Raw genomic sequence first — 72,089 nt, 5'->3', positions numbered from 1 at the left:
CCCGTAAATCGAAGCACTAGCTAGTTTTTCGGACTCTACCACACGACCAGAGCGTAGATACATGTGCTTTGGGTGCCCTACAAGTGTCGGCAAGTACCCTCAAAGGTACTTGCTTTGTTTTGTGGGTGTTTTGTACCTCGTTTTCTACTTGATTTTTTCTTGATTTTTTCTTGTTTTTTTTAATGTTTGATTTTTGTGATTGAAGTGTGTGATAGCTCGAAACGAACGTATCACTTAAAGGGTCGCAGTGTGCTTTACAACACAATTTTCGGGCTCTGACGTTCCGTTGGTCCTCAAAAGTCAATTTTTAGCTACGTGTGAAGCTAAAATTCGTTTTTTTAAAAGGCGACTGAGGCCTAGGCCTGAGCGCGAACTTGGGCTTGGATCTGGGAGATATTCCCGATCCCGATCCTACCTTTAAAATTTTTTATTTTTTTTATTTTAAAAAAAAGGATAAGGTCGCCGCGGCCTGCGCGAGAGCACACACACACACACTCTATCTACCTACTTCTAACTAATATACCTACTCTTACACACTAACACACTCTATTAACTCTTACTAATCTACTTCTTACTTACTGTACACAGAAAACTAACTACCTTAATACACAGAGAATAAACACAGAACCTTTGAAAACTCCATTAACAAAAAAAACACACAACATAACACCAAATCCCTTTTCTCAACACACACACACTCCTTCCTTACCTTTCCTACAATAGAAATTGCACCACGGAGAAGCACAGAGTGCTACTCGAGCTTCATGTATGGCATTCCCCGACAACGACGCCAAAAATGTGCGCGTATGTCGCACGTGTCAATGCAAGGAACTTGCCGATACACCGTGTGCGAACCACAAATGGCTCCAAGCACACAACAAGCCTAAACTAGTACTCTCAAAGAAGGCGATGGTGTGTCACTCACCGCTCTACGCTTGCTTCGTGGAGGATTCCTCGCCGCGAAGAAGAAGGAGCCGCCGCTTCGCCATGCTCAACCGCTTCGCCACCACCGTCGTGCCTTCGTAATGCTCGATCGTCCACTCTCTCTCTCTCTCTCTCTCTCTCTCTCTCTCACACACACACACACACACACACACACACACACACACACACACAAGGAGGTGAAGAAGAAGAAGATGGAGATGGAGATGGAGCAAGAGCACTCTTCTATTGCACAAATGAGAGAATGAGTGAATTTTAGGTTTAGTTGACTTTTATATGAGCTCGCCCCATTCACACTTGGGCGCCCATGCTTAGCCAACTAATCCCTTGAATGTTCCAGTTAGAGTGCGTCTCTCATCGACGATCACTCTTACCCTTTTCCTATTGGACCGACAAGTCCGGTACCTGACTCTACCAAATAAATAATACAATGTCCGCCGTAGGTTACGACGACCGTTGTCGGTAATAGGGTGTCCGTGAGCCGTGAGGGTTAACACTTTCTATAGAGAGCATTAGCTCTAGCATACAGAGGACGGCTTTGTGATGAGACCCAGATATATAGACACCCACTTGTCTCATGCGATACGATGTGCTATTTGCCAGAAACGCACACCTTCACACCAGCTTCGGGTCGAGACTACGAGATACAATGGAGTGCCAGCAGACGCTAGAACATGCCCCTTGTGTCACATGGAGCCTGAGATAGAGTTGCACTACACATGTCACTGCCCACTCTACTATGAGATACGAGGCCGCTTACACTGCTTGTTTAGTGAGGGCTTTGGACCACTCTTTAGAGTCATGGGGTACGAGGACCAAAGATGCTTGGGATTTTTTTTGCTTGAGTTGTGCAGACCCAGAGAGACCTTGATGAGAAGAGAGGCTAGCCAATCTCAGAGACAAATCACATAGTACTTTAGAGCAGATATCAGACATCCGGAGGAGCTACTACCATAGTAGAGTGATCGAGCTAGGGAGATCCAAACCATGCCTACAGAGGACTTACAGCATCGTCAGAGGCTACATCAGAGAATTCGAATCACTTTGGCCCGACATGCACGACGCCCAGCCAGACTACTCACCATGGAGGAGATTGATGAGATCCACCGACGACCAATGCTAGATCTCCTGTGATTTAGCTCTTTCAGAGGATACACTCACACTATGCTATCTTAGCTCCCCACCCATATCCTACACAAGCCCAGCTAGCTACTTAGCTCACATCTCGTAGCTTAGGATTCTACAGTATTTTTATTTTGTTACTCAAGACTTTGTATCAAATCCACCACGCTGTAACTTTTTGGTTTCGTAGATCGCTTTTGGCCTTTTGAAGACATTAAAATAACATTCCATTTCATTTCTCTCTCTCTCTCTCTCTCTCTCTCTCTCTCTCTCTCTCTCTCTCTGTCACACACACACACACACACACACTTTTCTTTGTAATGTCATTTTGAATCACCAATGGGAAACCTCAACACGAGGAAAACCCATGAAAACGGGAAATCAGAAACAATCAAAATAGAGCTCGTAATGACTAACAGGAATCTCATCCAAGTCATAGGCCACTCGGAGAGACTGCAACACAGATGTCTTGAAGAAGAAACACAATCCACTCGCATCTGCTGAAACATGAGGGAATTACGTGCTCTCCACACCGTCCAAAGCGCCCAGAATCTGACCCAACCAGTATGCATACAACTGAATCAATGGCGGAAGTACTCCAAAGATCCAAAAAGATCTATCGAAATGCATGCCAGAAAAATGCGTGCGAAGAGCAGTAGAGATGCAATCCACAAACTGTATCGTATGAGAACAAGACCATATTAAATGTGGAATGGTCTCAACTGATGCACCACATCGAACACATCTCGAAGAGGCCAATCTCCTAGAATGTAGAAATTTGCCAATCGGGAGAACCCCAAGTATGCATCTCCACATAAACAGTCTTTCCTTCAGAGGCAATTTTGCATGCCACACTGTCATGACTTATTATTCATATTCTTATTCATATTCCATACCTTATTACAATGTTCGTAGATCCAAGAGAACGATTGCAAATGGCCGTACACTTTCTTTGCAAAAATCAAAGAGGCTGAAGAACCAGCATAACGTCAATCAAAAATTCAGTTTTCTACAATCAGCGGTGGAACAGGAGATATGGAGTCAACCAGATATTTAATGGTGTCCCACATGCATCTTTAATGTATTTCAAGCCCAAAGATAAGAGCAGTCTGTCTGAATGAGAGCACCTGTCCATCAACATCCATCACATCAATTACGCTGCCAATACCTTTCTGTGAGAGAAAATAAGCCTGTTTTGGAGAGCATTGAACAAGAGTTTGATCAAAAACCCGACTCCAATGTAAACTTTCTAATCGAAGCGAGTTGCCATAGGCATCATCTCTACCATGCCACAACAAGTCATGTGTAACTAATTTTCAATCCGCTACAAGACTGGAAGCAAAAGGACATTCAGGTATTGTGGCCTGAAACTTACCAAAAAACCACATCCCATACGACGTCTGCCAATGGCCAAAAGCTGGTGTAGAAATAGCATGAGAGTACAAAAACGCAAACATTTGCGTCCAAGGTTGCTTTTTCTCAACCAACACCAACAACAATGTGGCCTTTCTTGCTATAACATGAGAACCCAGATGCAGAATATTCAAACCACCACAACACTTCGGAGTACATAACTTATCCATCGCAAGCAAACGCAGACCCTTTTTCTGAGAGGTGTTAGGAAATATGACGTAGCTAAGTAGATATTTGAGTAGACTACTTAATGGAGAGAGATAGATTTCATACACAAAAGATTATAGAATAGAGAGAAAGAGAGAGTACACACGATATACGTGGTTTACCCAATGTGGGCTACGTCCACAGGAAAGCAGCCACTCAATGGCTTTAGTACTTCAAAACAAGAAGTAGTTTACAAAGGGATTATACCTTTAATAGAGCTCTTGCCTTGCTTCACTCTCACCACCTCACACTCACCTTGTTGCATCAACTTCACACTCTAAAATGTGTGAAGAAATGGCCTCCTTTTATAGGCCAAAAGGGCTGCCCTCTCTCGTGAGAGGCAGCCATGTGTAGCCGCCCATGTGTAGATAAATCGAAATCGGACCCTCCAATCCGTCCATGTGTGGCCGCCCTTTAGAAGACAAGTCCACTTTTGAATTTGGCCACCGGCTATTGAATTCGGCCACCGGCGACCGGCTATTGACTTTCGGCCACCGACCACCGGCCATTGACTAGTGGCCACCAGCCAACCGACCGGTCGTTTTTCGACCACTTTCCGGCCGTCATCCGGCCATAATATTCCGATGAAAGGAATATTTCGGCCGAGAAAATTTTGGAGGAGCTGATATTTTTCTAGAAGTGTATATTGATGCAGATATGGTAGGTGACAAAGATACTCGAAGGAGCACTATTGGCTATGTCTTCACGGTTGGAGGCACAGCAGTAAGTTGAGCTTCAAAGCTGCAGAAAGTGATCATGAAGGAAATTTTCTTTTAGATCATGAGCAGCCACAAGGCTTAAGCCAAGCGTAATTGAGTTCATTTTTACAACAGGAGAAAATATTTCATTGAAGTCATTACCTTTCTTTTCAGAAAACCCTTTTACCACAAGCTTAGACTTGTACCTTTTCTTCCCACCTTCTTTTTCCTTCAGCTTGTACACCCATTTATTTTGAAGTGCCCGCTTACCTTTAGGCAACTCAACCAACTCCCATGTTTGGTTGCGATGTGGTGAGTCCATCTCCACTTGCATGTTTTTCGTCCATTCTTCTTTGGATTCGTGTTGCATAGCTTCTTCGTATGATTCCGGCTCTCCATTTTTGAGATCAAGAGATGGTTGAAGGAAGGAACAAACATTTTTGGAGGTCTACTTGCTCTTGTAGATCTTCGGAAAATAGGTTGACGCTCCTCATTTGGTTGACGTTGTCGCACATTGTCACCGTTTGCAGTCCTTGAGTCTTCACCGTCCTCAAGCTCCATGTACTCATCACCCGTTTCTTTTGTTTTTTTTCTTTCCAAGTAATCTTTGTACATATTTTGTTCGTTAAAAATTACATCCCTACTCCTTAATATTTTACCATCTTCAGGATTCCATAGGCGATACCCAAAGTCACCTTCTCCATAGCCAATGAAGAAACACTTTTTGGACTTTGCATCTAGCTTTGATCTTAGGCTTTTATCTATGTGCATGAAAGCCTCACAGCCAAACACTTTGAAATGCATAATTCACCGGTTTACCTGTCCATGCCTCTTCTGGAACTCCCCCATCCAATGCTGTTAAGGGTAACCGGTTGATTAAGTACACAGACATACTTATAGCTTCCGCCCAAAGCTTAAGCGGTAGACCTGCATGTAGCTGCATGCTTCGTGCTTGCTCCATAATTTTCATGTTCATCCTTTCCAAAATTCCATTTTGTTGAGGTGTCCTTGGGTTTTCCTTTGCCTCCGAATGCCATTGCTAGCACAAAAGCTTTCAAAAACTTAGCTGCAATATTCACCTCCATTGTCAGATCTGAGGCATTTAACCTTGGTATCTGTTTCATTCTCCACAAAGGCTTTCCACCTTTGAAATATGGAAAATACATCGGACTTATTCTTCATGACATAAACCCATGTTTTTCTAGTTGCATCGTCTATGAATGTTACATAGTACAATGAGCCACCAAGTGATGGTGTACTTGCAGGACCCCAAACATCAGAATGAACCAACTCAAGTTTTTTATTTTTTCTTTCATTTCTTGAATTTTGAAATTTTACCCTCTTTTGTTTACCATAAAGACAATCTTCACAGAACTCTAAGTCCACTTCTTTCAAACCTGGTAGAAGCTTCTTTGTTTGAAGGATTTGCATTCCTTTGGCACTCATATGCCCAAATCGGTAGTGCCACACCGCACAATCAACTTCTGTAGTTACTGCACAAGCTGAAGGTTGCGTGCTAGCAGTACACAAGTAAACTGTACCGACCTTTTCTCCCTTTGCAACCACCAAAGATCCCTTTGAGATCTTCCATCGTTTGTTTCCGAATACAATGTCGTGACCTTCATCGTCCAATTGTCCTGCAGAGATCAATTTTTTGCGAAGACAAGGAACATGCCTAACATCTTTAAGCTTCCATTCATTTCCGTTAGCAATTTTGACAGAAACTGTACCTTTGCCGATAATGTCACAAGCTTCATTATCTCCGAAGTATACATACCCAAAATTACCTTTGATGTAATCTTGGAAATGTTGCTTGTGTGATGTCGCATGGAATGAAGCCTCGGAATTTACTATCCAGGAATTAGACACATTCTTTAATGAGAGAATTAGAGCATCTTGCTCTACTTTACCTGCCACATTAGCCTCCGATGTTGGCTTGTTGTCTTAAGACTCTGTCTCCTTCTTCTTCTTGGACCAACAATCCTTCTTGACGTGGTCCTTCTTGCCGCAGTTCCAACATTCAAGAACTGACCCCGGGGGATTCACTATATATACAAAACGGGATGCCACCTACGAGCGAACAACTTTGATAAAACCTCTATATACGACTCATATTAGGAAATATGACCCCCCTTTTTACGCTTATACAAAAGTCAATGCAAAAAACTATCATACCCCTATCTTACATATAAAATTTAAGTCTCACATTATCTAACTAAGTAAAACTAGTCAAAGAGCGTGTAGCATAGTGACTGACAATGTACTAAAGAACCACTTTTTGTTCATAACTAGATGTACCCTCAATGTGTTTTAGTTTGACTTTCAAACTATGTGCCCGTTCAGCCTGCACTCTAGCTACTCGTCCAATTTTGACCCATTTAAATTACTCAAAAAACATGGTTGTAAAGTTGTGTTAAGTTCTCCATGTAAATTTTCATTTATACAAAGTCTTTATAGCTTTCATCCCTCAACAAATGAACTATAATAACAAAACAAGCAAATGATACTTACAAAGCAGTGTTGGTTCTTGCATGTATCTTGGTAGCTATTGACTCACAAGTTTGAGGGAAGACTCTTTTGGGAAGCCATGATTTTCAAACACAAAAAATTCCTTTCATTTTCTCCTTTTCTCACTTCCCCCCTGCCCCCCTAAATATGATACCTCCTCCCTTATTTTTTTGCTTAAGAGATAAATTATTGGGAGGCTACCCCTAACTTATACGCTTATGTAACTTATAAAAAAAAACCCCTCCCCTGCACTTACGTGGTGCGGCAAGTTTTTCATGGTGAATCCCCCGGGGAACTGACTTTGTGTGTGACTTGCTCCGCCTTGAGCAATCACGACCCTTTTGGTTTTTGAACCTCTCCTTAGGCCTTCCTCTTGTTTCTACTGATATTGCAGCACTTGATGATTCTCCTGTGCTTCTCCTTCGCATTTCCTCGCTTAGGAGAACACCCACAAGATCATCAAACTTAAGAGTATTTGTGCCAGAGATAGAATTACTTACAGCCATCACAAGACTGTTCCAACTATCCGGTACAGATGATAGTATAAGGAGAGCTCGCACTTCGTCATCGAAATTGATTTTCACCGATCGAAGTTGACTTATGTTTGTGTCAAAGTCATTTAAGTGTTCTGCAACTGAACCATTCTCTGCAATCTTTAGATTGAACAAGCGCTTCATGAGAAATATCTTATTAGATGTCGAAGGTTCTCGTAGAAGTCATCAAGTGACTTCATCAAGTCCTCCGTGGTCTTCATCTCCAAAACGTTGAAGGCCACCGTTGACGCCAAGCTTAACCGGATTGTTCCCAGTGCCTTTCAATCAAGGACAATCCATGCTTCATCTACCTTCGTTGCGGGCTTCTTTGCAAGACCACCTAGTGGCAAATAGAGGTCCTTCTGGTAGAGATAGTCTTCAATTTGCATCTTCCAATGTTGGTAGTTTTTGCCGTTGAACTTCTCAATCTTGAGCTTCCCTTCCTCCGCCATAACTCCCACTCAATTCAAGGAATCCTTTTCTTGAGATAATTTAGCTACGAGCAAACCTTGCTCTAATACCAATTGCTAGGAAATATTGACTTTCGACCACCGGCCACCGGCCATTGACTAGCGGCCACCGACCAACCGACCGATCGTTTCTCCGACCACTTTTCGACCGTAGTCCGGCCATAATATTCCGACGAAAAGGAAAATTCCGATCGTGAAAATTTTGGTTTCCGACGAGTGATTTTCCTTCACGCACAATGGCTTCTCCTCATAATGGGGACCTTACAAATGTGCGTTTTTACCACAAAAAATTACAAGAGGTAAATCAGGCTCCATACTTAACAAGAGGAAGTAGACCAAAAGTGCTGCAGTTTTTGAGACATCAAGGCTCGAAGACGACGAGGTGGCGAATGCAACATAGGCAGGAAAAATTACATATATGCCACCAATATGGACTGTACTATTTTGAGTCTTACATGTAGCGGCCAAGTGGATAATTCCAATAATGTAATTTGGACCTCAATTTGTTATCAACCCAATCCAGTAATTTTGCATTATTAATCGACCAAGCCAGCAGATATCCAAGATGTCTCACAATTGGATCAGGCTTTACTATCTCCCCTGGCCATAAAACTGAGTGCCAATCCATTTGATGCAACGGTAATAATTTAGATTTTTGGAAGTTTACTTGCAGGCCTGTAGCCAATCCATAAAGATTCAATGCTTCCATTATGCATTGAACATCCTCGTGTATTTATAGGCCAAAACATGGAGTCATCCGTATATGCTCGTGCCACAAAATGATCTCTAGATGGCAATTCGAAACCATGTAAACCCTCGGCCGCAATTGAGTCGTCCAAATACGACAAAAGAGGGTGCGTAGCAATAGCATACAACATAGCACTCAAAGGACAACCTTTCCTAACCGATCTACCAAGATCCCATAACCGAGTCAACTCACCATCAAGAATTCCAACAGATTGATATTCTCATATAGGAAATAGACCACTCGACACATCTTGGAACCAAAGCCCAAAGCCGTCATAATCTGAGCAATGAAGTCCCAATGAATAGTGTCAAATGCTTTCTCTATATCAACCTGTATGATAAGTACATCCTGTCCAGTATATTTCGCATACTAAATCCCAACGAAAGCATTAGCAATATTATCCAGAATTTGCCGACAAGGAATGAATCCATATTGAGCAGGATGTATGCTTGAAAACAAATGATCTTTAATACGAGAAGCTATTATTTTCGACAACAATTTATAAACTACCTCCATAAGCGTGATTGTCCGGACGCCAATGCGAGAAGTATTCATATAACGTTTGTTTTGGCAACAATTTCACCAATCCTTCTTTCCACGACTGCAACAATGACTGTGTAGCCATGCATAATTGATCATGAAAAGTAGAGGCTGCTTAAGGGACTCCCAAAAGCGAAGGAAAAATTCAACTGTAAGACCGTCCCATAAAGGGAATTTCCAATGCCCAAGATGCAACAAGTGTCATGCAGCTCAGCCTCAATAAAACTAGCCTCAAGGGTAGCTGCATCATTCATTGTCAATATAGGATGCACATACGACAGCAATAGTTGTCTGGCTTGCAAAACCTCACTTGAGGGAACCTTGGGCTTAGCAAAAACCCGTTGAAAATGATCAACCATAAAATCCACCAATTGACTTTTATTGGCCGTCCATTGCCCGCTATCAATCTTAACCCTTTAAATAGACACGAATAACCTCGAATGATGCAAATGCTTAAAGAACTGCTTTGATGAACAATCTTTATCCATAAAAGCATATTGTCTTGATCTAACTTTCCATTTTTCAAGTTTCCTTCTGTTATTATGCATCAAAGAGGCTTTAGCTGCACATAATTTATCTTGTTCCGACCGAGTAAGCCGTCTAGTATCTGTAAGACTTTCCAAAGCTTGAGTAGTCACCTTATCTTCCTGTACTTTATTTCTCATCCGGTGCATGTGCCACGAATCATAATCCTTTGACTGTTTGAATCCGCATGACAAAACGGTACCAAGCCACATCCAAATCTATAAACATATGAGAGACAAGCGGCGGAATCACTGCTTCAATCAAGGTTTGGAATGCCTTGTGCGAGAGAGATGCATTATTAATATGTAGCAATCGCTTAGTGGGAAGAGAGGAATCTGTATCCAAGGCCCGAGTAAGGATGAAGAGCCAAAGAGGAAAATGATCAGATAGAGTAAAGGAGCGATCAAGCCTCATATCACGTGCAAACATATCATATTGCTGAGAGCCCAGTACATACCACCGATCCAATCTTGCTCTATATTCTGAGCGAGCATTATGAGAAAAAGTGTAGCCTCGCTCCAAAGAGTGAGAACTAGCCCATAGATCCAAAACCCCTGTGCCACTGACCATAGCATCCCATGAAGAACGTTCCAAGTTTAACATATGCGAATGGCCAGTTGTATTATCCGTGTTTGCTGGCGCATTATTAAAATCCCCACGCCAAAAAGCATGTGAACGCCAGGGATATTTGATCAAATCTTGCCAAAGACGAGATCTATCTGTTGAGGTAGTATAAGCATAAATACCAACGAATTCCATAATATTGCCTTGCACAAGACATTGAACAACCATCCAACGTCCCGCCGGGTCATTATGGGCCAAAACTGGCTGCAATTCATGACGCACCATCATCAAAACTCCTGAAAAAGAATCAATACCAACATAAGAAATCCAAAATCTTGCATAATACGATGATTAACCAACAAAATCATGTTGATTATGCTCTTGTAATACCACTATATCTGCTTTATTTGTATGTACATAATGCCAGATCAGCTTCCACTTGTCATGGTTGCACAATCCGCGCACATTATAGGGAGAATCATATGTACAATATTTACAAACGAACCACGAAGCACAATCATCAGGTAGGATTGCCCATAGGCACATCCGCCTCCATACTAACATTCAATACAACAGAATCCATATGCATCCCATGCAGAGGATTTTTATACATCGACAACAACGCAAATGTCGACCCAAGCACAACATATGTATATGAATGAACCACTCTATCCCACGCTTCAACTAGCGACTTATGATCATGGGATGCGGATGTAGAAGTTCCACCACCTCTCCCATCCAGACCAGGTACATAATTCCTTGAGTCATGCAAAACACGAGGTTTTGCAGGCTTCTTTGAAATTTGCCAACCATCCATGGAATCTACCAATTTGGCTTTACTTTTAGTATCAACCTTTACAACAGTCTGCGTATTAGCCAGATTCTTAATGGAGTCTTTACCTTGTTTGGCCTGCACGTTTCCATTAGAATCCCCCATCTTTGGCCTCACGAACGAAGAGAAAGGAGGAGCAACACGAGTTCCAATCATAGGAACAACAGATGATGGCAATTTAAACAAAGATTCCTCGCATTCAGATTGCATATGGCCAAATTTGCCACAACCAAAACAAGCACCTGCAAACTTCACCCATTTGAGTTTAAATGGCCTTTTGCCTAACATTGGATCACCATAGTCAATCGTAATTCCTGACGACGTCGGCTTATCTATTTCCCATAGCACGCAAAATCTATTGGAATTAGTATCCAAGTTTGGCAAATCACTTTGCCCAATTACGCAACCAAAAGAGGCAAGAAATGTTTCCAAGTCCACGGAAATCCGACTATTTCCACCCAGACTAAGCACATGTGTCGTGTCAAACTCTGATAATCTTTAGTAAGCACCCATGGCAAACATGTGTCATTTGCATGTTGAAAAACAAAGGCGACATTTCCAGCAAACGCGAACGAGCATCCATGTCTTCCAAAAGCACCTCATAAAACCCCCGGGCACCAAAATACACCCCTCGAACTTGTCTTTTCAAGAGAAAGTCAACCCATTGACCTACATCTTGTGTCGATGGCATTTTGCCGAGGAAAAACAAAATATCGGAATTCAATGCATACTGTGTAACTCACTACTGAAGAGGTTATTCCGGTTCAACAGTTGATGGATCCGGTTGCTGGCATCCCGAGCATCCGCGAAGTCCTCCGATAAACACTCTTTAATTATATTTGCAACATCCATGGAGGAAAGGTCAACCTGTTTCCTACGCTTATATACAGCCTCTTCTGCCATGATCATCAAAAGCCTTCCCTTTGTACAGACAAAAGTCTACTTCGATTAAAAATCACAACATAAACTCCACAAGAAAAACACTATTTTTTACTTTTTATTTTATCAGTCATTCTCTGTATCAACCTCAAGGTTGTACATAAAAAAGGACTCTGCTCTACAAAATTCCGAACAAAGCCTGTACTGCTAAAGCTTGACAGAAAATCTACAGAGGCCCAAAAACCCTTGCAAAAAATTCACCAGAGCAAAATTCTGTGCTGCCTAAAACCTGCACACTACTGCCATCCAACACACACAGCTACACACCCTAGCTGGCATGTGAAACCTGCACTAGGAAGGTGAAAAGCAAACTGACAGAAACCTACACCAGGAGCGTGAAAAGCAGACTGACAGAAGGCCTCTAATCTGCAGGTCACGCAGTCGAACAACAGATGAAAACGCGCATGCAAGCTGAAGATGGATGCTCCACAGCGAATGAAGGCGCACGCGCGCGTGCACACACACGCACACCTCTTTTATGCTCTCTCTCTCACACACACAACTTTTTAATATGCATCTTTAAATATATGCTCACACATGCACCTTTTTTGTATGCATCTACAAATATGAGAGAATGAAAGAGAGAGAGAGAGAGAGAGAGAAGAAGAAGAAGAAGAAGAAGAAAGAGTAATAAAAAATGAGTTCAATTGTTCAAAATGAAAATGGGAACACATGTCCCCCAGTTCAAGATTCCCATCAAGAATCCAACATGAACATTTTTACCTTCTTTGCAATCGTACCTGCCTAAGTCCATTATTGTGTCCTGGCTTCAACAGATCATGTAAACAATAAAACATTTATGTGAACATGATCCCTTATTGAGACCCAAGAAGTCAACGCCCCCTTCGCAACAAATCTGATATGCGAGTCTGCAATCGCAAATGATTAATTTCCATCATATCTATCGAGAAAGAGCAGCACATGTACCAGACCAAAAAATTCCCATCCAATCCTTCTGATAAATATCTACGACCAGATACTATTTGCATTAAATTTGATTTATGAAGAGATCCAGAAGAACGCACATCTCCGAGGCATTTAAGAAGAATTCCAAGGCTCGTATCTTGTCCAGTCCCTTTGCTGTGGGTTTTTAGCATGACCTTTCGAATGATAAGCATACTGATCTCCAAGTCCTGTTACGTTAGCTTTGTGTTCAATGCCATATCTAACTGGCTTTAACTCCTCAAGCTGCAGACACAGCAAGGACCACAAAACAAACCTCTGGTATGTTAATGAATGTCTGGATAAAAGTTTTAATGATTGAACATACACTTGAGCCTTGACTTATCATGTCTACACTCACATATCAGACATGTAAAATGAGATACAATCTAGATGGTTTTTGTGCAAATGGCTGGGTGGGTGGGTGGGTGGGGTGTGTGTGTGTGTGTGTGTGTGTGAGACAAAGAGAGAGAGAGAGAGAGAGAGAGAGAGCGAGAGAGAGAGAGAGAGAGAGAGAGAGAGAGAGAGAGAGAGAGAGAGAGAGAAATGAAATGAAATGAAATGTTATATTAACGTCTTCAAAAGGCCACAATGACCTATGAGACCCGAAAGTTACAAAGTGGTGGATCTGATACAAAGTCAGAGTAACAAAATAACCTAACAACAGTACAAAACAAAGATATATACTAAGGGGTCCTAAGTTGGTCTATGTGAGTCAAGCAAAGAACTAAGCAGAATAATGGGCGGCTTGTTGGGATAGCTGAATCACAAGAGATCTAGCATCGGTCGTTGGCGAATCTCATCAATTTCCTCCATGGTAAGTAGTCTGACCGGGCGTCGTGTATGCCTAGCCAGCGTGCTCCGAATTTTCTGTCGTAGCCTTCGTCGATGCTGTGTAGTTCTTCGCAGTCGCGGGCGCCTGGATTTCCCCAGTTCAATCGCTCGGTCAATCAGTGTGCCTCTGGTGTGAGACGGGGGGGAGCTCTGCTGTGGGAGTGGCTCTTGCGGTTGTCCCGTGTCTGCTCTGAAGAAGTCTGTGATCCGTCTTTGAGACTGGCTAGCCTTGCCATTCATCAGGCTATCTCTGTGTCTGCGCAACTCGAGCAAGAACAAACCCAGGCATCTCTGATCTTTGTATCCCATGACTCTTGAGAGCGGTCCAAAACCCTCTCTGAACAAGCAATGGAAACGGACTCGTATCTCGTAGTAGACGGGGCAGCGGCATGTATAGTGTAGCTCTGTCTCAGGTTCCATGTTACATAAGGGGCATGTCTTGTCATCTGCTGGTACTCCGTTGTATCTCCCAGTCTCAATCCGCAACTGGTGAGAAGATGTGCGTAACTGGCCGATAGCACATCGTATCCCATGAGACAAGTGGGTATCCATGTATCTGGGTCTCGCCACAAAACCATCTTCCGTAAGTTGGAGGAGGTGGTCTCTGTAGAAAGCCATCTTCGTGCCCAATTCCTGTGCTGGTTGTATCCATGTCCTCCTGGTGTCTAGCTGGGTCAGGTCTTGGCGGATGAGCTTGGTGATCTCTAACTGTGTAAGAGTGAGAGATGGTGCATCCAATGAGTACTGGAATGGTGGCAGCCTGTCTATGCTGAACCCATGTGCCTGAAACCATGATGACATCTCCCCATACCAGCATGTTGTATCTCCTTGTATGGCTAGCTGTCGAGAGGATTCAAGTGCTATGCGAGCATATCTGTCTCTAGGAAGTGCCCATGTGCGGTTTATGAAGGAGACTGATCTGGTGAGCGCCCCCACCACAAGTGGGGGGGCCGCTAGCTCTGCTCGGATAATGGCCCGTGGTATTGATGCCTTTGCTCTAATGAGCCGCGAGATCATAGAGACGAGAGGTTTCTCCATGTTCCCCCATCCGTCTGAGCGACCCGGCCTCCCGTGGTGATCCAGTGAAGGTCCCCATATCTCGGTTCCATAGAGCAGTGCTGAAGCCACCAAGGTGTCAAAGAGCCAGAGCTTCGTCCGAGGCTCCTGAAACTTAACCTGCGAACACATCCTCTCCAATCTACCCAATGCTGCGTGGGCTCTAGTAAGTTTGATCTCTGCTGCTCTTTGAGTGAGAATGCAGGTCCGCTAAAAACCACTACAAGGTAAGTGTAAGCGTCTGTGTACTCAACCGTCTCCTGGCCGTATGTGAATGTAGGTGCTGACCTCCTGATCCACTGTGGGGTGGTATTAAACACCATAACCTTGGTTTTACCCAGGTTGACAGACAAACCACTTTCGTGGGCAAACGTATGCAAAGCATCCAATTGACGTTGCATTCCATCTGGGGATTTGGAGATCAACACTATGTCATCAGCATATAACAAAAGTGGAATCCATGTCCCTGCCAACTAAGCACCTTTATCCCCATCGCTGTCAATGTAATCAGAAACCTCATCCACATACATACCGAAAAGAGTAGGAGAGAGCGGGCAGCCCTGCTTCACCCCAATAGTGGAGTGAACCGGTGTAGAAAGTCCCTCCGGGATGCGTACATGCCCTACTACTGATCTGTACAATGCCATGACCCCCCAAATGAGTTCTGTGGGTACTCCCATTTCCTGTAGTCTGCGCATCAGTCTAGCTCTGGGGACCGTGTCAAAAGCTTTGCGGAAGTCCACAAAGCTACAAAAGATCCGTATCCCATGAGATCTGCCTTCTTCGATGATGGCCCTGAGTGTTAGGATATGGTCAAGAGTAGAGAAGCCTCTCCTGAATCCTGCCTGCCCAATTGCACGTATCCCTTCCCTCTGCCCATCTACTCAGCTGTTGCTCAAGAATGGATGCATACAACCGTGCCAGTGTGTGCCCAATCATAATAGTGAGATAATTCCCAGGCTCCATGGAGTCTCCTGATTTGAAGATAGGTACGATCGTAGATAGGCTCCAAGAGTCTGGTAGGCCCTCACACATGGCCCGGTTAAACATAACTGCTAGAAGCTCTGCTAGTAGGTCTTTGGCATGCATGAAATGCTCAGTGACTAGGCCATCATGATCATATGCTCTCTCAGTCTTCATCCTGTCAATAGCTTTCTTCACCATCTCAGCGGTGAAAAAGACACATGCGTGTGGGCATGGATCGGGGGGGTTGGGGAGGGCCGGTTGTCCAGGTACTGTGTACAAAGATGATGCGTACTGCCCCCGGGTCTCTGTGGAGGAAATAGCAGGGGGGGGGGGGGGGAGGAGGGGGGGGGGGGGGGGGACTGCTCATGAAAGAGCCGCCATGCCTCACGTGAGTCCTGACTCAAGAATAGCTGATATAGATCCTGCTTGAGTCGAGCCAAAAAAGCCCTCTTCTTCCGCCGCACCACGCGTCGGAAGTCAATCTGTGACTATCTGTGAGTGACATACCCCAATAGCACCTCCCTCTGAAGTCTGCCTCTAGTCTGGCGGCACTCCTCATCGTACCAGCTGTTCTGAGGCATGCTCCCTGATCGGCGGCTCTGCTCAGGCTGGGTGTGTGGGTATGCTTCTGCTGCTGCCTCATGTAATGTCCGTGTCAGTATAGTAGTTAGCTCTTCCAGAGGTCGCCCCGGGTCCTCAGTGCATAGGTGTCTGTAGATTCCGTCCATGTATACAGAATCCGTCTTCCGTGTGAATGTGTAGGAAGTAGGGGCTGCTACTCATGGCCTGTGTGCTACACTCAACTGGAAGGAGATGGTCATCGACATCAGAGCATGATCCACTGCCACCCCGATCGGTCTGGGCTCAACTGTGAGATCCTGGATACTAGAGATGAGATTCGGCTGTGCCATGACATAGTCCACTGTGCTGGCTCCATGTCTGTGTGGGAAGCATGTAAAACCACCCGAAGTAGGAAATCTCTATAGGCCGTTCAAGATGGCCAATCCATGTGTAGTGCCCATGTCTATCAGGTGTCGCCCATACTCAGTACATTCCACATCGTGTGATAGTCTGGAAAGGCCCGTCTCTGCAACATCTAGCTCTCTTAGCATCTCCTCTGAAGTATCATAAAACACTGCCTGGTGATGGGCAGTCCTAGCATTGAAGTCCCCTAGGATGATAATGTCACCGTCCCTAGAGAATCCCATATGTCATCATCCAAACTAGAGAAAGGGGACTGTCCTCTGGGTGATGCATAAACTGATGTACTCGGGGGAAAGTAGCAAATAGCTAGATAGAGGTATCTACCTGTCTCGGCTTTCAGTCTCACCCACATGTACCTAGCCTGCTCGTCCCTGCGGGCTATATGTATCAGTGGCTGCAGATCCTCTCTAAATAACACTGCCACTCCCCCCGAGCCCCGCCCTCTGTGCTCTGAGGGTGTCTCCTGTCTGTAGGCCGTCTCCCACCTGTATCCACTGATGTGAGGCATGGATTGCCCTGGGGCCTGGTGTGTCTCAGAGTAAAAGATGATGTCTCTTCCAGTAAAGCTATCCTCAAAGGCACCCACATCAAGACGCATAGATCCATTGCAGTTTCAGGCAGCTACTTTGAGTGTGGTCTCATAAGTCTCGCACCATCATGTGGAGCGTCGTTCTAGTATTACCACTTTTCCGTCTCGATAAAAAGCAATCTTGCCTTTGTCCCTTGCTACTCTAATCTCCGGCATTACTTCCTGCATATGAGCGATCTGCGAGAGGGTGAGATCATCCCCAAGAAAGATGCAAGTCTCTTTAAGAGTTGGGTCTTTTCTTCAAGAATGACTTCTTTGCTTCCATGGACGGAAAACGCATGATGAGTGCTCTTTCTTTTGAGGTTTCTCCACTGCTTCCATTTTTCTTTATGTTGCCCACTCTCCACGCCCTTGTGTGCGTCGGCTTATGAATCCCCATCAAGGCTGTGAGTTCTTTTACTTCTTCGTCCACGTTGCCTTTGTCTTTAAGACCGCAAATTCTCACATGTAAAGCGCGCACCCTTCTCCTTTGCTCCTCCTCTAGTGTCTGATTAATGATGTTGTTGGGTGTGGGTGTGGGCGTTATCTCCTTGCCTTTTCCTTTCTTGGCCACCTTGATCCATTTCTCGGCTTCGTCCGCCTTCTGTTGAGTTTTGGTAAGAACATCCACCCAAGAAGTCGTCATTTCTTCATGCTGCTCTTCTCCTTCTTTGATGGCCCGTACTTACTCCTTGATCGTGTTGATTTCTTCGATTACTGAGGGTTGCAGTTTGCCCTCTTCCAGTGTGTTTCTTGATCGTGCTTCGGTGAGCTCTTTCTTGAGTGACGCGATCTCTTCCTCTTGGGTCGTCACTCGGTCTTCCAGCGTGCTTATCTTGCTCTCTTGGATCAACACGCGTCCTTCGAGTATGTTTATTGTGCCCCAGAGGTTGCGGTTCATCTTGGTCATGATCTCCGTCATCTCCTCTTTGCATTTTTGAATGGCATCCTCTAGGGGGTCGGCTTTATCGTTCATCTTCCTCATGTTTGATCGCCGTCCGCAAGGGAGTTAGGTGTACGTGTGCACCCACCTTAGCAACGAACGCGGCGGCTGGGAGTCACTGGATGTACGTGTGCACCCACACTGGCGGCGATTGCGACGGGTGGTGGAGCGCGAGGCGGTGTGGCCAGGTGTCCTCAATATGCTCAGTTGTGTGTGTGTGTGTGTGTGTGTGTGTGTGTGTGTGTCTCGAAAACAAAAGTGATGGAGGGAGGGGGGAGGGGTGTAAAGTATGTTAGAAATGAAATGAAATGTTATATTAAAGTCTTCAAAAGGCCATAATGACCTATGAGGCCCGAAAGTTGCAAAGTGGTGGGGGCGGGGGCGAAAAAATAAATAAAATAATAAAAATAATAAAAATAAAATTTACCTCCTACGCATAGAAGAAGGGGGGGGGCATCCTACGCGTTAACAAAAAGAATTTTACCTCCAACGCGTAGGAAACCTTGGGGGACATGTTACGCGTAGAGGAAGGGGTGGGGGGCGGGTTGCCAAGGCAGTAGGGGGGGGGGGGGGGGGGGGAGGGGGAGCGCAAGAGCAGGGCGCGAGCAAGCGGGGGACGGGCGTGCGCGGGTTTGCAAAGGTGCAACAGCGCGCGGGAGGTGCGGGGGGCAGCAGCGCAGGGGAAGCGCGGGAGCAGCAGGGGAGCGCGGGAGCAGCAGGGCGGCAAGGGGGAGCGCGGGAGCGGCAGGGCGGCAAGGGGGCGCGTGGGAGCGGCAGGGCGGCAGAGAGAGAGAGAGAGAGAGAGAGAGAGAGAGAGAGAGAGAGAGAGAGAGAGAGAGAGAGAGAGAGAGAGAGAGATGAAATGAAATGAAATTTCAAAAGGCCAAAATGACCTATGAGACCAAACCGATACAATCTTGGTGGATCTAATACAATGTCTGGGTACAAAAATAAACTGAAGTAAAGTGAAAAAATAAAATCTTAACTGCTAGACGTGAACTAAGCAGCTACCTGGAACTGTGTAGGATATGAGTAGGGGGGGTAAAAGTAGTGACCGGGGGCTAATACAACACAATATGGGTGTGCATGTGGGAATATAATGGGTGAGAGCTGATACAGAGGCCGATACAAGATGAGCAGGATGTACAATCCTCAAAAGAGCTAAATCATAGGAGATCCATCATCGATCGCGGATCTCATCAATATCCTCCATGGTCAATAGTCTGGCCGGACGTCATGCATGTTGGGCCAAAGTGATCCGAATCCTCTGATGCAGCCTTCGTCGATGCTGTGTAGTCCTCCGTAGTCCTGGGCGTCTAGATCTCCCCTAGCTCGATCGCTCGATCGATCAACGTGCCTCTAGTGTGAGGAGAATGTGAGCTCTGTTGTGGTAGCCGCACCTCTGGTTGCCCAGTGTCCACTCTAAAGAAGTCTGTGATCCGTCTCTGAGCCTGGCTAGACTCTCCTCTCATCAAGCTCTCTCTGTGTCTGCATAGCTCGAGCAAAAACAGACCCAGACATCTCTAGTCCTCATACCCCATGACTCTAGAAAGTGGTCCAAAGCCCTCTCTGAATAGGCAGTGAAAGCGGCCTCGTATCTCATAGTAAACTAGGAAGTGGCATGTGTAGTGCAACTCTGTCTCAGGCTCCATGTGACATAGGGGACATGTCCTGGCCTCTGTTGGTACTCCGTTGTATCTACCAGTCTCGATCCGAAGCTGGTGTGAAGATGTGCGTATCTGGCCAATAGTACATCGTATCCCATAAGATAAGTGGGTGTCCATGTATCTGGGCCTCGTCACAAAACCATCCTCAGTCTGTTGGAGAAGATGCGCTCTATAGAAAGCCTTCTTCGTGACCAACTCTTGAGCCGGCTGTATCCAAGTCCTCCTAGTATCTAGCTGAATCAGGTCTTCACGGATGAGCCTGGTGATCTCGGACTGTGTAGGAGTCAGAAAGGGTGCATCCACTGAAAGGGGGGCAATCTGTTCATGCTGAACCCATGTACTTGAAACCATGATGTCATCTTGTCACAAGACGGGCACCACGTGCCAATAGAGAAGAACAGAATGAACAGAGACTTTTAGCACTTCAATAACAACTGAACTGAGAGAGAGAGAAAGAGAACACACGACACGGAGTGGCAGAATTCCACCCCAGAGAGTATTGGCCCCAAACCTTGGCGCCCCTTTCGGTATTTCTTTATATTGCATCAACACAGTACAAGTCGGTACTCCAAACTCTGCACCTTCTCCAGGAAGCATGCCAGAGAATGAGCCCTAACCTCATATTTAAAGGCCCTAGGCCCCAAAAGCAGTTTACAGTAAAAAGCCTTCAAACTCAAAAGCATCTGGTCCAAAAGCAAAGCCGAAAAGCTGCCAGCGTAATTTACGAAGATCCGTACAGCCTGCCACGTCATCAACCGACGCAAAACGTGGAATTCCGTACAGCTTGCCACGTCATCATTCCAGCGCAATTTTCGGAAATCTGTCGCAAGTCTCTTTTGTGTGTGTGGGAGAGCCTTGCTTTATTTTAATCCTTTGTGTCACTTGGGGCCCCATCGAACGGGGTCCCCATAAGTTGGTAGGACTTCTTCTCTTACTTGTTCTTCTTAGGGTTTACGCCCCTCGGCCAACATCTACAAGTTGACTCCCTTCTTCAGGGCTTTGACACGTCAGCAGTTTGTGACACACCTCCCCATACCAGCATGTTGTGTCTCCCTGGAAAGCTAACAGTGATACGGCTTTTGCCAAGGTTCGCGAGACTTTGCAGAATTCTCAAGAACGACAAAAAAAGGCAGCGGATCGCCATCATCGCGACTTGAAATTGGAGGAGGATGATTGGGTGCTCTTACGTTTTGAGAAGGCACGCCTGAGAAAGAAAAAGAGAAAGGAGAGGCTTTTTCCAAAGGACCTTTCCAAATCACTGAAAAGATAAATGATGTCTGAAACTGCCTGATACTTGGAGGATTCACAATGCATTTCATGTGAGTCTCTTGAAACCTTTTAAAGGTGATGTGCCTGATGATGGGGAGCCTGATGAGCAACCCAAGTGGAAGAAAACGAGGAGATCCTTGTTCCTGAACAGATTTTGGCACATAAGGATACAAAGAAAGGTAAATTCCGAAGGCGGTTCTTGGTCAAGTTCAAGAACATCCTGCATTGGATGTGAAGTGGATGGAGGAGGAGGACCTGGCAGATACTCCTCAGATTGTGAAACTTTACCTCGAGGCTTTTGGTTTAGCATAGTCTACTCCAAATGGAACCCATAATTCAGCTTGGACGGAGATCTAGTGCAGTTGAATGCACAAGAGGGGAGTTACTCCGCTCCTTTGTCAACAGATGCCTTGATTTAGATACTAGAGTCACTGATGTCTCTTCGAGCTTCAGAGATACTGAAAGCTGACAGTATTCTGTTGTATGACTTTATGAAATGGAATTCCTGATTATGATACTAATTTATTCTTGACTTCTTTTAAGTGCAAGAACTGATTATGATACTGATTTGTTCTTGACTTCTTTGAAGTGCAGGAACTGATAGACGAAATGACTGCAGCATTTTGGTCTGATTGATCTCGAATAGACATGGTTGCAATAGGGGTTAGTCAATCGGACATCGATGAGGTCCCGATTGGATCTAGATCGATTGCTAGCTACATTGCCAATAAATCATGGTCTAAGATCCGAATGAATGTTGAATGTCATGTGATGTCCTGTGATGTCTTGTGATGTGATTGTCGATTGGTACATGTGCTAGATGTGTGTTCCTAGTATGTAGGTACTAACAGTCAATGTCTGCTAAGACGGTTTATGGCCTCTGTCTGTTTTGCAGGCGTAATCGAGGGCGATTACAATGCTTTCAAGAGGGGCGTATGTCAAAGTGATGACGTGACTACCCAAGAGCAGAAACCCTAACCCTAATTTCTGCCAAAAACCCTAACTGCTGAAAACCCTAATTCTGGAAACCCTAACCCTAAAACCTGCAAGCCCTAAAATCTGCCAAAAACCCTAAAAACAGCAGAAACCCTAACCCAAAAAGGACAGCAAGCTGAACCCGAAAAAAGCGCTGACATGATGACGTGCGTCGTATGGCACTGCCCGGAAATCACGCGCTGGAAAGCAGCTTTTGCTCTACGCAATTGGAAATAGAGAGAGAGAGAGAGAGAGAGAGAGAGAGAGAGAGAGAGAGAGAGAGAGAGAGAGAGAGAGAATACTTTTGCTTTATTTTTTTATTAAAAGCCCAAGAGAGCTTGTGAGAGAGAGAAATTTTGCTTTTGAGGCTCTGCTTTTGGCATCCCTTGTAAATTAAATGCGTGAGTCGGGCTCCCACTCTGCAGAGCATCTAGACGCAGAGTCCGAGAGTGAGACCCGAACCACTCTTGTACTTTGAACTGATTAATACATAAAGAAATACCGAAAGGGGCGCCAATCTTTGGGGCCAATATCTCTAGGCACGGAACTCCGTTGGGCCAGTGCAAATCTATTGTGAACTATGAACTGTTCTGAAGTGGTTATTTGGTGCTGTTGTGATTGATTCTTCACTTGGAGTGTCCAAGTCTGTTACAGTTTCAGCCCGGAAAACGCAGATTTCAGCATCTGCATTTTCAGCACGTCGTCGTCGCATCGTTGCCATCGATATCATCATCGACATAGAGTCAGAATTCAGTAGATAAAGGTTTGCAGATTTCAGCCCTTAGCATTCTCAGATTTCAGCCAGTCTCGTCATCGTCCTCATCGTCGTCGACATCGTCGGCAAGCATTGTAGAGATTTGTGCAATCATAAGTAGACCGCTCTCGCCATAGAGAGTGGGGCCTTCGGAGGAGGGTTTGACAACATTCTGGTGTCGTATTCTCTTCTCTCTCTATCTCTCAGTCTCATGTACCTTCACGCACATTGTCCATTCACTTTGTTTGTGTCCATTGCACTCTCTCATTAAAGGAACGGAAGGCTCTCCCTTTCCTAAGAACAAGGAACCTTGTTCGGAGCACTCATCTTGAGCAAAGTTCAACATTCATTCCGCTGCACCTTACATTGGTATCAGAGCTTTGGCAGTGTTCTGTATCACTCAAGGAAAGAACCACATAATTTTTTTTGCTTGTTGCAGTCGCACGTAACCCAAGTCCTCTTGGGCGAGTCGATTCCTAATCGTGTTTTTGAAGAGTGACAGGAAACCCAAGAAAGAAGGGCTTGTCCAGCCTCCCCTTGTTTCTCTTTTCACTCATTGAGAGCGGACCGTGCACTTAGCGGCCGGCCAATCGACATGAGGTGGGAAAAAGCAACCTTGGTGTGAGCGCAAGGCCGCCAAGGGGTTCGCCCGCGGAAAAGAGCAGAACTCGGGTTAAGAGAAGATCCTTCTCTAACACAGATTGCAAGCGAAAGAAGAACCCAAGAACGTGAAGAACCTCAAGAACCTCAAGACCCTCAAGAACCCAAGACCCGCAAGAACCCAAGTTCCTCGTGAACTTAAGAACCCAAAACCACAAGAACCCACGACTTCAATAGATGGTCATCACTCGAAGCGGAACGGATACTTCACTTGGAGGTGATGAGCATGAGAGACGACGAACGAGGTTTTTCCGACCCTCCTCCTTCCCCATCTACGTCAAGGATTGCACCAGATCCTATGGAGGCTTGGTGTAAGACGATGATGGACATGATGAAAACGTGGCACAAGCAAGAATGGCAACCATGGAGCATGAGCACTGGCAATTATGCTCGGAGGCCAAAGAATTTGATCGCAAGTACGCAGAAAGAAAAACAGACTTGGATCACAAGAAAGTTGTTCATTCTTCCTCTCTCATTTCTAATGTGCACGCGAAGATTGAAAAGATTCAGGAGAAGGAGACTCTTTCAATCTCTTTTTCTCCAAAGCATAACACACATGATTTGCATGATGATAAGCATGATGATTTGAATGATAACGATAAGCATGAAGAATTGCATGACAATGATTTGCATGATGATTTGCATGATGATCAAGATGTGTTTTCTCACAAGCATGATGATTTGCATGAAGATGATGTGATTGCTCACAAGGATGATGTGTTAGTTGATACTTTTTCTAGTGAAGCTAACCTCGTTGTAGATTCGATCAATCATAAAGAACCAATCTTGGCTTTCGAGTCGAGGTCCACAGAACCCTCACAAGAAGATTCGATCAATCACGACGAACCGATCTTTGCTCTCGAGTCGAGGTCCAAAGAACCCCCACGGGAAGTATTCTGTGTTCGAATGATTCGTCAGCACGCATTGTTCGAGTGTTTCATTCGTGATCGTTTCCTGTATTTTAGTTAGCGTCTTTATGTGATCCCTTTTCCTAGGCATGACATATGGTACGTTGAGCACGTTTCACTCATGAATGAGCACGGATGTATGCAGATTTTTCATGAAAAGCTAAAATGTTTGCATTCAAGGAAGTCAGATTCATGTCTCTTCCTTGGCATAACACATTCGTAGAAAGAGCGCAAGAAAGTATGAGCACCAAGCATGGGCATTTCCGTTGTGAATTGCCACAGTTGATTGATTTAGATCAGAATGTCAAGATTCGACCCCATTGTTTGCGTGTGTTTGATGAATGGTTTGGCACTCTCTCTCTATGTTCATCTGCATTGCATGCACACTTTGTTCAAAGGCATAGAATTTTTCCAGTCACTTTACATGGAATAGGTATGTTCATGTTTTTGTGTTGGATGTGGTTTCATGAATTTTCAGCCATGGAGATTCTTGAAGAAGGAAGAAGCATGACTCTAGACGAAGTTGAAGCATGAAAGGAGCCACAGAAGATTTTGTGTCGCTTTCGACGCGGCCCAAAGAAGCAAGCTTTGCAAACCTTTATGAAGTTCAAGTATCGCACGACCCACACCTCAGAGTGGGGGGCCCCGGCGAAGAGTCCTTTCGAGGATTCCGGATGCTCTTGGCGATCCCTCGACGCCATACAGTTCGGTACTAGTACCTCACTTTGAAAAGGAGGGGGATCTCACGTGACACATCCAACCTTATGTGTCCGTGGACAAGCTACAGCATGACCAGGGTTCAGTTCAGTCAAGTCAGTCTAGAATAGGAAGTGATCTAGCACTTTTGTGAGTCTGTTCGCAGACCGTGCATGACCAGACACTTAGGTTAGATGCATATCCTCTGATTGCACACAGCATGATCATCAGATTTCCATCACAACCCATAAGGAGCATTTTTACAATGCATAGAGACCTATTTTTCCTATTTTTGACCTTTTTCACTTATTATTTTTAAGTGACTTTTGTTGGAAAGTAGGTAGGGCAAATTTACTAAGTTTGTATAAATAGAAACCTAGCGTTAGCACTTTCTGGAGAAGAGGCAGCAGGAACTCAGTTCAACAGGCACCTTCTCAGCAGAACCCACCACAGAGCTAGCGTTTTTGCATCTGCAAGGACCTAGCGATTTCATCCACAGGCAACCTGGCGTTTTTGCACTTGCAGATTCTCGGCGACATTAGAACAACAGATCAGCCTAGCGTTTTGCATTGCAGGACAACCGGCAGCAGCAGAAGACAGAAGACAGAGATCAGCCCTAGCGTTTTTGGAGCAGCATAGACACTCAACGTTTAGCAGTTCCGATGCGACAAGAACAACAAGAAGACCAGCGTTTTCAGTTTTCAGCAGTCAAGCATCATAGTAGAACCCCCAAACCTCGCAAATCTCACCTTCCCGCAACAGATCCTCGCCGCACGATCATATCCCGCAAAGTTCGCAGTTTCAGCCCGGAAAACGCAGATTTCAGCATCTGCTTTTTCAGCGCGTCGTCGTCGCATCATCGCCATCGACATCGTCATCAACCTAGAGTCAGAATTCAGCAGATAAAGATTTGCAGATTTCAGCCCTTAGCATTCTTAGATTTCAGCCTGTCCGTCATCGTCGTCGTCGTCGTCAACATCGTCGGCAAGTCCAAGCATTGTAGAGATTTGTGCAATCATAAATAGACCGCTCTCGCCATAGAGAGTGGGGCCTTCGGAGGAGGGTTTGACAACATTCTGGTGTCGTATTCTCTTCTCTCTCTATCTCTCAGTCTCATGCACCTTCACGCACAGTGTCCATGCACTTTGTTTGTGTCCATTGCACTCTCATTAAAGGAACGGAAGGCTCTCCCTTTGTAACAGACTTGGACACTCCAAGTCGAGAATCAATCGCGACAGCACCAAATAACCACTTCAAAACAATTCACAGATCACAATAGATTTGCACTGGCCCGGCGGAGTTCCGTGCCTAGAGATATTGGCCCCAAAGACTGGCGCCCCTTTCGGTATTTCTTTTTATATTAATCAGTTCAAAGTACAAGAGAGTGGCTCGGGTTTCACTCTCAGACTTTGCGTCCAGATGCTCTAAGAAGTGAAGGCCTAAACCACTTATTTAAATGTTTACAAGGGATGCCAAAAGCAGAGCCCCAAAAGCTTCAAATCAAAAGCAACTGCTCTCTCTCTCTCACAAAGAGTCAAAACTTGAAAGCAAAAGCATTCTCTCTTTCTCATTGCGTAGAGAAAAAGCAAGATTTGCGTCGCTCAAAACCAAAAAAAAAAAAAAAAAAAACCGCCTCTGCGATTTCCGGAAATTAGGGTTTCTGGCAGAAATTAGGGTTTCTGTTGTCCGTAGCCACGTCATCACTTTGTGACATTACCCCCTCTTGAAAGCATTGTAATCGACCGCAATTACGCATGCAAAACCGACAAAAGCCATAAACCGTCTTAGCAAACACTGACTGTTAGTACCTACGTACTAGGAACACACATCTAGCACATGTACAAAATCGACAGTCACATCACAGGACATCACCAGACATCACAGGACATCACATGACATTCAACATTCATTCGGAGCTAGCAATCACATCTAGGTCCAATCGGGACCTCATCGATGTCCGATTGACTAACCCCTATTGCAACCATGTCTATTCGAGATCAATCAAACCAAAATGCTACAGTCATTTCGTCTATCAGTTCCTGCACTCAAAAGAAGTCAAGAACAAATCAGTATCATTATCAGGAATTCCATTTCATAAAGTCATCTAGCACAATACTGTCAGCTCTCAGTATCCCTGAAGCTCAAAGAGACATCAATGACTTTAGTATCAAAATCAAAGCATCTGTTGACAAAGGAGCGAAGTAACTCCCCTCTTGTGCATCCCACTGCACCATATCTTCAGCCAAGCTGAATTTCTGGGTTCCATTTGGAGTAGACTATGCTAAACCAAAACATCGAGGTAAAGTTTCACAATCCGAGGAGTATCTGTGTCACAAGGCGGGCACCACGTGCCAATAGAAAAGAACAGACTGAACAGACTTTTAGCACTTCAATAACAACTGAACTGAAAGAGAGAGACGACACGCAACACGGAGTGGCGGAATTCCACCCCATAGAGTATTGGCCCCAAACCTTGGCACCCCTTTCGGTATTTCTTTATATTGCATAATCAAAGTACAAGCCGGTACTCCAAACTCTGCACCTTCTCCAGGAAGCATGCCAGAGAATGAGCCCTAGCCTCATATTGGCCTAAAAAGCAGTTTACATGAAAAGCTTTCAAAATCAAAAGCTTCTGGTCCAAAAAGCAATTTACAAAAGCTTTCAAACTCAAAAGCTTCTGGCCAAAAAGCAATGCCAAAAGCTGCCAGTGTAAATCACGAAAATCCGTACAGCCTGCCATGTCATCATGCCAGCGTTGCAGTTTTAGGGTTAGGGTTTTCAGAATTAGGGTTTCAACAGTTGGGGTTTTTTGGAATTAGGGTTTTAGCAGTTAGGGTTTTCTGCTCTCGGGCAACCACGTGATCACTTTGTGACACTTCTTCTGTTACTTGTTCTTCTTAGGGTTTAGGCTCCTTGACCACATCTGTAAGTTGGCTCCATTCTTTAGGCTTTGACACGTCAGCAGTTTGTTACATCTCCCCTTCGTGAAAGAGAGTAATCGTCCTCGATTACAGCATATCTGCAAAACAACTCAAGTTTGCTCAAAAATTCCCGAGGGTCATTCCGAGGGACAATCAGTTTGCTCTCTTTATTAAGGAGTTAGCTTCTCCTTTCTGCTCTTTTGATCAAGGAGTTAGCTTCTCCTTTCGTCCATATCGGAACTCTTGATATTCCGGCATAGTAAAATTAGCCATCATACCCAGACCGTATTGATCTTCCACGGGTGTCTTGATGCACTAAAATTACATACCCAGGTAATCTCATCCAATTAGGAATATTCAGTAATTGGCACATCACAATGCAACACAAATGCTTACATATGCATGTTACAAGACACAACAAACGGAGCCGCTGAGCACTCCCTCGAGACAAACGGTCTGCGGTATGAAGCTACTCAACGACTACCTCGTCACTCGCCCCGCAAATAACCTAAAAAGGTCCAGGCCATGAGCTCAGAGGACTGTACAACCAAACGCTCCCCAGACCGCGATCTACGTCACTTGGAGGTTCAAGCATACAACCAAACGCTCCCCACACATCGGCCTGCGTCGTTCGGAGGTTTTCTAGTATACAACGAAACGCTCCCCAAGCATCGGCTTGCATCGTTCCGAGGTTCAAACAATATCAAGGCAGTATTTCTCACTCCTCCACTCCGGAGTAAAAATCACCAATCAATGAAACCAGTATTGAAACCAGAGTCAAACATTTCAAATCGGCACCATGACAGGTTCAAAACAGATACCATCCATTTCAAACAAATTCCAAACAGGATCACCAAACAAGATCAAATAGAACACAAACTTAAAAAGCAATCTCGACATCAGTCAAGCTCGAAAAGCCGACTAACTTTCCATCTTGAAACCTGCACCAAAAATTAGGGTTAGGTTCCTTCCAAGAGGTCGTAGCCGAGCACAGCATGGTCCGTCAGCTCTTGGACAAACAGTGTTTCTTTAGCGGCGATGGTAGTCCCAAGAGATAGCAATCACACCGAACCTCCAAGGTCATCTGTCGTGAAGAGACATCTACTGGGAGATATCGAGAAATTCCAAGTTATAGTTTGCTAGGGTTTCCATGGCAAGCATTTCAGGATACCCCACTCTGCTAGAAGTTACACTCCAAAGGAAGATGTCAGAAACCATATAACTTCGGGTAAAAAATTTTCTTGAAAGCTTGCCAAGTACTTGGAGTATGCTGCCTGGTAGCTGTAGACATCAACATCTGCATAGCACTGCTTCTGAGAAAAACAGTGACTTGAAACAAATCTGGATCCTTCTCTTGCAAGTGATCTTAATTGGCTTATGCCCTGTAAGACATGAGCGGTGAAGAAGAGAGCGCGCTAGATGCGCGATGAAGTAAGGGTGGGAGTGGCTGATAAGTCCAGGTTGGAGGGCGAAGATACCTCAGATAAAATTCCAAAAGCTTTGTCTGCTCTTTTGTAGGACCGGTATGCTTTCAGAAAAGCACACGCCTGATGCTCTGATACCACTGTCACAAGGCGGACACCACGTGCCAATAGAAAAGAACAGACTGAACAGACTTTTAGCACTTCAATAACAACTGAACTGAAAGAGAGACGACACGCGACACGGAGTGGCGGAATTCCACCCTAGAGAGTATTGGCCCCAAACCTTGGCGCCCCTTTCGGTATTTCTTTATATTGCATCATCAAAGTACAAGAAGGTACTCCAGACTCTGCACCTTCTCCAGGAAGCATGCCAGAGAATGAGCCCTAGCCTCATATTTAAAGGCCCTTGGCATAAAAAGCAATTTACATGAAAAGCTTTCAAAATCAAAAGCTTCTAGTCCAAAAAGCAGTTTACATGAAAAGCTTTCAAACTCAAAAGCTTCTAGCCAAAAAGCAATGCCAAAAGCTGCCAGTGTAAATCACGGAAATCTGTACAGCCTGCCACGTCATCATGCCAGCGTTGCAGTTTTAGGGTTAGGGTTTTCAGAATTAGGGTTTGCAGGTTTTAGGGTTAGGGTTTTCAGAATAAGGGTTTCAACAGTTAGGGTTTTTTGGAATTAGGGTTTCAACAGTTAGGGTTTTTGGCAGAAATTAGGGTTAGGGTTTTCTGCTCTCGGGCAACCACGTCATCACTTTGTGACACTTCTTCTGTTACTTGTTCTTCTTAGGGTTTAGGCTCCTCGGCCACATCTATAAGTTGGCTCCATTCTTTAGGCTTTGACACGTCAGCAGTTTGTTACAATCTGCTAGGTCCTCCTCCTCCATCCACTTCGCATGAAATGCAGGAAAGTTCTTGAACTTAACCAAGAACCGCCTTCGGACTTTACCTTTCTTCGTATCCCTATGTTCCAAAATTTGTTCAAGAACAAGGGTCTCCTCATTTTCTTCCACTTCGGGTTGCTCATCAGGCTCCCCATCATCAGGCATCACCCTTAAAGGGTTTCAAGAGACCCACATGGAATGCATTGTGAATCCTCCAAGTATCTGGCAGTTTCAATCGGAAGGAGACATCATTTATCTTTTCAGTGATCTGGAAAGGTCCGTAGTATCGCATACTAAGCTTTGGAAAAAGCCTCTCTTTTCCCTTTTTCTTTCGTAGGCATGCCTTCTCAAAACGTAAGAGCACCCAATCATCCTCCTTCAATTTCATGTCACGACAATGGCAATCCACTGCCTTTTCCTGTTGTTCTTGAGACTTCTGCAAAGTCTTGCGAACCTTGGCAAAAGCTGTATCCAAATCTCGCGAATATTCATCCGCTTCAAATATCTTATTTTTCGTGCTCAGGAAGGATGGAACCTTCACAGCACTTTCAACAATCTCAAATGGCGTCTTCCCCGTCGAAGAGTGTATCTTGTTATTGTAGGCAAATTCCACCAAAGGTAAGTTCTTTTCCCATTGAGTCTTCTGATCCGAGATACAAGACTTCAATAAATCTAAAACCACTGAATTGGCAATCTCAGATTGCCCGTCAGTCTGCAAGTGGAACGATCATGAGAACTGCAACCGCGTGCCAATGTTCTCCCAAATTGCCTTCCAAAACAAACTCATAAATCTGGGGTCTCTATCGGAGACAATCGTCTCAGACGTGCCATGTAATCGGAAAATCATCGTGATCATTTTGTGTTCTCGGGAGATAAAAAATGAAATCCATTTCAATATTTTCCCAGGGGCGGGTGGGTATGGGTAAAGGCTGTAACAATTCCTGTGCCTTATGCCTGTCAAACTTGACCTTCTCGCATACTGCGCACAAACTCTTCCACATCCTTGTTGAGTCTCGGCCAAAAGAAGTATCTCTCTACCCCTTCATGGTGGTAGCAATGCCGCGGTGACCCGTAAAAGGTGGACGGTGGCATTCAATCATAACCTTTTCCCGCAACGGCTGTGTAATGCACAACATAGTCTTTCTCATCAAGTAGCCTTCCCGAAGGGAGTATCCAGCTATTGTCTCCCCATCCCGTATCCGTGTGAAAATATCTGCAAAATCTATATCTCTGGCATACTGATCTACCATATCCTCGAAGCTCCTATGATGTATCGCGGAAATAGCCAGAACCAACAGCTTCCAAGACAAAGCATCTGCCAGCACATTCTTTTGTCCTTGCACATGGACAATCTAGAAGTGAAACTATGACAAGATGTTCACCCACCGCATCTGCTTTTCCGAAAGCTGCTTCTGTGACAAGAAGTAGCGCAAACTCTGATGGTCTGTAAAGACAGTAAAATCCGCTCCGAGTAGGTAATGCCGCCACTGAGTAAGAGCATGGATAACCACCAAAAGCTCTTTCTCATAAATCAATGCTGTCATCTCCGGCCTAGAGAACAATCGGCTCTCGTAAGCAATGACATGGCCTTCTTGCATCAAGACCGCACCCAGACTACGACCATAAGCATCACAAAATACTTCAAATGACTTTTGCAAGTCCGACAAAGTCAAATCTGGTCCTGTAGTCAATTTCTCTTTCAATGTCTGAAAGGCAGTCACCTCTGTGGATCCCCACGAGAAAGGGACTCCTTTTTGTATCAAGAATATGCAAAGGGGAAGCAACCTCTGCAAACTTTCGAATGAACCCTCTGTAGTACGAACACACTCCCAAGAAGCTTTCAACTTCATGGACATTCTTCAAATCGGGCCAATCACGGGTAGTGTCTATCTTGGCCGGATCCATTTGCACTCCTGCTGCTAAGACAAAGTATCCCAAAAAAGTGTATCTCTGAAGCAGATGATCTATGTGTTCTGCCTCATTCTTGGAGAAAACAATGATATCATCAAAGAAAGTGCCAACAAATAGCCTGTACTCTCGAAAAATATTGTCCATCATCCGGTTAAATGTCGCAAGAGCATTGGTTAAGCCAAAAGGCATCACCAAAAACTCAAATAACCCAAAAGTCGTCCGAAAGGCTGTCTTGTAGACTTCTTCCGGCGTGATTCGGATCTAATGATATCCACTCTTCAGGTCAATCCTACTGAAGCACGAGGATCCCAGTAACTTGTCGAGTATATCATTGATCCTAGGAATCGGAAATCTGTTCTTGATGGTGATTTTGTTGAGAGCTCTATAATCGATGCACATTCTCCAAGATCCGTCTTTCTTCAAATCCAACAACAGTGGAGAGCAATACGGTGAAGTACTATGCTAGACAAGACCCTTTTCTAAAAGGTCTTTCACTTGGCTCATAATCTTTTCAGTCTGTACTCGGCTCACACGCTCAAGTGGCCGGTTCGGTGGTGTGCTTCAAGGTATCACATCAATGGTATGATCTTCAGGCCCTCTAAAAAGCAATCGGCATGAGTGTGGAGAAAAATCTTGGCATTCTTTTGATCAAGTCAAAACATATTCAACCTTTATCCAATCGTTCAGGTCTCTCCCATAAGAATAAGTAAAGAAAACCGAAGTTCATCAAGTACAATCTCTGAACCCTTCATTTGTCAAAGTCGTTTCTCGGCCCGGTAGTCAACCACGGCGTAGTTCTTGTGGTACCAAGGGATCCTTAGTAGAACGTCACTCGCGTGCCCTGAACACCCCTGTCATTGCAAACGAAGTTTGCCAATGCTCGCAGTAATGGCAACATCCCATCCAAGTGCCAGTCGGACTACCTCCGCCTGTGGCGTCAGTCAGTCGGGCGTAATTCCAAATCGAGCGGCCAATTCCAAGTGAAAAGAAGTTGGCCTTGGCTCCTTCAAAAGAGCTTCCTGATCCTTCACTTTGTCCCAAAAGCGGCAAAGTTTGTACTTTCATTCATTAGATTCGGTGCAGGTCCCACGCCATGTGGTACCAGTTCTGCTTTTCTATCTGCCCACGTTCCTCAGCTGCTCTCGAACTCTCAGGCCAGTCGTCGTCTTTATCATTTTGTTCTTTCTGTGCCTTTTTAGGGCACTTCGCGGAGATATGTCCATGTTCCCCGCATCCAAAGCACTTCCCCTCTCTGATGAAGCGAGCTCTCTCCTCGGGAGTAAGCTTGAGTCGTGCATCCTTTTTCTCTGGGTTGCTCTTTTTCTTTCTACTTTCATTCCCATAAGTCTGTTCGGCTCGTTGTGTCATGGTCTCATCTGTGGGGTAGGTCAGACTACCAGAGTGAATGGCAAAGCCCCGCTTCGCATGACTCATCAACTCCTGAATAGAAGCTGACTTTTGTTCCAAGCAGTGATCTCGAATCTCTGTAGGTAGACCCAAGGTGAACCGCTCAATCTATTCTCTGAACGAGATCTTCTTGAATGAAGAGGCGGGTAGAAAAGAGCTCCAGAATCTTTCACAGTAAGCATTGATTGTATCTTTCTTGGTCATCCGAAGATGGTTCCAAGCAGCTCGTATATCTCGTTCATATTCTTGCGTCAACCAAGAAGAAATAAAAAGCTTCTTAAATTTCAATCATTTAATTGGCGCAGTCTTGTTTAAAAGAAGCGTGGACCACCAAGTACGAGCATTCCCCTTATAGTAAGAGGTAGCTCTCCGAATCTTGGAGTGCTCTAAATAGCGTCCTCCCGCGAAAGCGATGTCAAACTTATGTATAAAAGACAAAGCCTTCGAAGCATCTGAGTATCCTGAAAAAGTATCAAACTTGATCGAGCGGCTACCTTCCTTCGAGAAAGTCATACTGGTTGGCTTTGTAAAAAATCTTCTTGTTCGCATAAAAGTTTCCGTCATTGGAATCTGAGCTGTCTGTAGACGAGTCCTCAGTAGAACAGTCAGTCTCTGGGCGAGATGTAGCCTTCTTTGCCTTTTCTTGCCCTTTCCGAAGCTTTGTTTCTTGCTTCGCTTTTTACCTTTTCTGTCTTCTTCGCTCGAATTTGAAGAGCTAGAAGAACTGTCAGATGAAGAAGAAGAAGAAGAAGAACTGGGTACTCCTTCAAATTGAACACGCTTCTTCCGTTTCTTTGCCTTGTCAAAAGTCGACGGACGACCCAAATATCCCGAGAAGTCAGTGCTTTTCTTCTGCTTTTTGCCGTGCTTTTTGGCTTTCTTTTGCGCGTCAAAAAGCTGAGCAATCCGTGCATCAACCACCTCTTATAATTCCTTCTCTGAGTACTGTTTGTGATCAGAAGGTTTCTTAAGAGCGGGTTTCAGGGGTGGTGTAGAGGTTTTCTGCCAATGTGCATACACTTCCTGAAAAGAAGTCTCGCTCATATATTTTGCCAATTTCGGATCCTTCGCAAAACTGAGCATCATCTTTATTGCATCGCCGATCAATTGACGACGCTTCATCTCTCTTTGCTCCGCCTGAGTAGGCCGAGGCGGGCCATACTCTGCCGGAATCTTCGTTGCGATCCCTGCCCGCATCTCCAGATGCAGAGGGAGTCGACTGATCCTTACGTGAAGCCATAGGTGCCACGGAAAAAAAAAATTTGGGAATCGGATTTCCCATAGAAGAGAAATCGGCCGTGCTCTGATACCACTGTAACAGACTTGGACACTCCAAGTCAAGAATCAATCGCGACAGCACCAAATAACCACTTCAAAACAATTCACAGATCACAATAGATTTGCACTGGCCCGGCGAAGTTCCGTGCCTAGAGATATTGGCCCCAAAGACTAGCGCCCCTTTCAGTATTTCCTTTTATATTAATCAGTTCAAAGTGGGTTTCACTCTCAGACTCTGCGTCCAGATGCTCTAAGAAGTGAAGGCCCAAACCACTTATTTAAATGTTTACAAGGGATGCCAAAAGCAGAGCCCCAAAAGCTTCAAATCCAAAGCAAATGCTCTCTCTCTCTCACAGAGAGTCAAAACTTGAAAGCAAAAGCATTCTCTCTTTTTCTCATTGCGTAGAGAAAAGGCAAGATTTGCGTCACTCAAAACCACACCAAAAAAAAAATAAAAAATGCCTCCGCGATTTCCAGAAATTAGGGTTTCTGGCAGAAATTAGGGTTTGCAGGAATTTTAGGGTTTCAGGCAAAAATTAGGGTTTCTGCTGTCCATAGCCACGTCATCACTTTGTGACACCCTTCCCTAAGAACAAGGAACCTTGAGCACAGTTCGGAGCACTCATCTTGAGCAAAGTTCAACATTCATTCAGCTACACCTAACAGCAGAAGCTTTCCCCAAAGCTAAGGGTGATTTAAGAGAGAATCAACAATGACTCCTTCAACTAAGTTCAACTGAAGTTACCAAATACTTGGAAGATTCACAAAACGAGTCTGCTATGATCTTTCCAAGTTGAGGTGCCAAGGGCAAGGAGGTAGAAGAAACTGAGGAGATTCTTTTACCTTAGCAAATCCTAGCACACAAGGAAAGAAAAGTGAAGGGAAAGTTGGTCCGAAAGTACTTAGTCAAGTTCGCAAACTACCCTGTTCTTGATGCAAAGTGGATGGTGGAGGACGACTTGGCAGATACTCCTCAAATACTAAAGCTTTCACTTGAGGCTTTTGTTTAGCTGCAATTATTCCAAAAGTGCACGTCCATTTAGCAGGTTGAATCTGTTGCAGTGCATGTTGCAAAAGAGAGGATCCCCTCCACTCCTTTGTCACACATTCCGACTGCTTGAGATAGAGTCAACCCATTTGTCTTCAACATTTTGGGGGTACTCGTGCTGACAGTGCTCTGCCAAGTGACTGCTATGATATGAAACTAGATTGTTTGTCATGATATGTGATGTTATGGTTGGTCTTCCTTAGAACTACTTGATTGCTCGGTTTAGACTTACAAATGTGTGTTTGTTTGAGTCTGTGAGGTGAAATGTCTATAGAATATTTGTCTCCGTTCTCACTGGTTAGGTGATTATTGATACGATTCACGAATATGATGAGATTTAGTCAATCTAGACATCTGCTAGAGATTGGTGGGATCCGGATGTGATGGCTAAATAATTCGCAACGATCACAATTCATTTCTGAGATCTCGATTGAAATAAAGACATGAAAGTGATTGTTGATTGTTCAGTGACCAAGTGTTCTTTGAGCTAGCGCATATTTGGGTATTCAAATGCATGTTTGCAAGAAGTGACCTAGTTTACTGTTTACTGTCTGTTTTGCAAGGCCAATAGCCTTCTCTTGAGGGGGGGGTATGTCACAAAGTGATGACATGGCATCATGAGAGGAGAGCAGCGGCCGCATGAGAGCAGGACTGGAATGAAGCCCTACCAATCATACAGTGCCCGCATTTCGCGGTAGGAAATGCTGCAAAAATCTGGGGTGTTGACGTGGCAGTGCGGACGAGGGGTCTGCTTTTCCAGGCAGTTATTGAAAGTGTTGACTTTCAGAGACGTCAGGGATTTTGAACGTCAGCTTTTCTTATCAGTTGCTTCTGCACCTGCGTGCCTTTATAAGGAGGATTAGGGGGTAACTTTTGGCAGATCACTTGCAAAGTGACTCCCCGGCAGTGTGATCATCAATATTTAAACAAGTGCAGTGTGGGGCATCTAACTTAGTTCAAAAGCATCTTGGTAGACAGCTACGCTCTTCCGTGTCTCGCCTCCTACACTCTTTCAAGCTAAAGTGTGTGCACTTTTCACTTCTGTGTTTGATGTCAATTTACCGCCTCACCAGCGACTTGCCAGTGCAACAGGAGAGGATTCCCAAAACCTCATTTTCCCACAAACCACCACACCACCATCCTTCCCACTCTGACCATCAAAAGAACAATTAGACAGGGGAAACAAGGTACAAAAGAAACAAAGAGAAACACAGACGCAAACAGAAACCAAAATACCCCCACCCAACACAAGGCCAAGAAAAGCAGGAAAGGACATGGAGTACAGAAACAAAAACTAAAATGAAAACCTAGCCTAAAGCAAAGAGAGAGAAAGAAAAAGGATTATGCAGACAAACGCTAGGGCACAAGCAGCATGGAGAAGGAACGACAGGAACGGTGTAGAAGGGAATGGACACCATCAACTGCAACACCATCAGAAGTGTCGAGCAATCAGAGCACGTGAGCAAAAAGAGCACAAAATATTCTGCTGAAAATAGGTGTCAAGATGGGAAGGCTAACACTTGAAAGCAGCACCCCACAGAGATAATGCAAGGGTAAGAGCCCTCCTCTCTTCATTACTGTGAACCCTCAGCTATGGCAAATGGCTACCTGCTAACAAGCACTTCAACAAAAGAGAGGTCCACATCGTGAATCACGAAGGCTAAGTGGTTGGAAGAGAATTTTGAAAGCTTACTTTCCAATTTTTGACTCTTCACTCTTACTTCCCAGTTATGGAGGGCAACATAAATAGAGTGCAAAATTCATCGTCCAAGGTCCTTTCATCAACAAAATGCAATCTTCGATTTAGATGTCTTTGAGTAATGAAAAAAAAGAATCGCTTCTATTCGAAGAGCTCTTTAATGTTAAGAAGTGGGTTAGAAAAGGAATTGGTCAATTTCGCATGCTTCTGAAAAGTTTATCAAATAGTGGGGACTCCAACATCAAATGCCAAAAGCTTGCTCTCCGCTTTCAGGATGGAAAGTCAGCAATGTGAACATGGCACAAAACATTCTCTTTAAATCATGTCTACCAGGAGTGACACAGCTGTATGAAAGCACAATCAGGCCAATTGTAAAGCCTTAAGTTGACATTATCAAAACTTGGAGCCGATTATCTGCAAGGGCCTCAAGAAATAGATGCATGTACATTCATAACATAGAAAAGTTCTGATTGAGTATAAGAAGGGTCAGAGAAGTATTAAAATAATTCCATGCAACTGAGAGACTACATATACGCTTTAAAAAACCCTAAAAAGGACGCTCCTACTTGAAGAAATTCACCTCAGACATCTTACAATGCTTAACTTTATGACTCAATCCGATCCAAAACCAGAAATCATGCCTGACCATCTCGATGCAAAGATGATTGATATTTTTGAACACAATCAACAAACATCCTAAAAGAAATGAAAACTCTGACCTGCTCAGGTTTACGGTCTGTAATATAATGCAGCCAGCCATGCCATTCTGGTGGCACAGTTGATGCATCATAGTTATTCAAATCAGCATATTCAACCCACCTATGCCTCCCTGGCATGTCAAGACCATATCAGTCTTTTCTTTGACACAAACAATTTAAGTTTACCTCAAGTTTGCAATAAAACAATATTTCGTATCAAGTAAGCTCTTGGACAAGGGGCAACCTACCATACTGTGCGTTTAACTTTTCGTAGTACTTGTTTCCGAACTTGTCCACTCCAACAAGTGTTGCTCCTCGACTATGCAACGCAGCCTCCCTAATAATTGGCATAAGCAAACATTAGTAACTTTCAAAAAAATTAGGCATTTCTGTTCAAGAAACATGTAGTAAAGAATGGTGGATTGGAATCTTACATCAGATTGCCATCTCGAAGAGTTGCCCTGAAAAGCTCCATCACAGGTCAAGTTTAGATATCCCCAAAATATGATTAGATTGAACTCCATCATATGGACATAAAGGCGGTGTGGGTGCAAATGTGAGTGCACACATACGTGTTTGCATGTGTCACACACACACACACACACACACACACACACACAAGAAAGAAATAAAGAAAGCTTTATCAATGTCTTCTAGAGGCCAAAGTCAGGCTATAAGACAGAATAATGTACACGTGTGTGTGTCCTCTAGGTATCCTAAAAACGAACAATAGAGCTGATTGAGAGAGAGAGAGAGAGAGAGAGAGAGAGAGAGAGAGAGAGATGAACACCACCACCACAACCAGATTGAAAACCGCAAACTTGAAGTAAAAGAGAACACAAGAGACGAAACAGAATGGAGCAAAGTTCCCCACTCAAATGCACTAGCCCCTCGCATTACAAAAAGGCGTCCCTTGCCGCACTTCATTTTATTGCCTCGAGTTGTGTGCACAACTACCTGTGTGAGCACACTCATGCCTACTAAGTCATATGGCTCACCCCTCGCCACAAATTTAAAGGCACTAGACCCTTGCTTTACGATTGCTCAAAAGCACAACTGCTTTCAAGATTTTATATATACCTTCATAAGATCAAAATAGTCTAAACTTACAAATTTTAAGAGAGGTTAAAACATTGACGCAAATAGAAAAGCAAGGGACACAAGAAAAAGGAAAACTAAATCACTTTATTTGTTACTAAACAAAACTAGATAAAAACAAACCAATATTCACTTAAAAATGCTTTTAGAAAAGGCATAAGCAAAATAAGATAAGATGCTTACTTGACTAAAACTTGAAGCAAGTACTCAACTCTAAACTAACAAGGATAAGACATCAAAAAGGCTTCATTAGGCTCCTTACCACAGCTTCTAAAAGAACAAATTCTTAAATCCTAATGTAAGCTAAATACTAGAATTGATTACTACTACAAACCTATCTAAAACTAAAAGAGGTAAAACATAACCAAAGAAGTACAGAGTTTAAAACTTGACAATATGCGACCTTAACTTCGCTCTTTGTCCAAAGAGAAAGAATAAGATTATCACTTTATCATGTATAGCTTGGACAACAAATATGACATCCTTACTCACGTCATGACTGTCCAAGAGTAGGTGCGAGATTGTATAGAGTTCATTCATGATTTTAACATACTCTATAAAACCAACGAACTGAGTTTCTATCACTCTCCAAAGGTGATGGGCATACTCAGCCATGATAAAGGCTAGCACTTGTCAAGTATGGGGCACCCAATCACATAAAATCATAAATTATGAAGAATCAAACATGATACCAAGGAATTGGGCAACGCGGCGGTGAGACAGAAGGAAAAGGGGATTAGGGCACGTGGAAGCAGGACGTTTGTTTCCTTTTTCATCACTCTCTCTCTCTCTCTCTCTCTCTCTCTCTCTCTCTCTCTCTCTCTCTCTCTCTCTCTCTCTCTCTCTCACGAATCGTCTCCTCTGCAGCTTGCCTCTGCATGAAGAACGCTCGACCTGCCTTGTCGTCCCTCTCTATCTCTTTGCATGCCAGTTCAAAAAAATAAAAACCCAGTTCAATTATGGAAAACTCTCTCTCTCTCTCTCTCTCTCTCTCTGGCAATGCGTGCAGCCGAGTGGTGGATGCCTTTGTGTCCTGGCTGCACTCAGAGAATTTGGAGACCTACGTAGGATGACAACGGACAGTTTCAGGGCAAGAAGCTACTGGTCAGGGCAAGAAGCTGATGAAAGTGGAGGAGAGGAGGGGAGGGGAGGGGTGGGGGTGGGAGGCGTGAAGAGAGATTAGGCGGTGACTTGACACGAGCAAATGCTCCCAACCCAACGTGCGAGGAGGACTTGTGCACGTGAGGTTTGCAGAGAGGAGAGCGGAGGAATGGCGACAGGTGCGTGAGCAGATGGCGGGGAGGAGATACATAGTATGGCTGAATATGGCAAGAATATTCGAAGGGGATATGGAAACTTATTGAATTTCCTTTTTTGAGAGCCAGTAGGAGCCAGTAGTAAGAGGAAAAATACTAAAAGCACTAAAGATATAAACAGCAAATTAGTGTGTTACTAAGTTAAACAGTAAGTGTGCATTTAAGCTCCCTAGTTTTATTGAATTTACTACTGCTTGTTGTGATCACTTCCAACGAGTGAACTGACCGAAGACACAGAGAAACCACAAATCTGCAAACTTGGGAACACTTTTTCACTTCAAATAACTTGAGTAATTGAATGGACACAGAGAGTGAAGGGCAAGATGTCCCTATACACGGTGGCCCTGAACTACCATTGCCAACGTCCCAATTCGGGTATTTCCATCTGAAATCCAAGAGTTGGTGCTAAGGTAATCACACACGCCTCTCACAATCAGGAGCGCATAACAATATAGAGTGTACTTGGATAAATAAATATGTTAGGTGCAGCGGAATGAATGTTGTTCTTTTTTAAGATGAGTGATCCATATTTTCTCAAGGTTCCTTTTAGTTCTTATGGAAGGGAGAGCCTTCCGTTCTAAATGGAGAGTGCTATGATCACGAACAAAGTGAGTGGACACTGTGCGTGCAAGTGTATGAGACTGAGAGATAGAGAGAAGAGAGATACGACACCAGAGACGTTGTAAAACCCTCCTTCGAAGGCCCCACTCTCGTCGGCGAGAGTGATCTACTTATGATTGCACAATCTGGTACAAATGGTATGCATGAGACTGATGCAAGTCTAGGCTATGTTGACGATGACGACTGTCCTAAGGACTGAAATCTGCAATCTTTCTACTGCTGTCCAAAACCGCTATGGGCTGAAATCTGCGATTAGTCCAAAACGTTGATTTGGGGGGCTGTTTTCTGTGGGTCTTTGTCGCTGAAAATCTGCAGTTTAATGGCTGAAAACTGAGGTCTTGCTGGGGCTGAATCTACTACTTCTTCATGGGCTGAATCTGCTACCTTTAGGGGCTGATCTTGATGGTCTTTTAGGGCTGCAAATCACTGCATGTGCCGGATTTGCAAGGCTGAGGCTGAAACCAAAAATGATGGGCTTCTGTAAACCAAAAACGCTAGGGATGCTGGTCTTTCCAAAAACGCTAGCTTCTTTGTGACTTCTGGCGATGAAAGACGATGCTGATGCAAGCGCTAGGGACTGAGGATGGCTGGCGATGTTCCTTGTTGAAAACGCTAGGCAATGGAGGATCTGCTGCTTGGAGGGACCAAGGCTTTGTCTTGTTGAGAAGTGGCCTGCTAAGCTTGGCTCCTGTTGCCTCTTCTGCCATTTAGTGCTAACTTTGGTTTGCTTATATATTTTCTTACCCAAATTGCCCTACCTACTTTTGTTGGGAAGTCACTTAAATTAATAAGTGAAAAATGTTAAAAATAGGGAAAATAGGCTAAATGCACTGGAAAATTCCCCTGACTGATTCTGTCACATGGCACATCCAACCCTATATGTCCGTAAACAAGCTACACCATAACAAGGTTCAGTCAGTCCAGTCAGTCTAGATTTAGAAGTGATCTGGCACTTTTGTGAGTCTATTCACAGATCGTGCATGCCTAGTCACTTAGTGTAGATGCATATCCTCTGGTTGCACACAGCATGATCATCAATATTCCCTTCAGAATGCATCAGATTCAGTCAGGGGAATTTTCCAATGCATTTAGCCTATTTTCCCTATTTTTGGTATTCTTCACTTATTATTTTTAAGTGACTTTCCCACAAAAGGAGGTAGGGCAATTTTGCTAAGTTTGTATATAAGCAAACCCAAGTTAGCACTCAATGGCAGAAGAGGCAGCAGGAGCACATGCTCAACAGGCACCTTCTCAGCAGGACCCCAAAGGCTTCTAGCGTTTTTGCTTCCCAGCAACTTGGCTAGCGTTTTTGGACAAGACACAGCTGATCAGCCAACGTTTTACCCTTGCAGATCCCTGGTGACAAGACCCCAGCAAATCAGCCTAGCGTTTTTACATTTGCAAAACCGCGGCGACAGAAACACCATTTTCAGCCCTAGCGTTTTTGCATCTGCCAGCAACTTCAGCGTTTTGCAGATCTATCGCGACAGAATCAGCCCTAGGATCAGCGTTTTCAGTTTTCAGCAGTCAGACATCGCAGATCAAGTCCCGAACCTCGCAGATCTCACCTTCCCGCCGCAGCAGTTCCTCGCTGCACGGTCAGTTTCGGCCAGGTTTACAGTTTCAGCCCGGAAAACGCAGATTTCAGTATCTGCGTTTTCAGAGCGTCGTCGTCACATCGTCGTCATTGACATCGTCAGAATTCAGCAGATAGAAGATTTGCAGATTTCAGCCCATAGCGTTTTTGGACAGCAATAGAAAGATTGCAAATTTCAACCCTTAGGTCGACTTCGTCATCACCGTCGTCATCGTCGACATAGCCTAGACTTGCATCAATCTCATGCATACCATTTGTACCAGATTGTGCAATCATAAGTAGACTACTCTCACCGACGAGAGTGGGGCCTTCGGAGGAGGGTTTTACAACGTCTCGGGTGTCGTATCTCTCTTCTCTCTCTATCTCTCAGTCTCATACACTTGCACGCACAGTGTCCATTCACTTTGTTTGTAATCATAGCACTTCCATTAAGAACGGAAGGCTCTCCCTTCCATAAGAACTAAAAGGAACCTTGAGCACAGTTCGGAGCACTCATCTTGAGCAAAGCGCAAACAATCATTCCGCTGCACCTAACATTGGTATCAAAGCTTTGGCAGTGTTCTGTATCACTCGAGGAAAGAACCACAAGAATCACAAGAGTTTTTTTTTGCTTGTTGCGATCGCACGAACCCAAGTTCGCTTGGGCGTGTCGATTCCTAATCGTGTTTTTTGAAGAGTTGACAGGAATCCCAAGAAAGAAGGGCTTGTCCAGCCTACCCTTGTGTCTCTTTTCACTCATTGAGAGCGGACCGTGCACTTAGCGGCCGGCCAATCGACGTGAGGTGGGAAAAAGAAACCTTGGTGTGAGCGCAAGGCCGCCAAGGGGTGCGCCCGCAGAAAGGAGTAGAACTCGGGTGAAGGGAAGATCCTTCTCAAACACAGATTGCAAGCGAAAGAAAACCTCAAGAACCCAAGACTCCCAAGAACCCAAGTTTCTCGTGAACTTAAGAACCCACAAGAACCCACGACTTCAGAATGGTCATCACTCGAAGCGGAATGGAAACTTCGCTTGGAGGTGATGATCATGAGAGAGGCGAAGAAGAATTTTCCCCACCAGGAGGTTTTTCCGACCCTCCCCCTTCCTCATCTACGACAAGGATTGCACTAACTCCTATGAAGGAGTTGCCGCAGTTGGTTATGGATAGGAAGTTGGAACATGCCGAAAGAAGGGCAGCCATAGATCGTGAATACGATGCAAGAATGGAAACCATAGAGCGTCAGTACGACTTGGAAGAAAAAGAAAGTGAAGCAGAATTTGATCGAGAGAACAAAGCAAGACAAGCAAAATTTGATCGAGAGAACAAAGCAAGACAAGCAGAATTTGATCACGAGAACAAAGACCTCAAAGAAAAGAGCAACCAACACATGAAAGAGTTCTTGCGACTCTTTTCTCAAGTGCAGGCACAGATGCAAGAGATTCAGGAGAAGGAGACTCTCTCAGTCTCTTCTTCTTCAAAGCATGATACACATGATTTGCATGATGATTTGAATGACAATGATTGGCATGATTGTGAAAAGCATGATGATTTGATTGACCATGATCAGCATGATGATTTGGATGATAAAGACAGGCATGATGATTTGCATTATCAAGATGTGATTTCTCACAAGCATTGATGAGTTGCATGAAGATGATGTGATTGTTCACAAGGATGATGTGGTAGTGGATGCTTTTTCTAGCGAAGCTAACCTCGTTGCAGATTCAATCAATCACTAAGGATTGATCTTGGCTTTTGAGTCGAGGTCCAAAGAACCCCCACAGGACGATTCAACCCCTCAGGAAGAACCGTTCTTGGCTCTCGAGCCTAGGTCCAAAGAACCCTCACAAGAAGTATTATGTGTTCGCATGATTGATACGCACGCATTGTTTGAGTGTTTCATTCGTGATCGTTTCCTGTATTTTAGTCAGCGTCTTTATGTGATCCCTTTTCCTAGGCATGACATATTGTATGTTGAGCACGTTTCTCTCATGGATGAGCACGAATGTATGCGGAATTTTCATGAAAAGTTGAAAAGTCTGTATGTCAAGAAGTCACATTCTATGTCTCTTCCTTGGCATGACACCATTTCCGAACGAGCACATGAAAGTATGAGCACCAAGCATGGGCATTTCCATTGTGAATTGCCACAGTTAATTGCTCTAGATCATAAGAGAAAGATTCGATCTCATTGTTTGTGTGTAAGTGGTGAACGGTTTAGCACTCCGTCTATGTGTTCATCTACATTGCATGCACAGTCTTTGAGGAAGACAAGATTTTTTCCAATCACTTTACGTGGAATAGGTATGTTCATGGTTTTGTGTTGGAAGTGGTTTCAGGAATTTTCAGCCATGGAGATTCTTGAAGAAGAAAGAAGCATGACTCTCGACGAAGTTGACGCATTGAAGGAGCCACAGGAGATTTTCTGACGCTTTCGGCGCGGCCCAGAGAAGAAGACTTTGCAGACCTTTATGAAGTTCAAGTACCGCACGACCCACACATCAGAGTGGGCCGGCGAAGAGTCCCTTCCAGGATTCCGGATGCTATTGGCGATCTCCCTCGACGCAATACAATTCGGTACCAATACCTCACTTTGAAAAGGAGGGGATGTCACGTGACACATCCAACCCTATGTGTCCGTGGACAAGCTACACCATAACAGGGTTTAGTCAGTCCAATCAGTCTAGATTTAGAAGTGATCTGGCACTTTTGTGAGTCTATTCGTAGACCGTGCATGCCCAGTCACTTAGTGTAGATGCATATCCTCTGGTTGCACACAGCATGATCATTAGTATTCCCTTCAGAATCCATCAAATTCAGTCAGGGGAATTTTCCAATGCATTTAGCCTATTTTCCCTATTTTTTGTATTTTTCACTTATTATTTTTAAGTGACTTTCCAACAAAAGTAGGTAGGGCAATTTTGCTAAGTTTGTATATAAGCAAACCCAAGTTAGCACTCAATAGCAGAAGAGGCAGCAGGAGCACATGCTCAACAGGCACCTTCTCAGCAGGACCCCAAAGGCTTCTAGCGTTTTTGCTTCCCAGCAACTTGGCTAGCGTTTTTGGACAAGACACAGCTGATCAGCCAACGTTTTACCCTTGCAGATCCGTGGTGACAAGACCCCAGCAAATCAGCCTAGCGTTTTTTCATTTGCAAAACCGCGGTGACAGAAACACCATTTTCAGCCCTAGCGTTTTTGCATCTGCCAGCAACCTCAACGTTTTGCAGATCTATCGCGACAAAATCAGCCCTAGGATCAACGTTTTCAGTTTTCAGCAGTCAGACATCGCAGATCAAGTCCCGAACCTCGCAGATCTCACCTTCCCGCCGCAGCAGTTCCTCGTCGCACGGTCAGTTTCCGCCAGGTTTACAGTTTCAGCCCGGAAAACGCAGATTTCAGCATCTGCGTTTTCAGAGCGTCGTCGTCATCGACATCATCACCAACATAGAGTCAGAATTCAGCAGATAGAAGATTTGCAGATTTCAGCCCATAGCGTTTTTGGACAGCAATAGAAAGATTGCAGATTTCAGCCCTTAGGTCGACTTCGTCATCATTGTCGTCATCGTCGACATAGCCTAGACTTGCATCAATCTCATGCATACCATTTGTACAAGATTGTGCAATCATAAGTAGACCACTCTCGCCGACGAGAGTGGGGCCTTCGGAGGAGGGTTTTACGTCTCTGGTGTCGTATCTCTCTTCTCTCTCTATCTCTCAGTCTCATACACTTGCACGCACAGTGTCCATTCACCTTGTTTGTGATCATAGCACTTCCATTAAGAACGGAAGGCTCTCCCTTCCATAAGAACTAAAAGGAACCTTGAGCACAGTTTGGAGCACTCATCTTGAGCAAAGCGCAAACAATCATTCCGCTGCACCTAACAGATTCTAATGGATTCTGGTGGGAATGCTTATGATCATGTTGTGTACAACCAGAGGATATGCATCTACACTAAGTGACTGGGCATGCACAGTCTACGAATAGACTCACAAAAAGTGCCGGATCACTTCTAATCTACACTGACTAGACTGACTGAACCCTGATCATGCTGTAGCTTGTCCACGGACACGTAGGGTTGGATGGGTCACGTGACATCCCCTCCTTTTCAAAGTGAGGTACTGGTACCGAACTGTATGGCGTCGAGGGATCGCCAATAGCATCCAGAATCCTGGAAGGGACTCTTCGCCGGCCCACTATGATGTGTGGGTCGCGCGGTACTTGAACTTCATAAAGGTCTGCAACGCTTGCTTCTTTGGGCCACGCCGAAAGCGACACAAAGTCTTCTTCAATGCTTCAACTTCGTCGAGAGTCATGCTTCTTTCTTCTTCAAGAATCTCCATGGCTGAAAATTCCTGAGACCACTTCCAACACAAAACCATGAACATACCCATTCCATGTAAAGTGAAGGGAAAAAATCTTGTCTTCTCTAAAGACTGTGTATGCAATTTAGATGAACATAGAGACAGAGTGACAAACCGTTCATCAAACATATGCAAACAATGAGATCGAATCATTCTCTTTTGATCTAGAGCAATCAACTTTGGCAATTCACAACGGAAATGCCCATGCTTGATGCTCATACTTTCATGTGCTCTTTCTACGAATGTGTCATGCCAAGGAAGAGACATGGAATGTGACTTCCTTACATACATACTTTCCAAGTTTTCATGAACAATCCGCATGCATCCGTGCTCATTCATGAGTGAAACGTGCTCAACGTACAATATGTCATGCCTAGGAAAAGGGATCACATAAATACACTGACTAAAATACAGGAAACGATCACGAATGAAACAGTCTAACAATGCGTGCGTATCAATCATGCGAACACATAATACTTCCTGTGGGGGTTCTTTGGACCTAGGCTCGAGAGCCAAGAGAGGTTCTTCCTGAATGATCGAATCGTCCTGTGGGGGTTCTCTGGACCTCGACTCGAAAGCCAAAATCAGTTCTTCGTGATTGATCGAATCTACAACGAGGTTAGCTTCACTAGAGAAAGCATCCACTAACTCATCATCCTTGTGAACAGTCACATCATCTTCATGCAACTCATCATGCTTGTGAGAAATCACATCTTGATCATGCAAATCATCATGCTTATCATTATCATCCAAATCATCATGCCGATCATTGTCAATCAAATCATCATGCTACTCACAATCATGCAAATCACGTGTGTCATGCTTTGGAGAAAAAGAGACTGAGAGAGTCTCCTTCTCATGAATCCGTTCAATCTTGTCCTGCATATTAGCAATGAGAGATGGAGAATGAACAATGTCCTCTCCATGAATGACAATGGGAGAATCACTTTTGGCATTGAGAATAAAAGTGTTAGCCTCCCAATCAATGAGAGGGCTAGCATCACGAAACCATCGAATGGCCCAAATCATATCACATCCTGAGAGAGGAGAGACAACAAATCTTCTAGTGAAGGCAGCTTTTTGAATTGCAAACAACACATCAAGGCACTCCTCCGTGATGAGAGCGTCCATACCGGGAACAAAGCCAGAGACCTCGATAGGAGATCTTTGACTAGCTTCTAGGCAGGCTCTCTCAACAAGAGAGGGACTGATCACATCATGCATACTACCTCGGTCAAACAATATGACAAAACGCTGCCCCGTCATATGACCATAACATTTAATGAGAGAATCATCAATGGGAGGGTCATGAGAAACTTGCGGCACACTCTGTTATCATTAATTGCATTGACAGAGGAAGTGGGTTCTGTGGATTCTTTAGATTCATTCGATTCAACCTTAGGACATGTTCTTTTCATGTGACCTTTAATGTAACAATGGAAACAACGACCTTCCTTAGAATAAGTGCTTTGCTCTTCTGACGTGATGTATCCTCCTACAATTCCTTGTGCTACCTTTTCATCTGGAGTAAGCTTAGGTTTGTTAGCCTTACCCTTAGATTCATTGAAAGAATTCTTTTAGACTGTTGGAAGATTGGTTAGAAGAGTTACCATTCTTACCATTCTTACCGTTCTGAGAAGTCTGTGAGGTACTTGTGGACGTCTTGTTCTCCTTAGGCTTTCCCTTGTTGTGCTTCATCTCCTGTGTGAGAGCAATCGCTACCGCCTTGTTGAGATCGATTGGATCGAGCACCTCAACATCGTACTTGATATACTCGTCCAATCCATAAAGGAATGCCTCTTTGCGTTCATCATCCGACTTGCGTAATTGGGTACCTAGCTGCAAAACACGATTAGAAAAAGACATAACCGGCATACCACTTTGCTTGAGCGTGTGCCAATCGTCTTTCAACCGTGCTAGGTACTGAGGTGGTATAAACCGTGCCTTGAGCTTGTCTTGGAAATCAGCCCAATTGAAGGAAAGGAGCGTGAGTTCGTCGGCTTCCTCTAGGTGCGCGGCTAACTGTGCCTCTTGCCATGCATGGTACCAATTGATGGCATCACCGGCAAGGTACATAGCTGCCGTCAAAACTTTGCTATTTCCTGTCTTCTTAGTTGTCACAAAATAAGCATTAAATTGATGCAACCAAGAATGAATAACCGTAGCATCCATCTTACCATCATACTTACTGAAAGTAAACTTCTCTGTGAATGGGTTGTTGGAATCCGCATCGTGGCTTGCGCCACTTGAGGAACTCCCACGATCTTTGGCTGGTTCGGACTTCGAGGCAAGTACTAGTCAAACCAACTCTTGAGTGTGTACTTTGAGCCTCTCGCTCGATCTCCAAGGCCGCACTTCGTGCTGCCGCTTCCTCCTTTCTGAGTTCTTTTCGTTCTTTTCGTGCGTCGGGCTCGCGTTCTAAAGCGATGCGATTTGCTTCTTGCTCGCGGTCCTTAGCTTCCTGTTGTTCTGTTTTGCTTGCTAATTGTGCCAACGCAACTCGATTCGTTTCTTATTGTTGTGCCATCATGTCCAACATCGACTTGACCATCGCCTCCATAGAAGTTGGTCCAAATCGTGGCGTAGATGGCGAAGGGGGAGGATCGGAAAAATCTCTTGGTGGGGAGAACTCTTCGTCACCTCTCTCGTGCTCATCACCTGTATGCGAAGTATCCATTCCGCTTCGGGTGACGACCATGCACTAGGATCTTTGGTTCTTAAGTTCACGAGGAACTTGGGTTCTTGGGGGTCTTGAGGTTCTTGAGGTTTTCTTTCGCTTGCAAACCGTGCTTGAGAAGGATCTTCTCTTCACCCGAGTTCTACTCCTTTCTGCGGGCGCACCCATTGGCGGCCTTGCGCTCACACCAAGGTTACTTTTTCCCACCTCACGTCGATTGGCCGGCCGCTAAGTGCATGGTCCGCTCTCAATGAGTGAAAAGAGACACAAGGGGAGGCTGGACAAGCCCTTCTTTCTTGGGATTCCTATCACTCTTCAAAAACCACGATTAGGAATCGACACGTCCAAGCGAACTTGGGTTCGTGCAACCACAACAAGCAAAAAAAAATTCTTGTGATTCTTGTGGTTCTTTCCTTGAGTGATACAGAACACTGCCAAAGCTCTAATACCAATGTTAGGTGCAGCGGAATGAATGTTGTTCTTTCTCAAGATGAGTGATCCATATTTTCTCAAGGTTCCTTTTAGTTCTTATGGAAGGGAGAGCCTTCCGTTCTAAATGGAGAGTGCTATGATCACGAACAAAGTGAGTGGACACTTTGCGTGCAAGTGTATGAGACTGAGAGATAGAGAGAAGAGAGATACGACACCAGAGACGTTGTAAAACCCTCCTCCGAAGGCCCCACTCTCGTCGACGAGAGTGGTCTACTTATGATTGCACAATCTGGTACAAATGGTATGCATGAGACTGATGCAAGTCTAGGCTATGTTGACGATGACGACTGTCCTAAGGACTGAAATCTGCAATCTTTCTACTGCTGTCCAAAAACGCTATGGGCTGAAATCTGCGATTAGTCCAAAACGCTGATTTGGGGGGCTGTTTTCTGTGGGTCTTTGTCGCTGAAAATCTGCAGTTTAATGGCTGAAAACTGAGGTCTTGCTGGGGCTGAATCTGCTACTTCTTTATGGGCTGAATCTGCTACCTTTAGGGGCTGATCTTGATGGTCTTTTAGGGCTGCAAATCACTGCATGTGCCGGATTTGCAAGGCTGAGGCTGAAACCAAAAACGTTGGGCTGTTGTAAACCAAAAACGCTAGGGATGCTGGTCTTTCCAAAAACGCTAGCTTCTCTGTGACTTCCGGCGATGAAAGACAATGCTGATGCAAGCGCTAGGGACTGAGGATGGCTGGCGATGTTCCTTGTTGAAAACGCTAGGCAATGGGGGATCTGCTGCTTGGAGGGAATCCACCAAGGCTTGGTCTTGTTGAGAAGTGGCCTGCTGAGCTTGGCTCCTGTTGCCTCTTCTGCCATTTAGTGCTAACTTTGGTTTGCTTATATATTTTCTTACCCAAATTGCCCTACCTACTTTTGTTGGGAAGTCACTTAAATTAATAAGTGAAAAATGTCAAAAATAGGAAAAATAGGCTAAATGCACTGGAAAATTTCCCTGACTGATTCTGATGGATTCTGGTGGGAATGCTTATGATCATGTTGTGTGCAACCAGAGAATATGCATCTACACTAAGTGACTGGGCATGCACGGTCTACGAATAGACTCACAAAAAGTGCCAGATCACTTCTAATCTAGACTCATTGGACTGACTAAACCCTGATCATGTTGTAGCTTGTCCACGGACACATAGGGTTGGATGTGTCACGTGACAAAATTTCACTTGATATCGAAGACAATTGATATATATATATATATATATATATATATATATATATATATATATATATATATATATATATATATATATATATATATATATATATATAGAGAGAGAGAGAGAGAGAGAGAGAGTAGAAGATGGGTTGGTCCCCCCCCCCCCGGTAAAAGAATCTTTATTACTAGGGAGAAGTGAGACCTTTATGTACGTTAAGCACAGAAGATGAATCACAATAGCGAACACTTCTACTTGAAAAGAGAGAGACAGAGAGAGAGAGAGAGAGAGAGAGAGAGGCGGAATCCTTTCCTAGAAGCGTTGGCCCTCAAGACGAGAGCCCCCAAAGGCTATTTCTTTTATATTGCAAAAGATGGCCAATACAAGTTGTTGTCACAAGTGCCCAAAGCGCTCTTGATCTTCACAAGACTCAAGCCTTTATCATCTTCAAGAAATGCTGAAAGAGAGAGATCGCCCAAAAACTGATGATTCCCACAAATGCCCTCAAGAGGTCTTTAAATAGGTAAAAGCCTAGCCTTTTGGTTTGGCTTTTCATTTGTCCGACCTTTGGCTTTTCATGGAGCCATTCCAAAAGCCTCAAGGTAAAGCTCTAATAATTGAGGAGTATCTGCCGAGTCCTCCTCCTCCATCCATTTGGCATCCAAGGCTAGATAATTCCGAAACTTGACCAAATATTTCCGGATTAGCTTTCCTTTAATATTTATTCCTTGTGTGCCAGTATTTGTTCAGGTTGAAGGATTTCCTCTATTTCCTTAACTTCAAGTTGCTCGTCGGCAATCATATCCTCTGGCACTTGTCCTTTAAAAGGACGCAGAAGAATCACATTGAAAGCATTGTGAATCTTCCAATGATCTGGCAGCTTCAATCTGAAAGCAACATCATTGATTTTCTCACAAGGGTTGCAGTGATGGATGGGGAGACATGGAGAAGACTTTGGTCTCTATGATCGCACAGCTTATTAGAGCCAAGGCTTCAATACCACATGACATTATTCGAGCAGAGCTGGCTGCCACCTCCCCACTAGTGGTTGAGGCGATTACCAAATCAGTCTCCTTCATACACCGTCTGTGGGACCTCCCTAGAGATAGAAATGCCAGCTTAGCACTTGAGTCCTCTCGATAATTAGCTATGCACGGAGATACGACGTGCTGGTATGGGGAGATGACATCATGGTTTGAGTTACATGGATTCAACATGGATAGATTTCCCCCCTTCTAGTACTCATTCAATGCCCCCTCTTTGACTCTTACACAGTCCGAGGTCACCAAGCTCATCCACCAGGACCTGATTCAGCTGGATGCCAAGAGGACTTGGATACAACCGACACAGGAGTTGGGCATGAAGTGTCGGTTGTATCCAAGAGGACTTGGATACAATCGACACAGGAGTTGGGCACGAAGATGGCTTTCTATAGAGAGCATCTTCTCTAGCTCACTGAGGATGGTTTTGTGACGAGGCCCGGATACATGGACACCCACTTATCTCATGGGCTACGGTGTGCTATTGGCCAAATACGCACATCCTCACACGAGCTTCGGGTCGAGACTGGCAGATACAGCCGAGTATCAACAGAGGCAAGGACATGTCTCCTATGTCACATGGAGTCTAAAACAGAGTTGCACTACATATGCCATTGCCCAATTTACTATGAGATACGAAGTTGTTTCCATTGCCTGTTTAGAGAGGGCTTTGGACCGCTTTCTAGAGTCATGGGATATGAGGACTAGAGATGTCTGGGACTGTTCTTTCTCGAGCTACACTGAGAGGAGAGGCTAGCCAGTCTCAAGTGACGGATCACAAACTTGTTTAGAAAGGACACTAGACAGCCAAAGGTGCAGCCACCACAGCAGAGCTCACATTCTCCTCACACCAAAGGCACGCTAATTGATTGAGCGACCGAGCTACGGAGATCCCCACAGCTAAGGAGGACTACATAGCATCGACGGAGGCTGCATCAGAGGATTCGGGTCACCTTGGCCCGACATGCACGACGCGCGGGCAGACTACTAATCATAGCGGATATTGATGAGATCCGCCAACGACCGATGATGGATCTCCTGTGACCCAGATGAGGATTGTATACCCTGCCCACTCTTGTATCAGCCCTTGTATCACTCCTATATCAGCTCTTGTATCAGCATCAGCCTTGTACCAGCTTTTGTATCAGCTATTATATCAGCCCTCACTCAGCACATCCACCCCCCAACTCATAGCCCCCACTCATACCCCCTACATTCAGTAGTTAGGGTTTTTTATAGTATCCTTTTTCGTTAAATTTTCTTTATTTTTGGTACCCAGACATTGTATTAGATTAAATCATGTTGTAACTTTGTGGTCTCATAGGTCATTTTGGCCTTTTGAAGACGTTAATATAGCAATTCATTTCATTTCTCTCTCTCTCTCTAGCACTCCACTCTCCACCTCTCCCCTCCCCCTTCTACAGTGGTTGCTTGCAAGTGTTGCACCCGAGGCCCGTACGTTGGGCGGGCAGTCGATATAGGACAATATGGAGAGTTTTGTCGTAGTAGATTCGAAATCTATTGGCTGCCCAATCCCGAGAGGAATCTCAAGAGGAGGTTTGCTCACAGTAGCAAACTTTATCATCATCCGATTCACCTTGATGATGATACACCTCTTCTATTGCACCTTTGGCATGGTATCACAGCCCTACATATGCATGTTTTGGGAGACGTGGCACATTTATTAGCTTTTTTTCCACACCACCATTTTCAATGATGTGGCAGATATATTAAATGAGTCCCTCCAAAAATTGGCACCCCATTTTGCAAGACTCTAGGTCACTTATGCCAGTATTGACCCTCTACTAAAGGTATCTCAATGTTGTACTGCTCCACGCAGTCCCAGACATCTCTACAATGGTGAGGTTCTTGCATTCAGAAAACTCTGTCCTAATTCTTCCCTTAGCACAAACGTGTCCCATCTCACTTGAAGTGACCTGTCCACTTTTCTTTAGTGCTTGTCCCAATTGTTTGCTCCATAGCATTGTCTCTTCACTGTAATTATTCACTATTTCAATCTAACATAAGAGATAAAAATCCCTGATCACTAATCTGACACTGTTTGCAGATTTGTTTTTCAAAATACCTTCGATCGTGTGGCCAAACGAACAAACTCAGGATGAAAAGAATGGGTGTTTCCTGATGCAATGCTCTCGTGCACGCGCGCGCGCGCACAGACAGTATGGCATGACCCTAAACATGCAATCAGAGGAACTTGTTGGCCACAACAGAAAGAGCCAAAGGTGAGATGGGTAGAGGCACTTACAAGAATCCCCGGGGCGGAAGTTCACGAAGGGCATTTACCGTGCTTTTTACTGTGTTGAGAGCCGAGCGCAAATAATCCATCGCCCCTGCACACGACTCCTCTTGTTGGGCGATGTCAATTTTCCCCTCATGTTATTCCCATCGATCACTCATCGTTTCTGCCTGTAAAATAAAAATTTACAATTTGGAAAATTTGTTAAGTTTAGTTATAATTTTCAGGAAAACCTGCAAAAATACCCGTAAATTTCAAAAGCTCAATTCTTTCTATTTGTTTGAAATAAAGTTCTTTGGGAACACATTTGCACGTCAAATTTCACTTTTCGGGACGGGTGGCATGCATTACAAAACAAGTATAACAAGGTGAAAATTCACTAGCTTACATATTTGTTTTCACAAAAAAGATTGTGCCTCTAAACGAGCAGAAGGTGAAAGTTCACTATGGCTTACATAAGGCTATCGAGAGGGATTTAATAATAAAGGCTACTTTGTGAGAGAGAGAACCAAAAAGAGACACTAGCATTTTTAAAAATCTGTTTCACAATAAATATTATGTTTTTTAAAAACAAGTGTAACAATCAACTATTTTGATTACAATAAATGCCAAAGCATAAAAAATAATGACCAAAAAACACTTCAAAGCATGGGAAGAAATTGAGCAAAAAACAAGGTAAAAGAGGATGAGAAAGATTGAATGCCCCTCTATAAAGAGAGAGGTAAACAAATGGCAACACCCTTTCACAAGAGCCTACAAGAAATAGTAAAAAAGAAATTTTTTCATCATTAGCTTGACATGTGGCACTATTCAGAAAGCTTTATCAAATGGTCCACAATTGCTCTCACGATGCAATGCTTTACTAAGGCTTTATGCAGTCCAAACAAAATATTAAGATGGAAAATAAAAAATATTATTGTTAAGAATGTGAATGTGTGTGAGAGAGGGAGAGAGGGGAGGAGGGGTCAAGGAATGAGTGCAAAAGAAAAGAGAATTGTTTTAAGTGTTTTCAACTTCCACATTTAATAGTAAAGAACAAATAATGATTTGAAGGTATCCACTTACAACCATCATTGCTTCGTCTAAAAAGTTGAAAAAACCAACACTAAAGCCTTTGCCATTGGCATGCCAAAAATAGTCAAAAGGTCATCATTCTCATGTAGCCTATTGGTCATATGCTCCATGATGAACGTGTTGTCAACAAATCAATCCTCGCCCTTGCATGGGCAGGCCAATAGCGACTACCCATGTTGATTTCCATAGCACTTTTTATGTTGCAAATCGTTTTGCAACGTGTTGAAGCGTAATATTCAAGTGCACTATTACCCTAGGCTTTACACTAAGGTTTTGTTGGAACAATGAAGAGTCACCTTGGAGGAGGTGCCAAGGGGCATGGGAAATTTATAAAAAGGACCTTAAAGTTGTAATCAAGCATTGAATCATTATGAATGAAATTCATGTCTCTCTCATTCCCTCTCTCGCGTCTTCTCCGTCCTTCTCTATCTAACCGCCATCTCTCTCCCCTAAACACTTTGGTGGTCCTGTTGTGTGTGTCTATGTAGACATGGGAATGACTTCAAGGCATCTTGGGGGAGATGGCGAGGTGCTTACACTAAGGCTTTCGAGGCTCTCTGTGGACATGGCTTGAGTTCAACATCGGCTGTTGTTTGAATTTTGTCTAGGCAAAAGAGGCAACCTTACTCACACGCTGGGAGTATTGAACCATCGACATGGCGGTTTCAAGCCCTAAGCGCAACCACTCGGGTAACTGCACAGAGTGCTCAAATCTTGCATTCAACATTAAGTATTCTATGTGTTTTCTGTGAGTGCCGCATAAAAATGACTGCAAGGAGGCACCTGCTTTTAGCCATGGCGGTTTCAAGCCCTAAGCGCAACCACTCGGGTAACTGCACAGAGTGCTCAAATCTTGCATTCAACATTAAGTATTCTATGTGTTTTCTGTGAGTGCCACATAAAAATGACTGCAAGGAGGCACTTTCTTTTAGCGCAAGGATAAGGTAATGTACGGGTGAGTGCCGAACACAAGATGCGTTGTACATTAAGATGTCAAAAGGTGCATCCAACAAGTTAGCACCGATGTGTGTACAACATGGAATGTTTAACAATTAACTAATTTTTCATTTTCTCTTAGCGTTGTGTAACGGCCGAGTACAAGGAAGCAGCCTGTAGCAATTTTCGTGCGCTTGGACAAGATAGCAGCGCTGTGGTTGAATGTGGATATGATACAAAGCCCAATGACAACCAACTACTTGGGTACCCATTTTCAGTGTTGAAAATTGTGCAATTTACATTTATGTTGCGTGTGTTTTAATAAACACTACAGGATGACTAGTTGTACACAATTTGGAATGTGCCAAGATAACAATCATTTACAGCTTCTACTGGTTCATCAATGAAATAACTTTGAAGTGGGGTGATGGGCATCAAATTCAGCTAGTACACTTGACCGTTTTGAGGAATTAAATTATCACAAAGAGTTTGTTCACACATAGATATAAAGGTTGATGATAACTGCATTTTGGTTAATGGGACATGCTAAAGGTTTGTCCACACACAGATATAAAGGTTGATGATATTTGCGTTGCAAATCTCGTCGTTGACATGATGGTAGGAGATTTTTAAGTGTATGTTACATAATTTGAAGTACATCTTTGATGTAAAATGAAGGCCACATGGGGGGGAAATGTAGACAAATTTGCATCTTTTGTGGGGAAAATAATCACAAATGGGAGAAGTGCCGCAATAAGCCGTCTTCCCAATGTGATCATGAAGACCACCAAGCAAGACATTGCTCGTTAAATCTTTTGGAGCAATATTATATTCTCGAACATGACATTGTGAGCAATAATTTGCATAAACCCAAGGCATGAGTAAAAGAATTTGCTCATGCATTGGAAAGGACATACGTATGGTTTTGCAAGCATGATGACAACACACCTCGTACTTATAGGCAGTTGAACTTTCTAAAGGAATTGCAAGAAAATGCAAATCATTTGCACAAGTTTCTTCATAAACGGAGATTTGTTTTTAAAATGTTGAGAGCATGGCATAGCATTGTGGAAGAGGGGGATAAATGTTATTCTATTCACGTAATGATGGCAACTGTGAGGAACATGGTAATGGTAGGAATGGGATGGAGATTGGAGCGAAGACGGAGGACCGTATGAGCCAAGGAGAGCCCCATACTCACATCTTACACCATCAACCAAAGCATTGTGGGTCAAAGTCCATCTATTTTTTATGGCGAATTGCATAATTTTGATGTCTTAAATGACGATGATGACATAGATTTGCTTGTTGATTATCATGTGATGGACCAAGAAATGAATGTTTGCAACTCTAAAGTAAATGAAACCTTTGATGAGCTTTGTGATGAAACATTAAAGAAAAATCAAGATGAAAATGATCTCTCACTTCTTGACGATGAAAAAAATAATATTGCTTTTGTAATCTCTCTCACATTGGAAGAAGATTTTTGTTTCTCAAATGATCTTAAATGGAAACCAACCAAAATGATGTTCTTCTCTATGAAATTTCCAAACACAAGCAACAACATGTGGTGTGTGTGAAGCAACCTATTTCACAAATTGATGGCATGATGAATGAATCTTTGCTTGATGCAATGTTGTGTGATGTGATATGTGTATCTATCCACACAATTGGTGCCTATATAAAGCATGATGGGGCTTGTATGCTTATCCATGCTAGGAAAGGTGATGATGTTGTGATTTTGAGCAAACTAATACTTATTTTTGTGCATGATGATGCAATGATCTTGTGCCTTTTTCTCATTGTAATCCTGGAAGGAGATGTTGTTTGTCAAATGTGGTGTCTTAAAGTCCAAATTGCATCAAGGAAAAATGAAGTTTCTCTTTGCAGAAATCACATGGGACTAATGTTTTTGGATGTCAATGTTCTTGCTAAAAGCATGACTTTACAACTTGGAGCCAAAGCAGACAATGTTTTTGAAGAAACATGTGTCGAAGCAAAGAAGGTTTTTTTTAAGCATGATACTTGTTTGCAAAACAATAAAGCTTATTTTGGAGTCATTGGCTCAAAGATGGAGTCCCCTCAATGGAGTGGGGATTTTCTCATTTATTTATGGTTCTACAAGTTTGTTTTGTATGAGCTTCATGGATGATAATTTACTTGATGGGCTCCCAACCCTGGCATGTTGACAATAAATGGTGCACTTGTATTCACTTTTTTGGTGAGAAGACACACTATACCCGGTTTAGTGATTGTAATGCAATATATAGCTTTAGGGAATGTATTTGTGCATCTTTGATTAAGTTCCAAGCACTATTCTTTGCATTTACTAAATGCTTGGGGGGGAAAAAGGCGGTGTCTCATGGTCTATCATGTTGTGTATGTGTACATTGGAGTAGACTCCAGGCACTGTACTTTGCATCATGGTATTCTATGAGCACCGAGTTTTTGGAACAAGGGATTTTGTGGGATTCAAGTTCAAATTTGGGGAAATTCTTGCACCGGGTGTGCCAGGTGTTGAACCATAATATTTAAGTGCACTATTTCCTAGGCTTTACACTAAGGTTTTGTGGGAGCAATGAAGAGTCACCTTGGAGGAGGTGCCAAGGGGCATGGGAAATTTGTAAAAAGGACCTTAAAGTTGTAATCAAGCATTGAATTATTATAAATGAAAGTCATGTCTCTCTCATTCCCTCTTTCGCGTCTTCTCCTTCCTTCTCTCTCTAACCGTCGTCTCTCTCTCCTCTAAACACAATGATTGGTTTTGACAGAATTCTCAAGATGCACGAAAATCATTAGATTTGTCTAAGTTTACTTTGTTTGTCCCTTTTCCTAGGACGGATTACTTAATAAAAGGAAGTGAAGTGACAAGGGGTGCACAAAAACCCACGTGGGCACCAAATTTCTAGTGTATATATGGGCGCATTTGACGGGAAACTGTTCAAAACTCGGCTTATGAAGAGGGTAGGTCAAGCATTTTCCCACCTCAAGATATATGCAATTGGCTGCCCATTGTCGCTCCCACCGCCCAAGGGTCATTAGACCCCATGGTTTAGAGAGAGAGAGAGAGAGAGAATTATATCTAGAAGTACAAGTAGAGTAAGGGGTACCAATTTCAAAAAAATTGATAAAACCCTTAGTTAGCTTCCAAGATTTTTTTATTGTAGAGAGTTGTGAAGTAGCGAAGGGCAGGTTTGTAAATGAGGCATTGGTGGAACGCTAGTGTCAAGCCAAGGGCCAAGACACACCTTCGGTGAAGGGGTCTATATATAGCTAGGGCTAGGGGCCTATATATAGGATGGTTGGGCAGTTATGAGTGTGTGGTTGTCCCCAGTTCCTCATAGTGCTATCAGAGCTCAAGGTAGCCATGGAGGGGGGAAGGAAAGGTGGGATTGTGGCCTTGCATGGACTCTCTCTCTCTCTCTCTCTCTCTCTCTCTCTCTCTCTCTCTCTCTCTCTCTCTCTCTCTCTCTCTCTCTTCGTGTGTGCGCACACGTGTGTGGAGCCGAACATGTCTTGCTCACGATTATGGTGAGATCCAATCGGCAAGGAGCCATACAAGAGGTTCTCTTACACAGGGGAATACATCAATGCGATCTCCACATATGGATTTCTTGGTGGTGCCAAAAGGGATCACCCCTGCATGGTGAAGGCTTTTGTCATTGCATCAAAAGCCAACATGGCATGTAGCGAGCGGTGCATGCAGTTTGGCCTCCCTTCTCACTGCTCGCAGTATTTTCCATAGCCAGTTTTGTTTGCGTTCAAATATTTCAGCTTGCTTGGCTTGAGTTGTGGGTGCCCTTTTTGGGTTGATTTAGTGGCCACCCCTTTAAGAGGGGATCTTTCCCACTCAAAAGGGAACGCTACAAGGTTTGTAACCTTGGGAAGCAAGGTGTAGAAAGCAAGAAATTACGCAAGCAAGGACCAATTTGTGAGCTTTTTGAAGTGAAACAACAAGTAGAGTTGAAGGAAGCAATGGTGAAATTGATGACATTGGGCATTGATTCGGGGCATCAATCCGATTACATATCGCATGCAAAGTGTCCTACTGTTTGAGCTACGAACTCGAGTTGGGAAACAATCTTGTGATCCTTAGAATACATGGTTAGCAAAGGACAACATCTCGCATCAAACAAAGCACAATTTCCATCATACTATTATCACACCTTTGTGATGTTGTCGACGTCCAACCGGGGGTAATGCAATGAGACATGTGCGATGCCATGGAAGCTTTCCCATATTTTTGCAATTTAAGACATCAAGGCACAAGCGAGGCTTGTGAAAGTTATTGTAAGCAACAAATTTATGACCAATACATTGTCAAGGTGGTCTCCGGAAATAATTTCAAGCACGAGTAAGCAGAAGCATGGGTTTAGTAATAAGGTCATACAAAAAGCCACTACGAGCATGACTTTGAGCTCATTAAGTTGATCAAGATGCGATTGTACATGAGACATCCTGCATAGTCAAACCCACCATGGGATGATACGAATTTCGATGCCAAGGGAAATGATTCAAGCAAGTTGGTAAGCAAGTTCAATTTACAATTTACCATTTTGAAATTATTAAATCAAGCCAATTTTTTTACAAAGCCAACTTGGCAAGCAAAAGTTTCTTCAATCAAGAGAGGTTTTTCAATCAAATGAAGTTTGATAGCTAAGCTTCCTAAGCTATCTCCTTTCAATGTTGGATCATCTAAGGTACTTTTATGATTCTCAACATGATGTGCAAGTCGACAAGATCGATTATTTGTGAATCATCAACAAAGTTGGTTTTATTTTGCCATGACATTTATATGTTGGCAAGAGCATGCATTAGCTATGAGCACAGAAGCTCTATCATGTTTTATTCTTACAATGTCTTTACGTGAAGCAAGGCTTCAACTTTAGGCATATTGCATAGAAGCATCCAAAGTTTGGAATATGCTATCAACTTGGGGGGACTTTGCAACGTGTCTAAATGGTCCTTCATAAGGTGTCAACATGAACCAAGCCAAGAGGATATAGGGTACATATGATAGCTCTAAGTATATCAGAATGCATGGCTATGAGCTAGATCCAAGCAAGAACAACTATATCAGACTGAAATTCACTCTCAAGTGAGTCTTTACTTCTAAATTTTACGACAACTTCAAGTTCTTCTTGTTTTTTTGTGATATAGCCTTTAATTTGTAAAAAGGTCTTTTGTTTTGCAAAGCAAAATGTTTGAAGGTCCTCGTGAGAAGCAAGGCTTCTATCCCATGCCAAGGTACTGCTCATTGACTTGGGATCAAGAGCAATGGTAGACAGGTTTGGGGCATTGTCAATAAGAGGATATAAGCTCACATTTTACTTTATAGCAATGTTAAATTGTGATGTATCCATGCCAGTACAGATTGTGCAAGGCACTTATGGTATCGGCTCAAATTGTCAAGGCCGTCATTGTAGCCAAGGGCTTATCACTTTCTTTTTATGATTTGCGTAGATAATGTGCCAGTAAGGTGGACTTAATTCCACCCCATCATTGTTTACACTTCTGTTATAATGGTGGCTACTCTGTAAAGGACATTGGGGCGCCCATGCTTAGCCAACTAATCCCTTGAATGTTCCAGTTAGAGTGCGCCTCTCATCGGCAATCACTCTTACCCTTTTCCTATTGGACCGACAAGCCCGGTACCTGACTCTACAAGTAAATAATACAACGTCCGCCGTAGGTTACAACGTCCGTCGTAGGTAATAGGGTGTCCGTGAGCCGTGAGGGTTAACAGACATCATTATAAGATCTTGCTTGTTTCCAATGATTTTACTGATAATTTTCCTATTGATATTGTTGCATGGGCTACGCATAGTTGTAACCTTCTACTCAATAACAATTGAGGTTGGTAAATTTGCTTATGTTAGTTGTATATGACTACAATGGCAGGCATTGTATATCATTGGTTATATACACAAGGTGCATGCACTATAGATGATGGTTTCTGTCTGTAGCAAGCATGCATGCCTCTCTATTGAGCACCTAATTCATGGGATAACATGAATCTGCTAAGAGAGACTTAAGGTAGGTACTCTCTCGTTATAAAAACCAAAGAATATCTAGTATGACTACCTCCTTTTTGGTTTGGGGAATCTTTCTCTTCTTTTCATTGGGAGATAAGATTGTTTCAAGCTCTAGTCTCTTATAATGGAGTGTGAATAAGATTCCACCTTGAAAGGAACTACTGCTTAGTTTAAAACAGTGATTATGTCCATCATAGTTCTATTTCTAGGGGTATGACCTAGCTAATGAAAAATCACTCCATAAGTGTTGAGGGTCACTGATTGGCCTCTTCACAATTGTACTTTCAAGGAAAGAAGTTCTCAATCTGCCAAGAGATAGTAGATAAGTTCACCTTACCAAGTTGCTTACTATTGGTGATACGGTAGAATAAAATGGTCACAGTCAATTGATAGTTTAAGAAGTTTCTTTACAAAATCTAACCAAGGGGTTTGAACTGCCAAGGCAACACCAAGGGTTATATTTGATTATGTATTTGATCTTCACTAATCTCTACTTTTAGTGTTTAACAAGTCAAAGGAATTTCGGTAATGTATCTTTGAGGTTTATAAATTGGAATTGACCTTTGGTGGGATGCATATGTTGCAATGTTTTCATCCACTTAACTCTTTAGACACATGACAAGGTCATGTGTCTCGAGGTCATGTATGAGCAAATGATTTTGAGAAAGTAGGTTACCAAGTACCATTTCTGCGACCTATTTTCTCATACATGCCAAGGTCATGTATTAGCAAAGAATTTTGGCAAAGTAGGTTATCAGTATTATTTTTGCAACCTAATATTTTCTCTCTTATCTGTTCATTCTGATACAATCATGGGTTCATACCTTATTGAAATAGTTATACGCCTACATGGTAGGGTTCCATTTGGCACATATTGTTAGTCACAAGGTGTGCAACATGGTCTAGGAACTCATGGAGTTAGACGTAAACATAGGTCTCTTGTCTCCACAGATCTGAACCAGCCTCACTACAAAGCATTGCCAAGGACATCATTTGGCATACATATCGCCTAAAGCATTGCCAAATAAAAACACCTTGACCCACACATCGCCCATGTTGCACATAACTCATGGCTAATGTACATCAAAATTCAACTTAACGAACATGAAGCTCCTCAAGAACCTTTTATGGTCTTCAAAATGCATCACATTTGGCATAATTACCAACCAAAGTATTGCTAGGCATCTCATTAGGGATACTTATTGGCCAAGGTATTACGAATAAGCTCCTTAAGCACTTGTTGCTTTTTGAAGTGTACCACATTTGGCATACATATGAAGCAAATCGTTATTAAATTCGACATGCGAAGTCGATAACATGCCAATAATCCATTTGAGGGGATGATAATGCCCAAAAACATTTATCCTCCTTGAGTGTTTCCTTGTGGATGTGGAGTGTCATGACAAAGCGATCACTCTCGCCCTTGTCCACCTTTTGCCATACTCAACCACTCCCCTCCATCCTTGCATTGCTCTCAATGCCTTGCACCCTCGTTTTTGCGCGCGCGCGCGCACACACACACACACACACACACACACACACACACACACACACACACACACACACACACACACACACACACACACACACACACACACACACACACACACACAGAGAGAGAGAGAGAGAGAGAGAGAGAGAGAGAGAGAGAGAGAGAGAGAGAGAGAGAGAGAGAGAGAGAGAGAGAGAGAGAGAGAGAGAGAGAGAGATGTGGCTAGCATGCCACCACTGCCTCATTTACAAATCCATCCAGCTTTGGTTCATAGCCTTCTTCACTTAAAGAGTCGTGGCTAGCTGTGAGGAACTGGGGACAACTACACTCTCATAACCACCCAACCATCCTATATATAGGCCCCTGGTCCTAGTTATATATAGACCCCATAATCGCATGTGTGTCCTGGCCCTTGGCCTAACATTAATGTTACGTTGTTACTACTTTTGAACATTTTGTCAATTTTTTTTATATATTATTTTCAAAAACCATTCAAAAGAACCAATGTAAACTTAGAACTCTCCTTTACCTACTGTTCTTAGAGTTGAAGTGAAAAACAACCACTTTTGAAATTGCATCTTCACGCACATCGCACTTTTTCAGTAGGAATCAACTTCTCAACTCTTCACGAGGAAGACGAGTGCTCTGAGAGTATTCTAACCAGGTAACATGGTGTTTTACCCCTCTTTCGAAGCCGATGGAGCCATCAATATCTCCATCAGAGTAGAGCTAAAAAAGATACACTTTTGCCCTATTTTATGCTAACTTTCTCTCTTAATCATGGCATCTCAATTATATTGATTGAGAGAGATGGTTGGTACCGAGTATGGTGTCTTGTGTTTTGATCCTTGTATATGTTGCTCTCTTTGTGTATTGTGATTATTCAATCAATCATTTTTTCAAATTTAATGAATCAACATTGTGCTGAAAGTGTTGGGAAGATTGCAAGAATATATGTATAAGACATTGTGACACCTTGAATCACTGGATCATAGTTGTTCCATTATTCAAGTATGTCTTCTAGAGTATTCCATTCCTCCTTGGGAACTGTAGATGCAAACATGTCTGTTGTTGCATGCAAATTGTACCATTTATGTGTAAGTGATCAGTTGGTCACATGCATCTACATGTTACTGTGAACAATAGCATTCTTGAAATTGAAGTAATCGACAAAATAAGGGGAATTCTTAGGAAAGTCATCCGATGTCTGCCACCCGTATGTATGTGTATGCTTGCAAAGTCAGCCAGGCAATGGGGCCTATTATAACCATTGAATAGAATCTTCGCATTATGTGGGTTGTGAATGGTGGCTCTCCCAAATTGGTCAAAGAACAAATCCCAAGGTACTGGACTAGAGGAATGTGTGACACAATTTATATATTTTTGACCCACACATTAAACATAACAATATTAAAACATCTTGATGCCATCACTAAAGAAAGTACAACTCTGCTAACCAAGTTTCCTTTGTCGGCCTCATGATAAGTTTGTGGGCATCAATATATAAGTTGATTAGTGACTTTAATCTCTTTTAACATTTTGGATTGTACCCACTCAATACTCCCAACAAGTGTAGCTCTGATACCAACATGATACCATTGTTGGCTTCCTAATATTCCCAACACTATCAACACAACTTTGATTCGTTTAAAAAAAAAAAACACACACAATTGATTTAATAATCACTACACACAACATAAACAAGAATCAAAACACAAGAACCATACTTGGTACCAACCATTCCCCTCCATCAATATGATTAAGTATTTGCCTTCCGCCTCTTTATTCATCTCATGGAGCATGAATTACAATAAGGTAAATATATGAAAGATAAGAGAGCAAGAGCCATGCAATCAAGAGAGTGCATGCCATGATTAAGAGAGAAAATTAGAATCAAAGAGGACAAAAGTGTATCTTGTGCAGCTTTGCTCTGATGGAAATTCTTGTCATAAAATATAATATCTAACCAACCCAAATGATTTTCTCATATTAAAATGATCATTTAATGTAGGAGAATAGACGAGAACAAGGGTTAGAATATAGACATGTGCTTACGGGTCTATCTCAACACGAGGCCAATGGTAAAGGGGTCCAAATGAGAGATAATTTGTCAAAGAGCAAGTCTAGCCAATGGAGCTTAAAGACCTTTGGGTTAGCTTCATTAAAGACCTCCAATGGTTAGTGTTAAATGTCCTTTGACCTTAGGTAAGCTAGGGTTGAGCTTGAGGTGGGAACCCGGACCAAGCTTGAGGGGCTTGTCCTGCTTGCTAACTAAGGTGCTTGAGGTGCTTGTCATGCTTGCTGACAAAGGTGCTTGAGGTGCTTGTTGTGCTTTGTGACTAAGGTGCTTGAGATGCTTGTCGTGCTTTCTGACTAAGGTGCTAATGTGCTCCAGGACTAAGGTGCTTGAGGGTAAGGTGTTCCACAAAGTCAACAAAGATCCCTACAAGGAGGGGGCGAGCCCTACAAGAAGGGGCTAGAGAGAGAACACACACACCCTCACACAAGGCAAGCTTGGTACAAAGAAAGCAAATAGGACACTTGTCAAGCTCCTCTCCATGTTGCCCTCATAGTGTGCCTAAAGTCTAATGGTTCGCCTCCCAAGAGGTCCAATAATAATTTAGTTAATTTAATTAATTGTCTATGCATTTATCAAGTCCTCTCTCTCAAAGGGGAAAGGGGGACACTTGTCCCAAGGCTGCCCTTGTTGCTTGATATGCATTCTGCATGTGATTGGCCAGGCTTGTCTCATTGTGTGAAGTGCAAAGTGCAAGAGCTCCATCTCCTTCTCCAAGCTAATAGAGAGGTTGAGAGCCTACACCAACACTCTTGGCTATGAAATGCAAATCCAACCAAGAGCCATGCTTCAATGCTTAAGCTTGCCATCTTCTCCATCTTCATTACTATGCTATTATGTATGCTAGCAAGAAGAGTGATGATAAGTGAGGAACAATTTATTTCTCCTATGAATGTTTCTTCTTCCTCTTCCCTACCCTCATTCCCCGTTAGATCTCTCCACCTTTGAAGGTGTTTGAGGCCTTGGGACTGAGTATGGGGATAGTTAATTCTTTTTACACAGTCTATGTTATGCTTGTTGATGCATGAAGCTTTCCATCTTCATTGCATCACCTAGGTCACAAGGAACACAAAGATTGTATTGTACCAAGTCTCTCTTGATGGGAGAATCTATAATACAAAAACCTATTGGAGGGGGGACCCAGCTCCACATAAATCCGGTCCTCAAATGTTGTAAAGTTCTCTAAACTCTCTCTCTCGCAAAAGTATTGTTCATGCCAAGTTAATTAAGTACTATGATTATGTTACTACCATCGATTAAGTTCACCCTCTATGTTCTCGAAGTAATCTCACAAAAATGATCTCTTTAATTCTCCTAATTTCGCTATTTTCAAAGTTCATAGGCCATTTCCATTACATTGGTATCAGAGCTACTGGTTTCTCCTTTTCTTGATTAAGAAGAGAGGTCCTTAAGTTGTCCATGAAAGGTTTGGCTTGTTTATAGGGTAAGTGGGACAGGGATCTATTATCTTGGTTGAGAAGGACTTAGTTCAAGGTGCATCGTTGGGAACTTTAGCCTTAATAATGGAGCCTCTTGGGGCTTGCCTTTGGCTTTACCATTATTGAGCTACGAGCAAGCTCAACAGAAACTATAATCAACTGAGCAATGTTAGACCCTCTCCACTAGTCTTTGCAATCAACAATGTCTAAACCACGGTTGTGGCTACTTGAGAACTGTTTTTCAAAGGTAAAGAAGAGTAGCGACTAAGGTTTTTGAGGATACCAAAGCACAAAGTAATCTATACATAAGAATAATTAGCATGGCTGACAATAACCAAGAGAGTAGAATGAACATTGATAACTTTGATTTTACACATGAAGGTGCTAATGATGATGCCCCCATGTTTGTCAATTATCTTGTTACTAGGTTGCAGCAAGCTACGGGCAACCTTGCTTTGCACGCTGAAGATACTCAATAACTTTGTGCTTATGGGATTTCCCTTCCTCTCCAAGAGGAGAGAGAGCTTAGGAGGCCTCTTGATGAGACCCCCAAAAGAAGACTCTCTTCCATACGAGAGGAGGAATCCAAAGAAGAAGGAAGTAATGAATCCCTAAGTTCCTCTGAAGATGTGGCTCCAAGAAGACAGCGGTCTAAACGGTCACCAACTCCTCCCAATAGGAAATGACCAATCCACAATCCTTCTCCTCGTCACTCCGAAAGGGAAGAGAGGAAACAAAGGAAGAAAAGGGCAAGAAAGAGGTCACCCTCTTCTCCTTCTTCTTCACCTTCCTCCTCTTTCGATGAAAGCTATGGCTATTCTCCTAGAGAATACAAGAGGGGAGGACATTGCAAATCTTACCCTACATGGCGAAGGTCACAAAAGCTCAAGAGGTTCAAGGAAGGAGGAAAGAGTATCTCTTTAATTACCTATGATGGCACCTTTGGTGCTACCGACAAAGTATTGTCCTTCATCCAGCAATTTAATACGGCCTTTGGAGATGAGAGCTTCACAGAGTCCTCCAAGCTACACCATGTAGCATGCACTTCCAAAAATCGGCTCGTCGATGGTGGGCTAGTCTTTGTGGAAAGGCGAATCCCCAAAGACATGGAAAACTCTACGAGTTTCCATCATGAATCAATTCCTTGCAAGCGATGCAAAGGACAAAGTGCTTACCAAATGGCGGAGTTTGAAGCTTCTCTCTCATGAGTCTATCCACAAATACGTGGACAAGTTTTGGGATTTACATCTCAAGACTACTGTCTTCAAAAGATAGACATCGCCGAGCAAAAGCAACAATTATGTACAGGATATTGCAAATCTTACCCTACATGGCGAAGGTCACAAAAGCTCAAGAGGTTCAAAGAAGGAGGAAAGAGTATCTCTTTAATTACCTATGATGGCACCTTTGGTGCTACCGACAAAGTATTGTCCTTCATCCAGCAATTTAATACGGCCTTTGGAGATGAGAGCTTCACAGAGTCCTCCAAGCTACACCATGTAGCATGCACTTCCAGAAATCGGCTCGTCGATGGTGGGCTAGTCTTTGTAGAAAGGCGAAGCCCCAAAGACATGGAAAACTCTACGAGTTTCCATCATGAATCAATTCCTTGCAAGCGATGCAAAGGACAAAGTGCTTACCAAATGGCGGAGTTTGAAGCTTCTCTCTCATGAGTCTATCCACAAATACGTGGGCAAGTTTTGGGATTTACATCTCAAGACTACTGTCTTCAAAAGATAGACATCGCCGAGCAAAAGCAACAATTATGTGCAGGATATTGCAAATCTTACCCTACATGGCGAAGGTCACAAAAGCTCAAGAGGTTCAAAGAAGGAGGAAAGAGTATCTCTTTAATTACCTATGATGGCACCTTTGGTGCTACCGACAAAGTATTGTCCTTCATCCAGCAATTTAATACAGCCTTTGGAGATGAGAGCTTCACAGAGTCCTCCAAGCTACACCATGTAGCATGCACTTCCAGAAATTGGCTCGTCGATGGTGGGCTAGTCTTCGTGGAAAGGCGAAGCCCCAAAGACATGGAAAACTCTACGAGTTTCCATCATGAATCAATTCCTTGCAAGCGATGCAAAGGACAAAGTGCTTACCAAATGGCGGAGTTTGAAGCTTCTCTCTCATGAGTCTATCCACAAATACGTGGACAAGTTTTGGGATTTACATCTCAAGACTACTGTCTTCAAAAGATAGACATCGCCGAGCAAAAGCAACAATTATGTGCAGGATTACCTGAAGAGATGGCCGAGTATGTCAACTCTCAATGGCCTGGTTCTATCACCAAAGTAATCCACCAGACTATGGTTGCTTTGTGCATTAATTTCCAACAAGGGGCTAGAAGGAATGTCAAGCCCATCGAAAGCAAAGACAAAAGTAATGCAAAGGGGAAAATCAATGCCCAAAATTCTTCCCAAGGCAATTCCAACAACAACAACAACAACAATCGGTTCAAGGAGAAGGGAATTTACAAAGGTAAAAACAAACTCTCTCCTGAAGATCTTGAAGCTTTGCAAGAACCATACATGTTTTAAGTGTGGGGAGCAAGGAAATGGCTATCGTTCTTGCCCCAAGAGAAATTCCCGACTCCTAGAGCTTCCACTATCGAAGCTCCAAAAGAGGATGCTCATTGCAAAGGATCACCTCTCTCCTATGCTTGGGGAAAGATAAGGGAGCATGATGCCTTCATCTTGTTTGAACTTGGATCTACTCACAACTTCATATCAATGGAGTTTGCCACCAAGTTGGGCATTCAAGATTTTGAGATGGGGGATACTGTAACTGCCGATAGCACTTTCAAAAGACAGCAAGCCTCCTTTACTCCCTTGATTGGGAAACTGAGGCTTCATGTCCAAAGCTATGTCAACAAAGAAGACTTTTTCATCTCTCCTCTCCAACATGAGGATGCTATCCTAGGGGCACCATGGTTCAACCGCATGGCTGCCAACATGAAGTTCCCTGAAAGGAGAACCTACTTCACCTACATGGAAAAGAGCATGTATATAGATGCTAGCAAGTCTAGTTGTGAAATACCATTAGTAAATCCTCCTGCTTTTTGATAAACCAATGAAGTGCTAAATTTTTGCGTACATGATTTTTGTCAAAGAGTCCCTAAAAGATCCTAATGTTTCATCAAATGTAAATGGTAGGAATCAAGAAGAGTTAGACTTGTCTAACTTTCTAAAAGGATTCCAAGATGTATTCATCGATGATATCCCTATGGACTTACCTCCAAAACGAGGGGATGATGACCATTGAAGTGAGCTCCTACCAGGAAGCTCACCGCCTAACAAGCCTCCTTATCGAGTTTCCCAAGCTCAACAAGAGGAGATCATGAGGCAAGTACAAGAATTGGTAGACAAAGGGATGGTGAGGCGTAGCTCCTCTCCCTTTTGTTCTCCAGTCCTTTTAGTGCAAAAGAAAGATGGTACATACTGCATGTGTGTGGACTACCGAGCACTAAACCATATCACTATCAAAAAAAAAATTCATGTGCCTTGGATAGAGATCTGTTTGATAAGCTACAAGGCTCTACCTACTTCAGTAGGATTGACCTTAAAAGTGGCTATCATCAAATAAGGATAGTGGATGAAGATATCGTAAAGACAGCGTTTCGTACAACTTTTGGTCTTTATGAATATCTAGTCATGACTTTTGGCTTGACTAATGCACCAACCATGTTCAATCGTCTAATGGAGAAAATTATTAGACCCTACCGCAAATTCACTGGAGTGTTCTTTGATGATATCATCATCTACTCCAAGTCCTTGGAGAAACACAAGCAACATCTCCAAGTGATTTTTCAAGCATTGAGGGAGAACAAGCTTTTTCTCAATCAAAAGAAAAGCGAATTTTTCTTTCAAGAGATTCAATACTTAGGTCCTAT

At 43.6% G+C, this 72,089-nt stretch overlaps 1 protein-coding gene across 3 annotated transcripts; it reads right to left on the bottom strand.

The window, feature by feature from the left end:
- Positions 1–12,669: 12,669 nt before the first annotated feature.
- On the bottom strand, positions 12,670–55,308 carry LOC147462192 (NADH:ubiquinone oxidoreductase, 17.2kDa subunit). Of its 3 annotated transcripts, XM_086509595.1 has the most exons (7): positions 55,189–55,308; positions 54,971–55,077; positions 38,966–38,992; positions 38,780–38,868; positions 38,553–38,662; positions 13,067–13,229; positions 12,670–12,910 (listed from the first exon to the last, which is right to left on the bottom strand). In XM_086509595.1, exons 1-6 carry the CDS (start codon positions 55,228–55,230, stop codon positions 13,080–13,082), a joined length of 525 nt encoding a protein of 174 aa, XP_086365721.1. In that variant the 5' UTR covers positions 55,231–55,308; the 3' UTR covers positions 12,670–12,910; positions 13,067–13,079. The 3 variants fall into 3 exon arrangements, with proteins under 3 accessions (XP_086365721.1, XP_086365720.1, XP_086365722.1); XM_086509594.1 differs by having other exon boundaries at positions 12,670–13,229; positions 55,189–55,307; XM_086509596.1 differs by lacking the exon at positions 54,971–55,077 and having other exon boundaries at positions 12,670–13,229; positions 55,151–55,302.
- Between the last annotated feature and the right edge of the window lie 16,781 nt (positions 55,309–72,089).

This window comes from Adiantum capillus-veneris, chromosome 3 (genome assembly GCF_014529385.1).
Source record: "Adiantum capillus-veneris isolate H3 chromosome 3, ASM1452938v2, whole genome shotgun sequence".
Classification (NCBI taxonomy): domain Eukaryota; kingdom Viridiplantae; phylum Streptophyta; class Polypodiopsida; order Polypodiales; family Pteridaceae; genus Adiantum; species Adiantum capillus-veneris.
This window is presented reverse-complemented; position numbering and strand designations above follow the sequence as displayed.

Excerpts from the sequence above, each read along its gene's own strand:
- LOC147462192 (XM_086509595.1), bottom strand. The coding sequence starts at position 55,230 with ATGGATTATTTGCGCTCGGCTCTCAACACAGTAAAAAGCACG. Across the intron at positions 55,078-55,188 it reads TCAACACAGTAAAAAGCACG|GGTCATGCCATACTGTCTGT; the intron begins GTAAATGCCCTT and ends TTGCATGTTTAG. Across the intron at positions 13,230-38,552 it reads CAGACCGTAAACCTGAGCAG|CTTGAGGAGTTAAAGCCAGT; the intron begins GTCAGAGTTTTC and ends CTGTGTCTGCAG.